Genomic DNA, 72,089 nt, shown 5'->3' with positions numbered 1-72,089 from the left:
AGAACAGCATCCACTCCGTCTGTCCTGCACAGGATGAAGCACTCTGGGCACCAGTCCCCCTCCAGAACCAGTGGAGAACAGCATCCACTTGAGAGACTGTGGCTTTGCACTCCCCAGGATTGAACAGTGGACAAGCCACCCACTGTAGAGACTTGAGAGACTGTGGCTTTTTACTCCCCAGGATGGAACAGTGGACAACCCACCCACTGTAGAGACTTGAGAGACTGTGGCTTTGTACTCCCCAGGATTGAACAGTGGGCAAGCAACCCACTGTAGAGACTTGAGAGACTGTGGCTTTGCACTCCCCAGGATACATCAATGGGCATGGAGCCCCCTTGTGGATCTGGCGTGGTGCACTCATCCGGCTGAGGTGCCCCCCCTTCCCTTCCCCCTGAGGTGCCTGTTGTATTTCGATCTGAAGCCCCTGCAGTGTTCTCTCCGTTTGGATCGGGTGCATTTTGGGCCCAGTGGTCCATGGACTGTGAATGGTGCAATCCCTGCACTACTAATCGTGGTGTATATTTTGTTTATTGTGTATATATATATGTATGTATTTGCTTACTGGATTTTGATATATTACAATGGTTCCACTCATTTCCTTTTGTCTTTGCATTCTTCCGGGGGAGTTGGGGGGTGTTACTGTAATGTTTAGATATGCATTGGTGTGTGTTTTGTAGTGGGTGAGGGTCGGGTGGGGGTTGGGGTGTTGAGTATGTGTGTCCCTGTGCTTTTGCTTCCCCCCTCCCGTATATCGTAGGTGCAGTACTCACCGTGGTCTTCGGCGCCGGCGTTGATGATCCTCGTAGAGGAGCAGGAAGACTAGCGCTGGCAGGATATGGAGTTCCGGTTCCATGGTGCCCTCCTTCCTCGTGGAGTGTGTAGAGGTGAGCGTTTTCCCTTTGAAATGGCTGTTTCCGCCGTGTTTTTATCCACGGTGAATCCGCCCCGGAAAAGGTGGCAGATTGGTAGGTTGTGATACTGTGGGCGGTACATTGTCTTCCTCCTGTCTGTTGGCGGTTACCGCCGCGCTGTTTGTTTATACCGCTGTGGCGGTCGGAGTGTTACAGTGGCTCTCTTTGTTGGCGGTTTCCGCCACGGTCATAATTCTATTTTTTTTACCGCCGGCCTATTGGCGGTCTTACTGCCGCTTTAACAGCGTCCGCCAGCGTTGTACTGACCACCTGAGACTGTCCTGCAACCTGCCCAGCTAACCCTTCCCAACGGGATCTGCACTGGATCCTTCCTTGGCCACTACTGTAGTGAGTGATAGCCCTCCAAGAGGTGCCACTGAGGTTAAGGACACTTGGTAATGTGCTGAAGTGTACTTCTGAGTCCATTTTGAAAATCGCCCAGGAGAATCTACAGAAGATCAGCACCTAGTTGGCCATCTGTTCACCGAGGGTGCACCTCCAGTGGGTTAGACTTTGCCTGTAGGTCCCACTGAAAGAATCCGACATCCAAAAATAGAGTCCAAAGATAGAAATCTTCACTGGGCTTAACGACGAGAAACAACGGGTGATCCATGTCTGGTGCACAAGAAGGTAGCAGCTCATCATTGGTAGCTTCTCCAAGAGTTTGAACAGGGGCTTCCCATCATCCACTAGACCTTATTGAGATCTAGCCATCAGCCTTGGCCTGCATAGTCTTACCTTCTCAAGGCATTTTTCTTCAGAGATTCTTCTAAGGAAAATTTTGACGGAGCCCAATCTGGTCCCAATATCCAAACCATGCTCTATTGTGGTCTCCCTTAACTTTTGACTTGCCCAAATCTAGATGGACCAGCTAACTGCATTTGGCACTTTGTACGTTTTGGCAGTTCAAGCTTGCATTCAGAATTTAAAAAATCATGAGCCAGTTGTATTTATTGGTTTTTTGTTGGTTTGGTGTCAATTTATGAATTAAATTATTTTCAATTTTTCTAAACCAGTATGGTATTTTCTTATGTTGTGTTTTGATTTAATTACTGCTTGAGGATTGCACAACTACTTTACACATTACCTTTAAGTTAAGACCCACTTCTTGTTGCCAGGATAACAGAGGGTTAAGCAAAGGTTCACTTTTATACATTTGTGGTTAGCCCTTCCAGGAATTGTGCTAATTATTTGAATAGGGTTCCTAACCACTCAAACCTAGTAACCCAATTTATTCCAGAAGGTCATTTTCTGAAATAAAATCTTATAAGAAATGCAAGCTCAATTGAATAAACCGATTAGTTCCCATGCATTTTTAAAAAAATACAAAAAAAATGTTTAATAGCCATTTCTATTTATCAACAGTTTCAAAGCATTGGTGAGATATGAATTTTTACAGTTTGTAAAATTTACAGTACTAAAAATACTAAAGTGCCAATGTGGTAAATATGGGCGTATTGTTGGTGGTTTACTCACTCCAGACCAGCACAACATTTTGAAATGTTATTGAAATGCAATAGTTTGATGGTCTGCTACAAGCTCATCATGTAATCTGATGTATAAGCTACCTATGGACTTAGTGCATATTCAGAGGAGGTAGTCTATGCTTTGGCCATAGGTGCTTCTGTTATGGAGTTACTGCTGTGTACCACTTTGTAGCTGGACTTTGAGCAAATTCTATCCATCTGTCAATGCATCTTTGGCAGATGTCATTTCTGGACTGATCCACTCTGTACATTGTGCTTTTATTTTTGTGTACATTTCTAAAAGAATACACATAAAAGTTGTAGGCATTTAAAGCATGAATAATCCAAATCAGAGTGACTGAATGAAACAATGTCCTTGTTTAGGGCAGAATTAACAAAATCACACAAGCTATCCACATATTTATGCAGGATACTTAGCAATTTTCTCTTTAAACATATTATTGGCCACAGCCTTTTAAAGTTACTCATTAACAATTTGGCCCCTTCCAACACTATCTTATATGTGGTAACACCGCATAGACAATTGCCAATGATGGCAACCAGAGATGATGACACATATACTATTCTTGTTTATAATTTTATTCATAATATTCAACATAGATTGTGTATGTATATATGACTATCCAGGATGTATGACTTTTGGGGCAACAAAGTTGAAGTACTCAAGAAGAATTAATTTAATACATTTGTTTTCTGGACATCGGTCCCAAATTGGTAGTAAAGGTGAATGCCCCTATTTTGATTCTCTCTCCTACAAATGAACTTTCTAAGCACTAGTAGCAGCGGAGCCACGTTGTCATACCAAACAGCGTTTGTTCTGAATTTGTGACATAGAGATTGGCCAGAGCAATTTGTCTGTATCAATAAGCATTATTTGCCTCCTTTGGACATTGATTTAAGCCTTCAACGCCTTAGTTATATACATTATTAGCACATATTTAAAAAATCTATAGTTGTATTGCTGAGTTACATTTAGCAAATGAGCTAGGCCTTTAAAGTCATCTGAACACACTACCAACCAGTTGCCATAGGTCTCCATTATGTAACACATATGCCTTTTCCCAAGTCTGAGATCACACTGTAACTGGCACATCTTAGTAAATTACTTACATGTCACCACAGCTGTGGAGTTGCTTAATTAGATGACTCCAGCTGACAGAGGACACACTGAGACATCTTGGGACATCCTGACAAAAAATATTTTTACAGCACACATTCAAATCTAATGAACCCATACCCACTTGTTGCTGATCTGTGGCCATGTGCCCCCCATTCAGCACCATGATACGGGCCATTAAGTGGGTCAGGGTGTGCCACACCCGCTTCCACTCCTGAGAGGACTTCACCTGCCAGACCTCTACTGTTATTTGGGTCCAATGTTGCAGTTCCTCCTATAACTTGCAGCTGTTAAAGTTACAGTACTTGATGACCCATAGGGTACACAACTTGCGATTGCTGCTGCTCAAGTAGATTTTCCACTTGAACAAAAGCAAAACCAACTCAAATGGCTGCCAAATCTTTCTTTTTGGTAGTGGCTAACCTGGACTTAGTACAAAAAAAAAAGAAAAACTACAAAATGTTAATGATCTTTATGTCAGCATCATAATGTTTGCTAACTCAATTCCTACCTTTTTGAAAGTATAATTCAAACATTAACTATTATCTGCTAAAGTATATTTGTGATTTACAATATGCAAAGAACATTTTTGAGAGGTTTGATCACAATTTAGGTTTTTCTAAAGTCCTACCTCTGGAACTATTATCAAAACAATCACCTTTTTTAAGGCTCATTATGCGGTTCTAGGGTACATACTAACGTCCCTTCAGAAATGTTTGAAGGCAACATCAATGTAGGGAATTATATTTTGCAACACCTTGTCCAGCAATATGCACACCCAGCATGTAAAGAGGCAGAATATAGGTGCCCTCCAATATGCTCTGTTGCAATATATGTTTATTAGATGAGCCTCAAAAACCTTGCTGAAATATATCCCTATGTGTATCTATTGTGGCTAGAAGAACATTTTAAAAATAGCAAATGTGGAGTCCCTTACCATAGAGCTTGATGTAGTGAGACATGGCCTTCTCTGTAAACATTTCCAGCTTTTCAGGTGTGTCCAGAAGGCTCCTCCATTTTTAGATGCAGAAGTTGGTGAGCAGCAACCTTGGGGGGTGTGCACAAGCAAAAAGTTAGGAGGCTAGTGATCTGATCTCCACAATGATGCATACAGTAATCAATGAGGGCCAGAATTATTAAGGTTTTGTGTCACCAGTGTGCCACACAAGGCTGCAACGGCGACTAAGTGACATTTATCAAGCCAAACAGGGCCACTTTGCATGCCCTGCATGGCTTGATGAATCTGGAGTAAGGCAAAGGAGCACAAATCTCTGCCTTGCATTATTGTGCCCAAGGGAGGTGTTATATGGGTGAAGCGTGAGTGTTCCTATGCATCCACCCATGCATTATGGTGCTTTCTCAGGTTTAGCATTCGTAGTAGACCTGGGAATGTGTCAAATCCGATGTCTTCTCAGGAGAGATGTGAGGGGATATATGTTTATTTCTCCGTGTTTTCTTCCTCTTTGTACATGCTGTGCATTTTACAGCACACATAGAAAGAGAAAAATGCCTCTAGGATTTTTCTTGTGCACGAAGATGTCTCTTCCTGCATAAAAACAATCTTGCCTGTAACACAGGCACACTTGCTCCACGGAGCAAGCGTGCCTGTGTTGGGTCTAGGCTGATAGTTGTGCATCATCGCAGGAAGAGTACAGTAATGTACCAGATCTTGATAGAAATACCACATCACTACTCTTCGTCTTTTATGCAGTGCAGCAAGATGTCTTGCTGCATTGCATGAAAGTTTGATAAATCTGGCCTTGAATGTTTTGAATTCAATCACATATTGTGAACTAATGGCAGTGTACTTTGTAGATAGAGGGCTGTCTCAGATGATGGAGTTTGTCTGTCATGAGTGACAAACATGTCCGGCATCTGCCATTTTAGGTATCCCACGTGTTGGAATCAAGAACATTCAGCGAGATTGCTAAAATGGCTGTAGTTTACATATTCAATACCCTTTATTAGAACTAACTGTCAGAAACATTATGTTAGGCTTAAGCATCAGGTACCAAAGCTATTTGTTGTGCATACATTGTGAACGGTGTATTTTAATCCTCTGTTAATTTTTATTTTTTTTTAAAGCAAAAAAAAGTGTTGGTTTTAAAAAATAACACTAAGACTGCGCAGACTGAATATATAAAACCAAAAAATTGGAATGAAAAGACATATTACTATGAAGATGTACAATTGAAAGGATGACTCAATTATGTTTTCAAATCCATCAATGTATACAGCAGTTTGGACATGCAGGGCAAGCAGAGGTTGATAACGGAAGCTACATGTTTCCCTCTGTTTCCTGGGCCTAGCTACCATTCCTAAATTAAATGCCATCTGAAGACACCAGTTTAAAAGACAAACAATTTTGGATGTGGCACATCAACTAGCACCTGAACTAGAGCCACAAAACAGCAACCCTTGCTCAATCACCCCATAGCAAAAACAATGGCAATCTTGCCTTTGGCAGCCACTGGTTCATTCAATTACACAGTTGGGGTTTGTGGTGGAATGTCCAAATCCACTTTCTCATGTGTGCTTCAAGAATTCATCAATGTGATGTTGAATCATAGAAATGACTGCATCCAATTTCCACCTGATGTGGCTACCCTTAACAAGATAAAGAAAGAGGTCAATTGCTTGGGAGGCACATCACATATTGTTGGAGGCATCAATGGAATACATATGATAGACAACATGTTTTCTGTAATCTGAAAAAACTTCCATACAATCGATATGAAGGTGGTTTGCATTGCAGCCCTTCACATCACCAGTGCATGTGCACAATTCTCAGGATTTATTCATGACTCATATATGCCACCCAATAGTAGCATACCACAGTAGATGACACAACTTTATAACATGAGGTTCTGTCTTGTTGGTAAGTGAAGAGCACAAACAAAACAAAGAAAACAACATTCATCCACTTAGCACAATCTTGATAGAATTAAATGTGTTCCACTATGGATTCCTTTATGCTTTGCAGGAGATTCAGCATATCCAACTACACCGTGGTTACTATCACTTTTGAGGAATCCAACAATGACAGATAAGGTTAACTTCAATGAGGCCCATGCAAGATCCAGAGGGGTTTTGAAGTAGGCTTTTGGGTTCCTAAAAAACAGATTGCCTAGATAAGACCTGTGGAGCCCTTCTTTACTTTCCAGACACAGTGTGCTTAAGTGCCACTTTATGTTGTATGTTGCACAGAATTGCCCAGCTGAGGAATATTCATTTAATTCCAGATGAGGACTACCCTGAGATAACAGGGTGACGTTGAAGAATTGCACCATGGAAATTACAGTGGATATGAACAAGACATTGACTAGGGGTTGGTGGAATGTTTTGTTCCACCCTCAGAATTGGCTGAATTTTGGTCCCTTCACATAACTCCTTCACCTCGATTTCTGACCAAATACCAGTAATCACCGAGTGATGGAAATGCTTTCCCATGAGGCTTCAGAAAATGTGAGCTGGCTAGCGTGAGTGAGATTTGGCATCCCCTGGTGCAATTTTGTAACACAGGCGGTCACAAGCGAACATGGTAAGATTGCTGCTGCTTGAGTAAATTTTTCACTTGAGCAAAAGCAAAATCAACTCAAATGGCTGCACGATCTTGGACAATGCATTGCGCCATTCAAGCTGATTTTCAGTGCTACACTTACTTAGTAAATATAAGTGCAAGCAGCACATGCTTCATTTTTTCCCCTGTTGGTTGAACTCCACAAAATCTTGCGAAGTTTATATATAAGTCCACAGAATTCCATGGAGTAAAACTCCACGGCTTCCGCCCACCCCTAGCATTAACCTCCATCAAGAAATCATACAGAAACTCTTAACTTGATGGTAAGGGTGGTTGTGAAAGATATTAAATGAGTGATTGTATTTAAAGGGACATGCTTCACCAAGACAGAAACAATTTATGTTCTTAGCCTAAAAGCTCAAGTAGGGTATTCAGTGTACTTTGTAATGTTAGGCTATGCAGCTTCACAATACATGTCACTCTTATATTTAGTTCCTCCTCAATGAAGTATGTGTATGTGCTGTAAATATCTACCTTTAGAGTGTGTTTGATGCACCTTCATCTCCATGTGGTCTAAGGTTGTATGTATAATTTTCTACTGAATTTAATGTTGTTTTTTTTTCCAAACATAATTCATTCCACTGTTATCTTCTTGAACACATGGGAATTGTTGGAAGTCCTTTAATTTAGGGAGGGCATTCACTAGTCATGTACAGTTCTTGAAAGTAATATCCATGCACGTTGATGTGTTTCTGTCAAACTTATTCAAATTGGGTGGAGAGTACAGCAATGAAGTGTTATCAAAGTGAGTGTGGTTTTTGAAACACTGACATATGTGGGTGTCTCTCAGGTGCCTACTTAACCAGAGCAGTTGTCAGTGATACCTCACTTTTTGATTTTGGATGCAGTCTTCACTTTGGAGCACCGTAAGAATTAAAAGGGCACTCTAATGGCCATATCTAAATTGGTAGAAGGACTTTATGAGTCGGTACCTTTTTGTGACCAATTGCCAATTCCCATTGGGCTTTGTCTATAAATATATTCTAAATGGGATCATAAGAAATAAATTATTGAAACAATATACTGTGTTTTTTTCAGTAATATATTATGAATATGCCAATCAGATGATGATGCTCAACTGTTTCAGCTTGATGACCCCAAATTAAACTCTCTTATGTTTTTTCTTTAAAAGCACACAGAATTGATATCAATGTTTGCCCTGAATAATAATCCTGCTGTTACCTAGTACAGTATGGCAACTTTTAAATAGTCAGACACTAACAACGTCTTGCAGAAAATTCAACATACACACAAATTAATAGAAACACAAAGCATGAGATAGTGAATAATTAACTTTGTTAAATGACAAACAAAACCAAAGGTAAAACATAATCATGAACATGATTTACCTCAATGTTAGCAATGAGATTCCTAGGATGAGTCAACCATTATTAAGAGTTTATTTCCAAATCCCACACAGTTGGTAACAAACAAATGTGATATAGTATTATTGCACAAGTCAATGTTGCTGGCTCACAGGAGGAAATTATTGCATGTGCTTTGTCATGAACTACTTGGGCACATCTTCCATTAGACTAGAGAAACAGTCCTTCCTGAGGACAAGTAATTGCTCTGATGTGGCATGGAAGGCTGCCTGAGCCTCTATTTCTATGGTGATAAAAGTTTAGCTGGTGGAGGTAGAAGAACCTCCACAGAAAGAGGAAGATGCTTCTTCAGTAGCTGTCCCTGAAGCTATTCTGTACCAACCCAGAAAAGGAGCACTTCCTAGAGATGTTTTGCTCATTACTGAGCTCCTCCATGTCATTATCATTCTGCAACTCATGTTTGACCCCCAAGACATCATTGTTCTTCTTGCTGATCTTTACGTCTGGGGCTGCACCTGTAATATTTTGCCAAAAGTTGCCCTAAACCTGTGAGCATCTGTTGCCTCACCCAACTCCATCGATCCAGCCCTACACCTGTCAACACTACTCTGTGATTTAATCTGTGTATGTACGGATGTAGAAGGTCCTGACTCTACAGCAGATGTTGGTGGTGGTACAGAAACATGTGTCAGGACAGGCATAGATACACCTGATGGAGAAATGGCAGTGGCAGCACAGAGAGCGGTATCAACATAAGGTTGGATAAGGGTGGCCTGAACGATGGTGTCTGTTTCCAAGGTAGTTGTGGACTGAGTGAGGCTTACCCATGCAGCTTGAACGGACAAAACCTAAGGCCTGGGCTGTTCCTCCTACTCATGTCAACCAGTCAAGATATCTATACATTGTTGTCTTCGCCACCTGATTAATTAGTTGGTGGAATAGTCTGCGCTGGCTGCGAGAGCTCACCTCAAGTGAAGGAACCCATAATTTTTTTTAAAACATACGATTTTTTAAATTTCAAGAGACAGTTATATACACACAAAAAATTTCCCAAAAACTGTGAAAATAGCCTTTCAGAAAGTAAAGTGAAATGGCGATTGGAGTGAGACACTACATTATATATGTGCAAACCTCATGCGAGCAAATGGGCTTTTGCTGGTTCCCCTCCAGTTTTTAACAACACTCATGAAAAAATAGGCACTGGTGTTTTGACTCTTTACACTGAGGAACTGACCTTCAGTGTCCAGTGTATGTGCCCCTACCCTTTAATGTATCTACTGGTGTGTCACATTGACTAAGCACACATTTGCACATTTAATATCCCTGTAAGTCCCCAGTAACTGCTACTTACAGTACTTAGGCCCTGTCAATTAAATGTCCTTTTCAGGGCTGTAGAACTGGGTGTACCACCCCTGAGCTGACAGGTCAAGATTTGGCACTAGGCCTGAAATACAGCCTAGCTTGCAAGTAATGAAACATTTTACAATTGGTATCATTGTAGTTAACACTTTAGTGCTGAGGTGACTAGTGAAAACCTACTTCTCTGTTACCTATAATTCACCCCTTGGGTCTACCCTAAGTGCCCAGAGTGAAGGATGCCTGGTTATAAAAAGCAGGCCAGAGATAAAATATATTTTACATTACATGGTAGGGGAAATCTCACAAATTGTTGTAGCCTATTGTAGACTGCTAGAAACAATGGCTAATATGGGACATACTTTATTAAGTTTAATGAGGTACTAGAAAAGCTGTGTAAATTGTCAAATTATTAGTCACCTCAAAACCTACAACTTGCAAAGTCTGATTTAATTTTACAATTGTGGAAAAGTAGCCTTACAAGCTTACTTTTCAAAGATCCCTACAACAGTCCTTTAGAGGTATTTCCTGATTGGCTTGCAGCTGACAGCAGCTGTGGCTTGACCTGTGATTCTGTGTAAAGTGTTCACATGAACTGGGAAAAATAAAGCCTTTTGGGGGATGGATAATTCCTTCCTTGGAGTAGCCTGGCTAAGGGAGGGGAATAGTAGGCTAGTTGCACTTCAAATGCAGGCAGCCATAGACCCCACCCTAAGCCACCTAAACATTTTAGTAACTATGTGGCCCATATGTCACATTTAACAAGAATAACCTCAAACAAACAATGTAAAGTTATGCTACAAGGTAAAATACCTAATCACAAAGTTAGTAAAGAAGAACCATTCATAGACACTGAGCCAGATAATTTAGAGAGTATAGGTCTTGTCCATCAGACATGTATGGTCTCTGAAAACTGAATCCCTGCCTGAGGTGATTATGCTTGAAAAGTTTAAAGTAAACTTTCAGCATGATTGTTGAGGGCAACCAACCTAAGACAATCAGCATGCTTAAAAAATACATTTAAACATTTACATTTATATGACCATACTCTTAAACAAGGGAATAGAGAAGAATGAAGCATAATCCTATGACAAAATGGAGTGTAAATGAAGGCAGACATAAGCAAATGTGAAACATATTAACCTCTTTATGGGCCTAATAAATGTATATTAAAAAAGAGACATAGTATGAATAAAAGTTAGGATGTTAAAACCAACAAATGTAAACTTCCAGTCTTCGTCCCACAAGGGATTCCTGTGTAGCCTTTATTGTGCACAATTGCTAAGAAGTTCTCCTTCCAGGGTAAGAGGCTGAGGGGCCTGGGAAACCTACCACCAGTCTGTTAGGCCTCTATACGAAGTTTGGAGGCAAGGGAGTGCGCTCTTGCATGCAGATAATTTCAGTGCTTACCGATTTCCTGCTGTGAGCTCCTAATGTAAGACACAGCATTGACTTTGTTAACAATTTAGTCCACATTTGCACTAATTGTGAGATGTGGTAATATGAACTTGGGATCCCAGCAATTGTGGCTCTACCCTAAGAATCACTTCTACTGTAAGTGATAATTCATTTTCTGAAAATCTAGAATTCCTTCTTCCAGCCTTGGTGATGGCATAAAATATAAACCGCACACAAACAAACTATGCTTTAAAAAAAAAAAAAAGGCCAGGACTAAGCACCAAAAAGATCTGCTCCTGTGAGCGGCTCCTGCTGCTTCATCAGTGACAATGCAAAGGGTTATTTTATCTGAAAAGGTATGCTTTATGTAAAAAGAAAATTCTCATTATTGAACATATAAAGCACAGGCTTGTTTGACACCTGCGTACATTATTCCAAAGGAAGAAAACGTCAACATCTTCCATGCCATTACTCCAAGAGAAGGGCCCTGCACCACAGCAGGCCCAAAATAGAAATATAAATCTGGGGGGCAGAGAACCACTTGTCCGACACTGATTCTGACAGCAGCGAAATGTACCCCATCAACAGAGGTGAGTCATAGGATAGACGGAAAAACATATGTCAAGTCTGACCCCACCACTACAATATAAATCAAGTGGCTAAACATTTCCATGTATGAGGGACAGAGTGAAACATCAACATATAGCATTAGTGCACAAAGAGACTCCTTCTTGTGCAAGAAATATTCTAAGTAAATTGCACACACCATTGTACTACACTGATTTTGTTGGTGCAATTGTCCCAACACATTGAGAGAACACCAATGTGCCTCATCTTTCTAGATATAGAAGAATATTATTCAAGGTGAAGAGCATAGGTAGAGACAGATTGGCCACCTCATGGGGCTTGGAAGTGTAAAAGGAGTAGCTTCTCCATGAACAGTTTTGTACCGTGTGATCACTATGGCCCTCATTACATCCCTGGTGGTAAGTCCCGCTTACCGCCGTGCTGAAGTGGGCCAACATACCGTGGCTGCGGCGGAAATCCACTACAGGTATTACGACCCACATCTCGTAATCCGCCACAATACAGACACCCACACAAGTCCACCACACCAAAGGTCAGTGATTAACTGGCGATACCAAAACCCACACCGTCACGCCAAATAGAATATGCCCACTCTATCATGACCCACAAATCAACGCGGCTGTCTTTCAACCGCGGTAATCCATTGGCGGTACACACCGCCACGCTCAAAATACACACACATTGGACAATTCAAAATACACACACCTTATACACATACACACACCACACCCAGTCACTCACAACACTATAAAACACACACATTACCCACAATCCCTTACAACGACAGTTTTGTGAAGAAGCAGAGAGAGAGAATAGCAAACACTGCACCTGCATCCACAAGCATACAACACCACCACTCATACAACATCCACACACCTCAAACAACACACCCCAACACAACACATCACACAGCACAACAAACCACCTCACACATTACCCACACCACATCATGGCACCTCAAAGACACCCCAGGTTTTCTGAGGAGGGGCTAAGGGTCATGGAGGAGGAAATCATCCGGTAGAGCCACAGTTTTTCAGATCACAGGTGCAACACACCTCCATTGCTAGGAAGATGGAGCTATGGCGGAGTTATTGTATCTGTGTGCGCCATCTTGTGCATTGGGTGAGTTACCCTCTACTCCTGTGCTTCAATTGTTGTGTTTGCCATTGTGTGATTAGTGTTTTGGGGTCTGTGTGGGTATCTGTACTGGACATGCTTTGGTAATGGGTATCCATGCAGAGGTGTTTCATGCAGGGCTTGGTATTGGGATGGGTGGGTTGTGATAGTGGGGCATATGTGAGGTGTTGGAGTGATGGGGGTGAGGGTGGGGGTATGTGCTGGCATGCAGGTGGGGTGGGGGATTTGGTTGCTAAGATATGACTTACCAGAGTCCTCCTGCTACTCCTGTGAGGCCCTCAGGATGCAGTATTGCCAAGACTTGCACCTCCCTTGTTGTTAGTTGTGGGGGAGGAGGTTGGGGTCCACCGCCAGTCCTCTGTACTGCTACCTGGTGTCTGGATACCACGGAACACTAGGGACACAGTGGCACACAAACGGGCCCCTGACACTAGCCTGAATGATGAACAGCCCTCCACCTCCCCCAAAGCTAGTGGACAGGAGGTCCCGCCACAGGAGCAACAGGCCACCAGCACCCCACCCCCTGCAGAAGGAGAACCACCCCAAAAACGGTCCCTGAGATCCAGGCACAAGACAGAGAACATTGCCAAGACCCCCGCCAGGAAATAAGACCCTCCTGATTGTCACCCTTCTGTCCCACTTTGTCACCCTGACAACTTTGAACTGCCATTACTCCACCTCCTATGCCCCCTTAGACAATGCACCTGTGAGACCAAGAGACTGGACTCTACCATGGACATTCCTCCACCATCACCCCAGCCCATTGCACACACCCCTCCACTTATTAGCACTGAAATAAACACCCTTGAATCACAAATCAATCTGTAGTCAGTCTGTACATTCACAAATGTGTAATTTCAACCTCTCAGAAATATAGCAATGTCAATGTTCATGTTTACATACCAATGTTACACAGTTATTGGGTGTTGGACTTTTTTTGCTTATGCAGGGTCATCCCCAATCTTCTTGCCTCCTGCCTCCTATTTTTTCTGACCTGTTGCTGTTGGCTTTTGAACTCTGAGCACTTTACCACTGCTAACCAGGGCTAAAGTGCATATGCTCTCTGTGTAAAGTATATGTGATTGGTTTATCCATGATTGGCATATTTGATTTACTATTAAGTCCCTGGTAAAGTGCACTATAGGTGCCGGGGCCTGTAAATCAAATGCTACTAGTGGGCCTGTAGCACTGGTTGTGCCACCCACATAAGTAGCTCTGTAATCATGCCTCAGACCTGCCACTGCAGTGTCTGTATGTGCAGTTTTAACTGTACATTTGACTTGGCAAGTGTACCCACCTGCCAGGCCCAAACCTTCCCTTTTCTTACATGTAAGGCACCCCTAAGGTAGGCCCAGGTAGCCCCAAGGGCAGGGTGCAGTGTATGGTTAAGATAAGACATATAGGGCCTGATTACAACTTTGGAGGACAGGGTTAATCCGTCCCAAATGTAACGGATATACCACCTACTGTATTATGAGTCCATTATATCCTATGGAACTCGTAATACGGTAGGTGGTATATCCGTCACATTTGGGACGGATTAACACCGTCCTCCAAAGTTGTAATCAGGCCCATAGTAATGTGTTTTATATGTCCTGACAGTGAAATATTGCTAAATTCGTTTTTCACTGTTGCAAGGCCTGTCCATCTCATAGGTTAACATGGGGGCTACCTTTAAATCTGATTAAAGTGTCGATTCCCTTTGGGAGCGGATGGACATGTGGAGTTTGGGGTCTCTGAGCTCACAATTTAAAAATACATCTTTTAGTAAAGTTGATTTTAAGATTGTGCGTTTGAAAATGCCACTTTTAGAAAGTGAGCATTTCTGTGACTCTGCCTGTTTGTGGATTCCCTGTCTGGGTCAGTTTGACAGTTGGGCTGGTTGCACCTCACACTAGACAGTGACACAAAAGGAGCTGGGGTGTAGTCTGCATTTCCTGATGAGCCATCTGTGCTAGGAGGGAGGACTGGTCACTTACACCTGAAAGGGCTGTGCCTGTCCTCACACAATGCCGCCTCCAACTCCCTGGTGAGTGTCTGGGGCCTGGCCTGGGCAAGGCAGGATTTCACATTCAAAAGAGACTTTACTTTGAAGTAGGCCTACTTCAAAGGAGAAATTGGGTATAAGAAGGGCACCCAAAACCACAGACTTTAGAATACTTCTGGAAACAAGAGGAACCTCTGCCTGGAGAAGAGCTGAAGAGCTGAGGAGAAGTGCTGCCCTGCCTGTGCTTTGTGGAGCTATCCTGCAGTTGCTGCTTCTGCCAGAGTAAGAAGGCAAAGACTGGACTTTGTGTGCCTTCCATCTTGTGAAGAAATCTCCAAGGGCTTGATTTAGAGCTTGCCTCCTGTTGTTTGAAGTCTCCGGGACAGCAACGACTTCTCTCTGCTAGCACCTGGAGTCTCTGGAGAGACTCCTGCTCTGACAAGTGGTGCCCTATCCAGTCCCTGGGCCCGTGAAAGGAAAGCTGGTGGAAATTCAAGGAAATTGACTTCGGACCGACGCCGCTGCTGAATCCGGTGTCCCCGCCTGCAACCGACTCCGTGATCTCCACTGGAACGCGACTACCTTTCCAGGCCCGACGCCGCTGCAGCCCCGCTGAAGTCTGCGACTTTGTGGAAGTCGCCGCACCACGTTGTGACTGACGCCGCTCGAAGTGCGCAGATTCAACGATTCGCACAGACATGTGATCCCTGACTTCGTGCATCGACTTGTTTTCACTCTTCACCAAAGGTACTGTACTTGGGGGTCTACGCGACTCCGTGTCCGGCGCCACTGGTGTTGGCTTGTTGGGGATGACTCCGTCACAACGCTGTGTTAACATCTCATCGAAGCATTTTGTGTTTCTAAGCGCTACGTTTGAGTTTAATCTTTAAAAATTCACAACTTGACTTGTGTATGTCAGATGTTTGTCATTTTGGTCTTGCTTTGTTTAGATAAATATTCCCTATTTCTCTATATTTGTGTTGTGTCATTTTGCAGTGTTTTCATTAAGTTACTGTGTGTGTTGGTACAAATACTTTACACCTAGCACTCTGAAGTTAAGCCTACTGCTCTGCCAAGCTACCAAGGGGGTAAGCAGGGGTTAGCTGAGGGTGATTCTCTTTTACCCTGACTAGAGTGAGGGTCCTTGCGTGAACAGGGGGTAACCTGACTGTCAACCAAAGACCCCATTTCTAACATTGGTCAGCAGTAAACATAGCAGAGGGAACAAAGTGGGACCCAATCTGTGAAATGGAAAGGCAAAGTGACATGTCAGGGTCCATACACAGAGGTAAAAAGGCAGATTTCTGAAATGTCCTAGAGTAGTATGATATGTGAGAATCAGTGCCATCCTCTTACCTGTGTCTCACTGGAAGTATTGCATGATGATGTTGTTTCGGTTGTCTATATCTTCTTCTTCTGCCTCCTCTTCTTCACTGTCCACAGGCTCCACAGCTGCCACAAGACCAGCATGAGGCCCATCCTCCTGCAGAAAAGGCACCTGGTGTCACAAAGTCAGGTTGTGCAACATACAGCATGCCACGATTAACTGGCACACCTTCTTCGGAGAGTAGTACAGGGAGCCACCTGTCAGATGGAGGCACCGGAATCTGGCCTTCAGGAGGGCGAAGGTGAACTCTGTTATCCTCCTAGTTTGCCCATGTGCCTCATTGTAGCGTTCCTCTGCCCTTGCCCTGGGATTCCGCACGGGGTCAGTAGCCATGACAGGTTGGGGTAACCAGAGTCACCTCAAATATCGAGGGACAACTGTTAGACATCCTCCAACCCTTAGGGACTCTCCCATACCCAGACACCTATGTCAACTGTATTGGGACCTTGGGCTCGCCTATTAGCCAAACCAGTGCCTCTGGAGTTGCCCCATCACATAAAGGATGCTGCTATTCCTCAAAATCTAAGCGCCATGCACCGAGTCAGGATACTTGGCATTCACATGGGAGACGTACTGGTCTGTCAAACACACCATCTGCACATTCATAGAATGGTAGCTTTTGGGGTTTCTGTATACCTGTTCATTCCTGCGGGGGGGGACAAATGCCACATGTGTACCATCAATGGCACCAATGATGTTGGGGATATGTCCCAGGGCATAGAAGTCACCTTTCACTGTGGGCAAATCCGCCACCTGAGGGAACACGATGTAGCTGCGCAGGTGTTTCAGCAGGGCAGATAACACTGTGGACAACACATTAGAGAACATTGGCTGTGACATCCCTGATGCCATGGCCACTGTTGTTTGAAAGGAACCACTGGCCAGGAAATGGAGTACTGACAGGACCTGCACTAGAGGGGGGATTCCTGTGGGATGGCGGATAGCTGACATCAGGTCTGGCTCCAACTGGGCACAAAGCTCCTGGATTGTGGCACAATCAAGTCTGTATGTGATAATGATGTGCCTGTCTTCCATTGTCGACAGGTCCACCAGGGGTCTGTATACCGGAGGATGCTGCCATCTCATCACCTGCCCCGGTGGACGTGGCCTATGAAGGAGAAGGGTGAGCAAAGGGTCATACACCACATAGGTTTCACAAGGCTGTTTATCACAATTGTGATATAATCGGTGTGCGGCTTTGTCTGTCCGTATTCCTGGCCAAAAGTGCTGTGACACAGTTAGTTGGCCTGCCATGTGGCTCCCTGAAATGGAAGCTGCCTGACCTGTAAGGGGGGACAAGGGGAAATGAGGTAACTGCGCTGGCGCTGTGCAGCGTCGTGGTGGGCGATCGAAGACCGCTGCTCAATTCAGCATTGGTTATCATTGGGCCCTATGGGTTTCAGGAGGAATGACGATGACGATATATGCCGGCAGTGATGGTACGCACCGTCGTGGACGTGACGGCCATTTTCTATCTGTTCACTCACTTGATTCTTGACCTTCAACAGGAGAGGACCTACACTGTAAGTGCCGCTGTGACCTGAGTCTGGAAGCGACAATTGCTACAGTGTCTCGGGAAAGGGCCCCTACCTTCACTGCAGATGAGTTGAAGAAACTGGTGGATGGGGTCCTCCCCCAGTACACGCTACTCTGCGGTCCTCCAGACAAGCAGGTGAGTAAACTGTGTGCATGGTGGATGGCACATGAATGTATGGAGCGTTGTGGATGGAAGAGACGGGGGGCACAGGCCACCATGTGAGGAAGGTGAGTGTATGTTTTTCTGGGCCACAGTGGGAGGTTTGTGGGCAATGAGTAAGAAGAACCGGATGGGGGAGTAACATCCATTCTTACTTCACTATTCCTCTAGGTCAGCACCCACCAGAAGAAGGGTATTTGGCGTGCCATCGCCAAGGAAGTGTGGACCCTGGGGGTCTACCATAGACGGAGCACCTACTGCCGCAAAAGATGGGAGGACCTGCGCCGCTCGACCAAGAAGACTGTAGAGGCCCAGCTGGGGATGGCCTCCCAACCTGGAAGAGGTGCCCATCGCACCATGACCCCCCTACCGGATCCTGGCGGTGGCATATCCTGAGTTGGATGGGCGCTTGAGGGCATCACAGCAGCCAGAAGGGGGTGAGTACACTCTCATTCAGCTAACTCTGCGCACTTTACAAGGTGTCTGGGTGGGGGAAGTGGGCTGTGAGTTCCCATAGGCCAGGGTAGACACGCCAAGGTAGATCTATTGTTTTGCAGGCTCAGTGCCACTCCAACCCCAAAGGTGGTAGTGGCCCTCTACACCTAGTCAGGCTCCTTTGGGTTCCAGCTGTGCATCAAATGGGTCTAGGCAGAAGTCCCCCATGGGCATGTGCTTTTCCCCTGTACTGTTAGTGCATGGGCTAGTGCATAGGGCTGCTCCCTGTGTGTTGTGTACGCCAACGGTAGTGGTGTTGCGGGCATTGACCATGTGTCTCTTCTGTCTTTCCCCTCCTTTTTGTTTTGTCACCCTGTCCTTGTGTGCATTAGCATCATCTGGCGGAGGAGCATTGGCACCGGAGCAGGAGGGAGCTGCAACCACATGGCCCAGGAGGGTGAATTTATGGAGTCTGAAGGCACCAGTGGGACGGAGGGCGAGGGGAGCCCCACAACGGGGACAGGAGCAGACACCAGCAACAGCGACTCCTCCTCTGATGGGAGCTCCCTTGCGGTGGCGGGCACCACTGTGCCCACCGCATCAACAGGTACAGCTGCCGTGCCCCCTACCAGCACCGCCTTCCCAGCAGCCCCTCAGCGTGTTTCCCATGCTCACTCTCCCCAGAGGGTGGGCATCTCCTTTGCCTCAGGCACCTCAGGCCCTGCCCCAGTCAGTCCTGCTGCCCTCAGTGAGAAGGCTATTGACCTCCTGAGATCCCTCACTGCTGGGCAAGCAACCATTTTGAATGCCATCCATGGTGTCGAGAGGCATTGCAGCAAACAAATGCATACTTGGATGGCATTCATTCTGGCGTGGCAGCCCAACAGAGAGCATTTCAGGCTCTGGCCTCAGCACTGATGGCAGCCATTGTCCCTGTGTCCAGCCTCCCCCCTCCAACTTCCACTACCCAGACCCCATCCACTGTACCTGAGCCTATCCCAAGCACACCGTCAGACCCGCTTGCACACTCATCAACACACAAAATTGGACATGGCAAACATAAGCACCACACATCCCACAGGCACTCACAAGCACCAGAACCATGCAGACACACCAACATCCACTGCCTCCACTGTGTCCCCCTCCTCCATATCCTCCTCCTCCCTCCCTGTTTTATCTCCACTCACACCTGCATGCACTACATCCTCAGCCACTACCTCCATCACCAGCACGCCCATCACCACACACCGCTCATGTGCACTCACCACCCCCACTACCATGCACACGTCCCCTGTGTCCTCTCCCAGTGTGTTTGTGAGCCCTCCTCCCAATCTACACAAATGCAGGCACACACCCATCCAACAGCCATCCACCTCACAACAACCTCCTACAACCACTGCCTCTTCCTCCACTCCCAAACCCCCTCCATCTCCCCATTCCAGTGTGTCTAAAAAACATTTCCGGGCTAACATTGACCTCTTCCCTACACCCCCGTCCTTCCCCTAGGGCCAGGATGGCCAGGTCCTAGCCCAGCACCTCAGCCACCAAATCCTCCAGCACTGTGGTCTCAGCAAGTCCTGTTACATCGCGGGCTGCACCCATCAGGTCTGCCAGTGTGCTACCTAGCGAGGCCAAGGATCAGCCCATTCCTCCACCTGCCAAGGTGAAGAAGGGGCCCACATGCTGTAGGGAAAAGCCGCACCAACCACCCAGCAAGGCCTCCTCCAAGCCAAAAGGGGACTTTGCCAAGGGCCCAGCAGTGACATCCAAGGTGGGGAAGGAACACAAGGCTAAGGGGAAGTCAGCACAGGGCATGGAGCCTCCGGCTGAGGGACTAGTGACACCCTTCTGGCAAACAGAACAGCAACCTGTACGGCAGTGGACACTGCCACCTGCACCGCCACGTGCACGTCTGCTGCCTCAGCAACAGTCCCCAGCATCATCTATAGTGGGCAGTCATCCGAGGCTGCAGGAGACGTCCTGCTGTCTCCCTCCACAGGTGCACCACTGGCAGCATCTCCACCTCAGACATGCAGCAAACAATGACACCAGCCACGCGACGTGCAAAGACAGTGCCATCACAGCCGACATGGCAAACATTCCCAGTGGACAGCCGTCCAAGGTTGCAGGAGACGTCCTGGACCCTGCACAGCCTACATGAGGCACCACACCCAGCACTGTTAGTACCAGCAGGTGGCAGGCAAAGTAGCAGCAGGGTGGAGTGTGTCTCTGACTCCATGGAGTATCATGCTACCTGTTCCCAGGCAATCTCATGGCACGCACACCCAGGTGAGGGGATGGGACCTGACACACTGCATGTGCAGCACTCTTCTACAAAGCCCCCTCCAGAACCAGTGGAGAAAACCATCCACTACCCCAGTCCTTGACAGGATGAAGCACTCTGGGCACAAAGACCCCTCCAGAACCAGTGGAGAAAAGCATCCACTACCCCAGTCCTTGCCAGGATGACGCACTCTGGGCACAAAGCCCCCTCCAGAACCAGTGGAGAAAAGCATCCACTACCCCAGTCCTTGGCAGGATGAAGCACCAGTGGAACATGTCACCAACTTGAGAGACTGTGGCTTTGCACTCCCCAAGACCAATCAGTAGGCAAACCACCCACTTGAGAGACTGTGGCTTTGCACTCCTCAGGACCATGCAGTGGACCACCCACCCATTTGAGGGACTTGAGAGACTGTGGCTTTGCACTCCCCAGGACCAATCAGTGGGCAACCCACCCACTTGAGAGACTTGAGAGACTGTGGCGTTGCACTCCCCAGGACCAAGCAGTGGGCAAATCACCCACTTGAGAGACTTGAGAGACTGTGGCTTTGTACTCCCCAGGACCAATCAGTGGGCAAACCACCCACTTGAGAGACTTGAGAGACTGTGGTTTTGCACTCCCCAGGACTAATCAGTGGGCTTGGAGCCCCCTCGTGGAGCAGTGGCGTTGTCCCTTCATCCGGCTGACGTGCCCCCAACCCCTTCTCCCTGAGGTGCCTGTTTATTTTCAAGCTGATGCCCCAGCGGTGTTCTCTCTGTTACGAGTCAGATATCATGTGTGGGATTAGCCCATGCATTTTTGGACCACTGGTCCAAGGACAATGATTGAAACACTATCCGGACTTGTGTAGTTGCTGTAGATATTTGTATATACTGATGATTTAAAGTTATCTTGGCCTATCTGAATTTTCGATGTTTACACTTTTTGTGTGTATGTTGTTGTGGGTGAGGGTGGGGGTGAGGGTGTTGCATGTGTATGTGTCACTCTCTCTTTCCTTCCCCGTCCCCTGTGTGCTTGGTGCAGTACTCACTGTGGTCATCGCTGTCATCTTTGCTGCTCCTGGTAGAAGAGGAGGTTAACCAACATTGGTAGCACCTGTAACTCGGGCTCCATGGCGTCCTGGTTCCTCGTTGGGTGTTGAGTGTTGAGTGGTTTCCCTTCCAAAGACTTTTTCTGCTGTACTTTTGATGGCATTGGTACCACCCCGGAAAAGGTGGCAGATAGGCCTGTTGTAATACAGTGGGCGGTACATTGTGTTCCGCCTGTCAGTTGGCAGTTACCGCTGCTGTGTTTTTTTCTACCACCATGGCGGTCGGAGAGTTAAAGTGGCTGTCTGGGTTGGCGGTTTCCGCCATGGTTGTGATTCAATTTTTTTAACCGCTGGCCTGTTGACGGTATTACCGCTGCTTCAACACCGACCGCCAGGGTTGTAATTAGGGCCTATATCAAGTAATACCTTGGCTACCTAAAAGTATCGGTGTCTAGAGGGACTGACTTCTCTCTCAAAAGCATAAGTTAAGGTAAAGGCTGTGTACACTAGTACCTTGGCGAACAATTGGGCTTCAGTGCCTGGACGGGGGGGGCATTCCCTGAGTTGATGTACATGAGGGAACACTGTGAGTAGAAGGAGCTTGGTACTAAATAGGTGTCTCAACACACATATCTTTAGATGAAGCAGTGTTCACAGAGTGAAGGCCATGTAGAGTAGCTCTTTGGCCACCTAATTGGACTTGGCGGTCTGGAGAGCATTGTATCTATTGAAGTGATGGAGTACATTTCACAGCACAAGATTTTCCTAAATAACATTAATCATCAATGTATTTGTTTCTACCTGTAGATGTGTACAAAACACTACAGTTCTTTTCAGAGCTACCCCATAACATAATTATAGAAATTATTTTGAGAAACTTATTTTAAAAAATTGATTGGTCTCACCGGACTCCCATAGGACCAAACCAGAAAATAACCAATTTTTATGGGTAATTACCTGGTGCCACAGAGCACTGTGAAATACAAAAATACATGATGCTTTCTAACCTCCCTTTCAAAAGATCAAAGCCTGTGCATAATAGATGTTTGTCCATGTAAACAGCTCAATACAGGTTAAAGACTGAATAGTACTGGCTTACCTACCTAATGCGGCAAAGGTATGTGAAGAGCACTTACTCTTGGTGAGTACAGGATAAACAGTGTGCATAGTAGGGCTTGGCCTCCTAATAGGGCTTTTTTTGTCTAGAGGGAATGGCCTCTCCTTGAAGAATTCTGTGCAAAGCAAAGGCTGTGTGTAGTACTGACTTGGCCGCCTAATTGGGCTTCTGTGTCTGAAGACAATAGACTCTACATAAACGTTTGCGGGCAAGTCATAGAATGTGCATAGCAGTGGCTAGCACACCTAATGGAGCATGATTCTCTGATGGGAGTGGACTAAACGTGAGGTCTTCTGAGGAAGGAATAGGGTATGGGTAGTAAAAGCTTGCCCTCCTAAAGGAGCATATGTGTCTGTAGGGAGTGGGCTCTCCATAAACACTACTGCACAAAGAGTTTGTAGGAAAGTGGAGTACTATGTGGTGTGGGGGTTAGTGCTCACCATGCAATGCTCTCAGAATACCCTTGAGACAGTCCTTGGATTCACACTAGTAAATCCTTAGCTCAGTCTGGGTAGTGTTGCAAAGAGCAGTCAGGCTTATTTAGAGGAACATGTGTTAAGCATTTCACAGCACACACATAGGCGATAACTAATTGAGACAGCTTGAAAGAAATCTGACACAAATTTATAAAAATAAAGCTTATTTTTATCTTAATTTAGACATCAAAATGAGCCGAAACAAAACATGTGACCGGAATTATAGATTTTAGAAGCAATATTAAATGACAGCAGAACTGACATTTAAACGCTGCATGGAAGCCGATGGGAGAAATTTCACTGGTTGAAAAAATGCACTTAGAAAGCGAATTGCATGGAACCCCTATAGGGTTATGGTTGGGCTGTCCCCAGGACCAGATCATGACAATCAATTCAGTTTTACAGACCCATGGCATCCGGCTGCAGAGTTGTCCTGGCTGCACATGGTGCTGACCAGGACTCGTGTTGAAGTCAATGACAGTGAGCCATTGGTGACAAATGACCACCTGGAGGATGCGATGCGTAGAACCTTCACAGCCTTAAGGTTGTGTGGGTCCTGGGACTAGGCCGAAGCAGTCAGTTCACTTCTACCTGGACCGTGGGGCTCGGGTGCAGCGTTTTTCTGGCAGTCCGGAGTGCTGAACAGGACTTACGATGGTGCAGATTTTACCATGCACACAGTGCTGCAACCAAGGTAATTACAAAAACTCATCTGTATGGTAATTGCTGAGGTCAGTCACAAGTTTTGGGCAGTGCTGTCATGTTGCAGCACTGAGTTAAGGTGTCAGTCATCGGGCTGGTGACTAACAAGCCTTGGCAGTAGTAAACACAGCAAAATGCTTTAGAGACGTTGGAAAGTCCAGGGGAGTATGATAGCAGCCTGTAACTTTGTGGAATGCCAGACTACAAATCCCACAATGCACTTCACCAGCTGGATCCAGTCGATCAGCCAGTGGGCCCGATAGTCAGCAAGTATTTAGTTCCAGACCATATTTTACTTGCAGTTTGCAGGGGATTAGTGCCACTAGTCCAAGGGAGGCTGAGGGTGTTTCAGGCTTCCACAAGGGTCCCTCTGTTTGGGAGTGATGAGTTTCAGCGAACGATGAGGGTAGTTAACGCAGTTCCTAGTCTGTTGCCTCAGGGGCAGAATATTCCTCTTTTGCCTTGGTGCAGTGGGCAGAGTCCGGTTGTCTGTGATACAGAACTAAGCTTTGTCCATCTTTGAAGTTAGTCCATCAATTCTGAGGTTTTGGTGTCAGGGTTGTCTGGATCTGGATTTAGGGGAATTGGAGGGGTGAAGGCTTGTGACCAAGGTGCAGCTAGCTCCGCCAGCTAATCCACCCCTAAGGTGACCACATCCAGTGGGACAGATCACCTTTAGCTACCCAGAACCCTTTGTCTTGCCACTCCTAAGATGTCAGGAATACAAATTTAGTGCGCAGACCGAGCTGCTCACCCTAGAGATATGGTCAGCATGCTGGCGTTGTGCATAGTCCTGCATACCTAATGCTTCACCTGTCCATGAGAAAAAGTGCCTGGGGGCAGGGAGAGGACTGTTTTGTCACTGGGGGACAGCACAGATGGCTATCAGGTGCAGTAAAGCCTTTCAAACACACCACCCTGATGGCTCTATTCACTAGCCCAGCTGTGGGTGGGAGGTGTGCCCTCCTTCCTGTCTCAGTCTTTGTTCCTGACCTCTGGGAGCATCCACGCTTCCTGGCAGCAGGTCAGAAACCTTTCTTTGTGGCAGCAAGTGTGGGATAAAGCACAGGTTGACCAGCCAGAGCACAAAGAAGGGTGGCAAACAGGTGGGCAACCTCTAGTGTGCCAGCAGAGTGTAGTGGGTACATATCAGCCATCCCTCAACAACAGATTCATGTAGGGGGGAAGAAAGCAAATTGTTTGATACCTAACTCAACATATTAAGGGGGGACCATAATGGAGCAAGCAACCCGGGTCTGCCCGGGCTTAAGTCCAATGTTGTCCTATGGTCTTGCCTGTGTTTGTAGTGTACCTTAATGGAAAGGATGCTATAGTGACATATAAGCTTGTGCTTATATGCCTGCACCTTAAATATAATGCACCCTGCCTCCTGGACCTTAGAGACCTTTCTTAGGGTGTCTGATATATATGTAAGGCAGTGAATGGGACTTGCCACTCATTGTGGGTGCACAGCCGTGCTTGAGAAGTATGCACCACCCTGGTAGTCTGCGATAGCAGGCCTGCAATCTGTGGTTTGCATGGGTCCTCTAGGGTGGCACAAACTCATGCTTCAGCACTGGGAATCTCTTTACCACCTATGCCCTCGGTGCCATGGGTACCCTTTACTAAGGGTTTACAAGAAGATAAAGGCCCTCATTAGGACCCTGCCGGCCGGTGATAAAATAGCAGTAATACCGCCAATAGGCTGGTGGTAACTACCGCCAAATTATGACCATGGCAGAAAGATCTCTGAAAGACAGCCAATGTACCACACCGACCGCCAGTATTGAAACAACAGGTACCACGGCGGTAGCCGCCTACAGCTAGGTGGAAGTCAATGTACCACCCACCATTTTACAAGAACACAAACCGCCACTTTTTACGGGCGGTAACAATGACATCAAAAGCTTGGAGGAAACTGAGCACAGAAGTCAAAGGACTCATTATTGGAGACACAGGGAAGAACCACGCCACCATGAAATCTGAACTTCATGGTTTTCCTATGATATTCTACGTTCTGCTCCCCCCCAAACACCAACGCAGGCGAAGACGATAACGGTGAGTACAGCCATCTAGCACACAAGAGAGGGGGGGAGAAAAAGAGAGTGACACACACACACGGACAACACCCCCCCACACACACCATACACACAACCAGATGCATTACAAAAACAAGTTGACCCTGTAACTCGGCTGAATAATGCAAGTACCAAACATTTTCGCAAAAGTGTTTGTAATAAGATCAACACAGGCAAGATAATAGATATATACATATTTACAGAAAAAGGGACACCGCCCAGTCCTCAATTTTTGTGGGCCACATGGCCACAGGTCAAAGTCCAAGGCCACACATGTCACCTGCTTAAACACGGAGAGAACACAGCAGGGCATCAGTTGGTAAATAGAAAGGCATCTTAGGGGGATGGGGGGGCGCCTCAGCTGGGAGATGTAACAAGACCACTGGCTCTGGAGGGGGCAATATGGCCTGTGCTTGATCCTGGGGAGTGATGGGCCACGGACTCACAGGTGGGTGTCATATCCACTGGTTCTGGAGGGGGCAACGTGCCCTGTGCTTGATCCTGGTGAGTAATGGGCCACAGTCTCACAAGTGGGTGTCGTACCCACTGGATCTAGAGTGGGCAACATGCCTGTGCTTGATTCTGGAGAGTGATGGTCCACGGTCTCACAGGTGGGTGTCATACCCACTGGTTCTGGAGGGGACAACGTGCCCTGTGCTTGATCCTGGTGAGCGATGAGCCACAGTCTCACAAGTGGGTGTCATACCCATTGGTTCTGGAGTTGGCAATGTGCTCTGTGCTTGATCCTGGGGAGTGATGGGCCACAGTCTCACAGGTGGGTGTCATACCCACTGGTTCTGGAGGGGGCAACATGCCCTGTGCTTGATTCTGGGAAGTGATGGGCCACAGCCTCAAAGGTGGGTGCCATACCAACTGGTTCTGGAGGGGGCAACATGCCCTGTGCTTGATCCTGGGAAGTGATGGGCCACAGTCTCACAGGTGGTTGTCATACTCACTGGTTCGGGAGTGGACAGGCCGCACAGCAGCCCATGGAGGCAGGATTACATACCATCCGCTGGCGGTGACGGCTGCAAAGTGGTGGTGCCGCTGGTGGGGGGAGGCTCCTTCCCACCCCTGGCAACATCGGACGGCTGCACAGTGGTGATGCTGTTGGTGGGGGGAGGCTCCTGCCCATCCCCTACAACTTCGGACTGTTGCAAATCTATGGTTGGTGGTGAGGGCTCTGTCACAGTTCCTGGTACAGGCTCCTTGACCTTCCTGCCTGCTGGTGCAGGCTCCTTGCTCTTCCTGCCTACAGGTGCAGGCTCCTTGCTCTTCCTGCCTGCTGGTGCAGGCTCCTTGCTCTTCCTGCATGCTGGGGCAGACTCCTTTGCCTTTCGTGTGGCAGGTGCACACTCCTTGCCCTTCTTGCCAGCTGGGGCAGTCTCCCTCCCATTTAGGCTGGCTGGTGCAGGCTCCTTCCCCTTCAGTACATGTGGCTTGGATCCCTTTCCACCAAGGGGGTGCAGTTAAGACTGGGCCCGTTGACTGTGTGGCAGAGGTGCTTGGCTAGGTTCGTGATACACTGCCCATACATGCAAGATGGGGGTGAGGGGTAGGAAAGAGGTCAATGGTAGATAGGAACATTTGTTTAGGGACATTGGGGCGGGAAGAGGGAGAAGGAATGGGAGTGGAGGATGAGGGAGTGGTTGTTGGAGGTGTCTGTCTGCTGTTTTTAAGTGCAGGTGCATGGTCTGTATGCTGTTGTGAGGTGGATGGCTGTTGGGTATCTGAGTGCTTGTGTTTGTGTACTTTAGGAGGGGAGGGTACAGACACAGTAGGAGAGGACACAGGGGGCATGTGAATGGCTGTTGTGGAGGTGTCTGCCAGCAAGGTGTGTGTTCTGCTTGGTGTGGTGATGATGCTGGTAGTGGATGATGATGTAGTGCATGCAGGTGTGAGTGTAGATGTGGATAGTAGGGAGGTGGAGGAGTGGGGCATACAGTGGAAATAGTGGATGTTCTTGTGTCTGCAACTGGATGGTGTTTGTGTGAGTGCCACTGGGATGACGTGTGGTGCTTGTGTTTGCCTGTAACACTCTTGGGTGTTGTCTTGTGTGCATGCTCATCTGTATGAGTGCTTGGGAGAGCTTGGGGTTGAGGGGAATGGAACTGGGCAGTGGAAGTTGGAGGGGGGAAGGTAGAAACAGAGACAATGCCTGCCATCAGAGAGGAGGCCAGAGCCTGAATCGATCTCTGTTGGGTTGCCAATCCAGTGTGAATGCCCTCCAGGAATGCATTAGATTGTTGCATCTGGGCTGCCAGCCCCTGGATGGCATTCACAATGGTTGACTGCCCTACAAAGATGGATCTCAGGAGGTCAATAGCCTCCTCACTCAGGATAGCAGGGCTAACTGGGGCAAGGCCTGAGGTGTCTAGGGCCAGGGAAATGCCCACCCTCTTGGGTGAGCGGGCACGGGCTACTCGATGAAGGGCTGCTGGGAGAGTGGTGCTGCTACAGGGGGTGGCGGCTGCACCTGTAGCTGGGGTGGTCACAGAAGTGTCCTCCACCACCAAGGAGCTTCCATCGGAGGAGGTATCTGTGTCAGAACTGTCCCCTCTAGTCTCTGTCATGGTGCTGCCCTCGCCCTCCGTCCCACTGGTGCCGTCAGCGTCGGTGGACTCTGCCTCCTGGGTCCTGTGGGATGCCCCTCCCTCCATCGCCAGTGCTTCTGCTCCTCTGCCAGATGATGCTAATGCACATAAGAATAGGATGACAAAACAAGAAATGGGGGTAAGAGGAAAAGGATACACAGGGTTAATGGCTGCACCAACACCACCGTTGAAGTACTCACAGACAGGGAACAGGCCTACGCAAATGCATTGCACTACCAGAGAAATAGCCACCAAGGCATAGGGAGGGGCAACACCGCCAAATGCAGCACGCTTGGGACCCACACAGCCCTGACCAGTAGTGGATGCCTACGAGCTAGGTAGCACTGTTTTCCATTCTGAACCCTTGCCACCAGTGGACCTACACTGCAATGTCAGGCCTGGCCTAAGGGCACCCACTGAGACACATCCCCCACGGAATACCACTTTACCATGCATAAGATGTAATGATGGAAACTGTACTCACCCCCTAGTGGCTGCTGTGATGCCCTCAAGCACCCATCCAGCTCTGGATAGGCCACCGCCAGTAGGCAGGCCATCGGGGGGTCAGGGTTCGATGGGCACCCCTTTCTCGTTGGCAGGCCTTCCCTAGCTGGGCCTCCACCGTCTTCCGTGATGAGCGTCTCAGGTCCTCCCACCATTTCTGACAGTGGGAGCTCCACCTGCCAGAGGCCTCTAGGGTCCGCACATCCTTTGCGATGGCATGCCATATACCATTTCTTTTGATGGGTGCTGAACTGTAGAGGCAACACACACAGGAAAATACCATTAGGCAAACAGTCCTGCCTGTTACACATATGGCCCACCATACCCGTTCCCATCACCATTTACACATGGCCCAGCACACAACCTGTATGCCACCAAAAGGACATCCACACCCCCCTTACACAAGGCCTTCACACACACAACTCCATGCATTCATTCCACATGCATTGTGATCACAGTGTACTCACCTGTTGGTCTTGAGGCCCATACAGCAGTCCGTACTGGGGTAGGACCCCATTCACCAGTCTCTCAACTCCTCCGAAGTGAAGGCTGGGGCCCTTTCGCCGGTGTCATGGGCCATGGTAGGTTCCAGACACAGGTCACAACAGCACATGCAGTATAGGTCCTCTCCTATGGAAGGTCAGGTAACAAGTGAAGAATATGATAGAAAATGGCAGTCATGTCCACAGCGGTGCATACCATCACTGCCGGCCTAGATCACCATTGGCCACTGTAACCCATAGGGCCCAATGTTAGCCACTGAGGAGTTGCATGGCGGTTCCTGACTGCCTCTCGCAACGGCGCACAACGTCAGCGGAATTACCTCACTTCCACCTGTCCCTCCACACAGGACAGGTGGATGTTATTTCATGGTGGGGGGGAAGGCCCTGGAAACATGCTGCATCACAGGAAATATTAGCACATACTGGACAAATCACAATGACCCATTTCATGTTTAAAGAATGCAAAGTTCTGTTCTAGTTCAATGGTTCAGTTTGTGACCGGCTCCTCACTCTTTTGTGCATTAGATTCCAACCACTGCGAATGAATAGTAGATGGAGACATACCTCCCTGTACAGACCACTGGTGGACTTGGCTACACTGGAGGACAGGCACATTGTCCTTACCTATAGACTTGACAGGGCCACAATCACAGAGCTGTGTACCAATTGGAGCCTGACCTGATATCTGCTATCCGTCACCCCACTGGGATCCACCCTCTTCTGCAAGTGCTATCAGTGCTCCATTTCCTGCAACTGGCTCTTTCCAAGTGACAGTGGGCTTGGCAGCAGCAATGAAACAGCCAATGTTCTCAATAGTGCTGACAAGAGTGTTGTCTGCCCTGATAAAACACATGTGCAGCTACATTGTTTTCCCCCAGGTTGAGGATTTGGCCACAGTGAAGACCGAGGTTTATGCAATGGGACATATCCCCAACGTAATTGGGGCGATTGATGGAACACATATTGCATTTGTCCCCCCGCCAGAATGAACAGGTGTTCAGAAATCGTAAGGATTTCCACTCTATGAATTTTCAGATAGTGTGGACCAGTACATCTCCCACGTCAATGCTAAGTATCCTGGTTCGGTGCATGATGCCTTTGTCCTGAGCAATAGCAGCATCCCAAATGTGATGGCCCGACTGTAGAGGCACAGGGTGTGGCTAATAGGTGAGCCCTGGTTCTCACCCAGTATATGTTGGTGTATGGGTATGGTGTGGGCCATATGGGATAGTGTGTGGCTAAATATTGTCCCTCAGTATTTGCAGGTGACTCTGGTTACCCAAATCTATCATGGCTGCTGACAACTGCGAGGAATGCCAGGGCAAGGGCCGAAGAACGTTATAATAAGACACATGGCCGAACCAGAAGGATCATGGAAAGGACCTTTGGCCTCCTGAAGGCCAGGTTCCGGTGTCTCCATCTAACAGGTGGATCCCTGTGCTACTCACCAAAGAAAGTCTGCCAAATAGTGGTGGCATGCTGCATGTTGCATTACCTGGCCCTCAGACGCCATGTCCCAGTCCTGCAGGAGGAGGAGGCTGGAGATGCCCATGTGGCAGCAGTATACCCTGTGGACAGTGAGGATGAGGAGGCAGAGGATGAAGATGAGGACAACAGAACAAATGTGATCCGACAATACTTCCAATGACACACAGGTAGGACAGTGTTAATTCACATTTCAATTACATTTGTTTTAAATTGTGTGGCAATGGCAATCTGATATTTTGAACTTCTAGACCCACTTACTGTTCCCTCTGGCAATTCATTTTGCAGATGTTGGTGAGCTGACATATACTCCTGGTGTGATCACTACAGCCAGCTACAGGTCATAAATCTATGCTCATTCTCTGTACAGTTGATTTGCAATGTTTGTACCTATTACAACAAATACATAAGTGATATACATGACATACTCCAAAATGTTTTTTTAATGGATGTTTATTGAAGTGCTAATATGTGGAGGGGCAAATGCAATGGGATGGGGTGATGATGGAGGAAGGTCCAGGGTATTGTTCCAGTCTTTTGGTAGCACAGGTACATTGTCCAAGGGGACATAGGAAAGGGAGCAATAACAGTTTAACGTGATCAGGGTGACAGAGTGGGACACAAGGGTGACAAACAGGAGAGTCTCATTTCCTGGAGGGGGTCTTGGCAAGTGTCTCTGGCTTCTGTCTGGATCGCAGGGAATGTTTGCTGGGTGGTTCACCATCTGCAGGGGGAGGGGTGCTGGTGGCCTGTGAGTCCTGTGGCGGGGCCTCCTGGTCACTAGCAGCAGCAGAAGTGGAAGGCTGTTCAGATGCTGGCGTGAGACTGCCTCCATCATAATGTTGGCCATGTCAGCCAGCACCCCTGCAATGGAGATCCGGATGGTGTTAATGGCCTGCAAGTCCTCCCTGATCCCGTGGTACTGTCCTTCCTGCAGCTGCCTGTTCTCCTGCATATTGTCCAGGATCTGGTCCTTGGTGTCCTAGGAATGTTAATAAGCTCCCATAATCTCTGCGAGAGCCTCCTGGACAGTCGGTTCCCTGCTCCTGTCCTCCCCCTGGTGCACAGCAGTCTTCCCAGTGTCCCTGTTGGCCTGTGCTCTGTCCCTTGAACCGTGTACCCACTGCCACTGACTCCAGGTCCCTGATTGTCTTGTGGGCGATGTGTGGCCTGGGGTTCCAGTAGAGGTAGACACACTGCTGATTGACGTGTCCTGGGGACAGAGGTATGGGTACGCTGGGTGGGTGCAACTGTGGTGTTTCTTGATGGGGGAGGCTCTGTGGTGGTGTCTGACTGGGTCTGGGTAACCGGCTGTCCAGTGGTCCCTGATGGGCCAGGTAGGTAATCGAGATCCTGAAGACCAGAGTTGCTGTCATCACTGTGGGCCTCTTCTGTTGGGACTGGATATTGGTGGCACCTCCTCTCCGCTGACATTGGCTGGGGTACCGGTGGGGATGTAAATGATGTGTTGTGGTTTCTGTGCTCCAAATAGCTGTGGCACTACCCTGACAATTTCCTCCACCATGACCCTTAACTCCTCCTCTGTGAAACGGGGGTGTCTTTGTGGTGCCATGGGTGTTCTGTGAGATGTATTGGTGAGGGTGTGTTGGGTAAGGTGTTGGGGTGTGTGATGTGTAGTGCGTGAGTGATGTATAGGTGTGAATAGTGTGTGGCTCGAGTTGTGTCAGTGGTCTCTGTGTCAATTTCCTAGCAGTAATTGTTGTTTGTAAAGGGTTGTGGATAATGTGTGTTTTATAGTGGTGCGGGTGTGAGGGTGTGGTGTGTGTATGAGTGTCATGTGTGTGTTGTTTGAATTGTCCTATGTGGACAACACAATGCATCACCTACCATACCGGAGAAGAAACGACACACGTCCTCACTTGCGAGTAAGAAATCAACCCATCACTGACTTTTCTGATGCATGCTCGCCCGTGCAGCTTTATTTGTGACGCAAACCAGGTACTTTGAGCAACAAAGACTAATTTTACTTTAAAAATTCATAACTTGTCTTGTGTATGTTGGATTTTTGCCATTTTTGTCTTGTTTGATTTAGATAAATATTGCCCATTTTCCTAAACTGGTGTGGTGTCCATTTTGTAGTGTTTTCACTGTATTACTGTGTGTGTTTGTACAAATACTTTACACATTGCCTTTGAAATAAGCCTGACTGCTTGTGCCAAGCTATCAAGGGGGTGAGCAGTGGTTATCTAAGGGAGTATCTTATTTGCCCCGATTAGCGTGAGGGTCCCTGCTTGGATAGAGTGCAAACTGACTGCTAACCAGAGACTCAATTTCTAACATATACATTTTAAACTTTTGGAAATATTTTAATTTAATTTACTTTTGTCTCCAAAGTTGTCTTATTTTAAGTCTCTGTCTCCTTTATTTTCTATGGGTGGTGTTACTACTGTTTTTTATGCTAATAGTAACTTACACTTGTACATTTGGCTCCACCACCTTTTTAGGAATTGTGCACTCAGGTTTTGTGAACAGCCAAAACAGCAGAATTATTTTAACGTGTAAGAGTAATTTACATACCTAAATTAGTAAATGTAAGTTATTTTTGTGAATAGCCCTGATTGTCTTTATATGGTATAAATATACATTTATACTCCAAACGTATTGTAGTATAAACCATACAATGTGGGGTATAACTCTATGGTTTTGCATTGCACTTGTGCCATGCAAGGAGGGGCTAGGGTAACAAAATTCTAAGTGAGATTTTAAATTTACTTCTCCTTGTTGTTTCCTCTTTTGAAGTGTGCTAAAATCAGCAAAACACTCTCAGAAAGTGGAAAATACCTCAGAGGATTGTATTTTTTGAAAGAAGGAGCCCCTTCCTGCACAAAAACGATCCTGCCTGCAACACAGGCACCCTTGCACCGTGGTGCAAATATGCCTTTGTTGGTGCAAGGCAGCACATTGTGAACAGCAAAAGGATTGGAATGCACTGTTTCATGTTAAATAAGATGCATTTCTACCTTTTCACACAGTGCCGCGCAGCAAGGTGTCTGTGCTCGGCTGTATGAAATACTGATAAACCTGCCCCTGCATGTTTAGTGAGTCTTTGGTAATCAATGCTCACTCTTTTCTTCCCATGAAAACTAAGGGGAATATTTAAACTTTTTGGTGCAAAACTGCATTAACTCTTTTTTGCTCCAAAATCTTTAACACCGGCTTGTGCCATTCCTGAGCGCCAGCCGGGCACCATATTTATGGAATGGTGCAAGGTGGTGCAAAGGGTGGGGGTGGCAATATGGGAGAACGGTGTTTTGCACTAAAAAATGGTGTTAGGGTGGTTAGAGGCAAACAAATGCCTCTAACCAGCCTAGCATCATTTTCTGATGCAAAACCATCTATACCACATTAGAAAAGACAGGATTCATGCCCACCACCCCAATGGCCAGCACGGGGGACCAGTGTCTCCGGGGCACGGCCATTGCACCCTGTTGCATTTTAATTAAAAAAAAAAAATACTTACCTATACTTACCTGGGATGGGGTCTCCCATCCTCCGGGTTCCCTCTGGTGTGGGTGGGGGTGTTCCTGGGGCTTGAGGAGGGCTCCTGTCGACCCATTTGATGGTGTTTTACCATGGAAACGGGTCCACAGGTCCCCTAACGACTGGTCTGTCCCAGGAGTTAAATAATTATTGAAAGCAAGCTTTGCACCATTATTTAGCCCCTCCTCCCACCTGTGCATCATTTTATCACAGGGGATAAATATGGGGCTACGGGGTTAGCACATTTCTTTAGATGGGAATGCCTACCTTGCATCTCATTGACACAAGGTAGGTTCAAGCATCTGAAAAATGGTGCAAGATCCAATATTTTGACGTTAGACATGTCTTACGTCAAAATATAAATATGAAGTTAGTTTTGCGCTGAATTTGCATCATTTTTGTTCCTGCAAATTTGGTGCAAAACTACCCCCATATTTAGATTTCAAAGTTACACATATCTAATGTAAAAATATTGGAGTATAAATATGCCCCTAAAGGTCGACAGAACTGGCAGACGTTTACTCTGCTAACTTTTGTGCACTTACCTAAAACTCTATGAGACTCCGCGGAGTTCCGCCAATGGGTGCAAAAATGCACACTTTACTGCTCGTGGTAGCATTATTAACTAGGCAAAAAAGTAATTCAAGTTGATTTAGCTGCTTCTTGAATCGTAAATCTATTTGGAAAGCAGCCCTCTGCCCCTGACTGCCCATGCTAAATTTGTGCTGGAAGTCTTCCAAGCAACCGGAAATTGCACTAAGGAAGTCTCATTTACAATCACCAGCTGACCTGCTAGGGCCTTGCTGTGTTCCTGTTCTCATTGTATTGCTCAAATTTGAAAAAGAATTCATCCGGGCAGCAATTGGCGGAATTTGTCAGGAACTTTGTGTTTCAAGAGTAACATGGAGCCACCAAATACCTCCAATTCTGCTAGTAGAATTAAAAATTCCTCCGGTGCATAATGAAAACCTTTATCTGAGAAAATGCCCTCTCAAGAAATGCCAAAACAGCCAGTGCACAAAGTTGCTTACTCTGGCCACTGCTGTACCTTTTCATACCAATACTGGTGTCCCTGAAGTGCATGAAGATGGAGATTTTCAGGTACCAGTTCTGTCACATACATGTCGAACTATGAAGTTATACTTTTAGAATCAGAAATTCAGAGAAAATTATCCTTTACAGAAGGAGTATAGAACTTGTGTAGCATTTCACAGTGGTGCTTCATTGACTTAAATTATCATGGTTGCTGGTAGGAGATTTCTATGCGTCATTGCAAGCCATTTCTGATGCAGTGTAAAGTAAACTTTCCAGTACTGCTTTGCTTACCATGTGGCAAACATTGTATCCTGGAAAATGTTGCATGTCTAAAGTCACTTAAAGGGTCCGCATCACCTCCACCGCTTGCATGAACATAATGTATATGTACCATGCTGTAGAGTGCCTTCTTTGCAGGGAGCTACTGAATTCACTGCCCTGGGAGTCAGGGCAGGTCAAACATCCAAGGTAATAATCAGGATTATATTCCTTGGGGATGGAGGCACCCCTTAAAAAAAAAGGCGTGCCCCGAGGACTCTTTATTGGAGGTGTGCTTCTACATGTCTTGCAAGGTAATCATGGCTAATTCCATGTTACAATACACAGGAGTGTATAGTAAAAAGATATGCTTCCTGCTCCAAACACTCAGACCCAGAAGCTGCACCTGCTAAACATTTACTCCCAGGCAGGCCCTGAAAGGCCATTAATAACATACTTGTTGCAAGTCTAAGCAAATATCCTCTATAGATGGACTGGCAACATGGTCTGTAATGACTGGAGAAGCCAGGAAAGGTACCAGTCCTGCCCACCAAACTTTTCAGCAAGTGTATATCTTCTAATTGAAAGGGGTGCAGTGCTGATAAATTACTAAAATCAAAATCTTCTGTTTGCCTGCACTTGCACTGCTTTTGCTCCCTCAAGTGTCAAAGCAGTGCAACTGGATACTTGGAATGGGTGTAACTGGCATAGTTCTCTATATTATAATAACTCAGAATTATCACAAAATTGCTTGTAATTATGTGACAAGCATAGTCCAACATGTAGTGTTATTTACTTCGTGCAAAGTGCATCCTTGGATCTAAAATGACACTAAATGCTACAGGACACAAACATTAACACAAAAGTACAATGGATGGAGTGCTGAAACTTTTCAATCACTCACCCCAGTCACAGATATGGGTTTAATCCATTGTTTTTTTGCTCACCACGCCACCTCAGTTTGGACCCAGCCCTATGCAAATCAGTCTTGATCCTACTCCCCATGGGAACAGTCTAGCCCGACCTGCCAGGCCAGGTCCTCCCTGGACTGGAAACAAGCATCCTGGGAACAGTTTCGGGGTATGACCCCTCATCAGCCAGGCTAGCTTGAATCCAGTGGCACAGTGAGCAAGGGAACCACATCTAGATATGCCCTTGACACGTGGGACGAACATAGCAACACAACAACATAATGGACGGAGTGCTAAAACATTTTAAACACACACCGTCTCAAACATGTGAGTTAAATCCATCGATCTTTTGCTCACCATGCCACCCGAGTTTGGACCCAGCCATATGCAAATCAGTCCTGACCCTGTTCCCCATGGGAACAGTCCAGACCGAACTGCCAGGCTTATGTTAAAGAAAAAGAGATAATAAATATATGGTGTCCCCCAGGTCCCATGTGACCTTCATAGCAGGTATACATAGGCCAAAGTGATTAAATGAGGTAAAACTAAAAGCAACTGCTCAAAGAGCCCAATGAACATGGCACAAATTAGAGAGGGTTACTTGTCATGTGCAAACAGACACACACAGATACATATGCACTCATGCATACACACACAGATCAAATGAGGCACTTAATTGTCTCAGCTCTGGATCCATACCCTGTTCTCTTCAGATCTTGGGATGATCACACACCCAACTAACATATTTTCACTTTGGTTTCTGTAGTCACACACTTCAGTTGGTTAACACTGGTTACTCTTTAGGTACTCTTCTTTTATGGTCCATTGTTCATACACATGATGCAGGTCACAGAACAGGTCCTACAACACAGTCAATCTCCTTGAAACTTAGATGGATATTGATAGCGGCGAAAGATGGTCAGGTGGCAGACTCCATAGGCTAACACAGTGTGTGTGTTTGAGTGTTATGAGCCCCTGCCATTCATTTGGGTCACTGTCAATTGAAGGCCTTGTATGCAGACCCTCAAAATGAGATACTGGGCTTGGCTTCACCTCTGTAAGCTACTTCGAAGGTGCTTGAAAGCTAGCAGTAGCTTCTGAGATATTCGTTGTAGACCTCTGTTTCAGAAGCTTGCTGCTATATTGTTAGTACAATTGCAATCACCTGAAAGTTTAAGAAAAACTTTCAGCATAGTGGTTTTCCTGCTGTTATTCACAAAACCAAAATCTGCATCAAATGATTGACAAAAGCTATGTGAATAGCTTCACAAGAATCTGTGATAGCCCCCATTTTTATAAATGTTTCAAATGTGTGCGTCTCTTGACGACTCTAACACAATCGACATAACTTAAAAGAATACAATCACAATCCAGAGATCTTTTGTATCTGCATCCAGCATTGAGACTTACGCAAAATATGCTCAATGCCCATGAGAGAAACTGACAACCAGGAAAGAATGAGCCTGCATTTGAACAGCAAAGCTCACAAAACTTAGACACCCCTGTTTTAAATTGCTTTGATTGATCCGTTAAACAGTTTACAAGTCTTAAAGACAAAAGGCACTCGCACATGGGAATTTAAAAAGGTTAAAAGGGTTTGAGATATTTGCTTGTTGGTCTAAAATGATACTGAGTTGTGATACACTGAGGTTTATGGTGCCTACTTTGAACGCATGCATTCTTTTTCATTCATCTAGCAAACCCCACGATAAATATCATGGTTGTGTAATCAATATGTGTCTAGAAGCAGTGAGTGTAGATGTATATGCACATAGGCAGAGCCACGAGCAAATTATAGTCACGAGCCCCTTTATAAAAGAATCAGATTATATAGTAAGGGCCTTCCTGCCTTTGAGGGGGAAGAGGGCTACCATATTTTGAGAGAATTGGAGGAAGCCACCAGTGCTTTCCACAAAAGCTCCCTTTACATAATAACTTGATCAAATGTCCACCACTCCATGGGTGGGGGATATTCAGGACCTAGGATCTTGCTTGCTGTTACGCATGGTTCTGTAATGGAAGCGTTTGAAAGCGCAATTAAGGTATTAAAATGTTATATGAGCTGCATATAAATATGTTGTACCCCCGCGCCTATTTCTCTTGTGCACGTCTTAAATTTTCTTTAGTGTCTCTACAAGTATTTGTGATTTTTATCTATGCCTTACTGTTACCGATTCCCATCATTTTGTCTGTTTCCACTGCACATTAGTCTCTTGTTTAACGAAACATTGATCTAATATTCGAAATTATTAATCCTCAATAATAAAGTGCATCATAGTTGATGAGGCAATTATTGATTATACATCCTCTTCAACACAATTAGTGAATTATGATCGAGGCACTTAGTACAAGCTGAACATGCAATATAAACAATCCAATTATTATTTTTGCAACTCTGGAAGTAATTCTAGCGTTACAGCTTGTGTATATCACTCACTATAGCCTGTCAGCTTTCACATCTCTAATCTGCAAAACAGTATTTTATATCCCCAGTCATTAAACAAACACCTTTCACATTTCCTGTAAAAAAAATGATCAATACGAGTATAACACCTGCCACATTCTCCTCATTAGCCATAAACATGCGGAGGAGGAAAGCTGAAAGCAAAGCCCATGACCAGATGTGCATAAATCAAGTGTCTATTAATTACACTCCAGGCAGTGTGTATCACTGTTATGCATCCCTCAAGGCCTATTTTTAGAATGAAGAACCATTTACATAAAACTGCTAACAAAGCATTATGACGAAAGCATCTGCAATAATTCCTGAGGTGCTTTCACTCGAGACAATTTTTAACTCTTGGACAAGTAATTACTCCTTGCTCATTGCTCTTTGAACTTTGGATACACGTGTTGACAGGAAATCGGCTCCTCTTGATAGCGAAGCAATACTGTTTTGCATCATGACCGTTAGGTCATATTTCAATTAATTAACCATTTGCTAAATACAGACGTTTATTCTTTACCTTTACTTACGGTTAGTCCCACAACCCCCGAAAATAAAAGCTGAACCCCATGCAATCTCAATTTCATTGAAGAATTAACACCTGTTTTAAACTCAAACGGCTGTGATTTATAGCAAGGGGTATTTCCATAATTGCAGCCATTACATCCAAAGCCCAAAGAAGGAACACTCAATTAGCTATAGAAATCGTCATTCTAATTCATCTCTATATCTCAGGAAACTTTCTACATCATCTCGATTATTCTCTAGAACCGCAATTGAAGATAAGGACTGGCAAGCACATAAAGCCCGCTAGTAAAGTCCTTCCAAAGTTGCACACGCAAGTTAAGAACTCACAAAACATTTAGAAAAAATGAACGCCCTCACACTTTATCTGATTTCCCTTTTAACATCACTTTAAAACGACGTAATAAAAAAAAGCCATCATGCCAATAACCCTGTGTTACATTGGCAATTTAATGACCTAAAACATCAATAAAGCTGAGCTCATGCCACGGATTTACAGTCACTGTATGACTGAGGAATTTATGCTAGTTTCTTCTCTACACTAATCCTACAAAAACAATTACTGCATTGTGTATGTATGATTACCTGAAGTATAAAATAGGCGTGTGTTTTGAAAACAATCCTCATGATGTTTACACACACAAATATACATGAAAATATGTTATTACTAATTGTTTGATAACGGTTAAACTGGAAGTGTTTCCTCTAAGATTTGCACTAACCAGGCAATCTGGATCCAAAAGGAGTGATCCTAATATTCTAATTTCAGTGAACCTGCTGGCAGGCATATAAAAAATAATAGTAATAGGTAGATCTGGGAAAAGGGTGTGGGATGAGAGGAAAAGACACACTATTGGTCAGATTCATTAATATTTCTAGCAACGCAACATGACAATTTGCTGCACTGTGCTGTGTGAAAGGAAGAGGGCAAGAATGTCCCTTATTTAACAGTATATGGCATATTCATGCTCTCTGTCTGAGCTGGCGCACAATCTGCTGCCTAGCACCTAGTATGCATGTGCAGTAGGCAGGATTGTTTTTGTGCAGGAAGGGACACCTTGCACAAAAAGAATCCTAAGAGACTTATTACTTTTTCAACACACTTTGGAACAGAAAACAGCGAGGAGAAATATAGATACTTCTCCTCATTGCACCTACCCTGGGAAGGCATGGCATTTTGACGTATTCCCAGGTTTGCTAATTTTGGTAAATCTGGGAATGTGTCAAAATCCAAGGAGTGGAGTGTGGGAACATCAACGATCCATCTATGGAATGCCTTTTCAACACAGGGAAATGCAAGGCGTTGCTTGATAAATGAGACTTAAGGATTGTGTTGCCCTTGCAAGAGTAAGCATGGTGCAAGAGCTACGCAATACAGTGATAAATCTGGTACTCAGTAAATTCTTTCTGCTTGTTCTCACTGCTAGGCTAGCCTTCATAGAAGATGCAAATAAATACTTGAACTTCTATTCTTGTTTCTATATTGATAAGTGCCCTCAGTGATTCGTAAATTAATATAGCACGTTCATCAGCTGTAACATAATGAATACACATTAGTACAGTGCCGTTTCTCTTGGCAGCAAGCAATCAATTCCCCACCACTGTTAATACCGTAATAGCATACCCAAGTCTATAGTAAAATATAAAGTAGGACATTTAAGTTGAGTATATCCTCTTGTAGAGAAAAAAACATCAATTAGAGTTCCTAATCCTTGGACATGTAACTCCACCAAGTAGGGTGCATTAAAAAAAATCTAAATCCCTGATTTCAAATATTATCCAGAATACTGTTTAGCACCAGCAAATCTGTTATAATTCTAGGCCCAGCATTTTGGGTTCCAAACTCTGGGAATAACGGTCTGGCTACAGTAATTACATTTCTTGATTGCCTAGCAACACTGGACTCAGAAAAATGAGATGGTCCTCACCATCGAAGTCTTGTGAGAATCTCATGGGGCCCTTAACTTTTAGAATACCTTGACTTCACTTATGCGTCTGTGTGGAGTGGGGAATGCACAGACGAACCTTCATTTGAAGCAGGGCCTACACTCTGCACATACCGCTGACCTATTTTGCTGCAAAACACCACACATCTACTGCACTACCTCATTGTGTAGTATATACAGATGACTCACCAGGGGCTTGCATTAGGTCTACCTGCTTGCCTTCAACTGCTCGTGCCCTCACTGGGGTGGGACTCTGTCCCCCTGCGTTCAAGTGGGCCATAAGGAGGGGTCAGGAAAGGCCGGTTGCGCTTATCAGCGCTGGACATTTCCCACTGCGTGGGACTCATCAGGGGTTCACATTCATTCTATCTGCTTGTCTTCATCTGCTCATGTCCTCGCTGGGGTGGGACACGGTCCTGCAGTGTTCCAATGGGCCAGAAGGAAGGGTCAGGAGAGGCCCATCACACTTATCAGCTCTGGACTGTTCTTGCTGCATGGGACATGTGCAGGTCACACACGGGTGCGTGCCTGGGCGAAGACCCGGCCAAGACCGGGCACTTCTTCTCCCATAATCACCTGGAAGAGGCTGCAAGTGAAAGGTGGGGGAATCCATAAAATTAGCTGGTAGTGCCAAGAAATCTTGGAAGCTCCTACGGGGCTCACCTGGCCAGCAGCCTCCCAAGAAAAGCGCTAGCATGGTTACAGACATAGACTGTAAGCTGTAGACACTCTCATTGGGGAGGTAGAGACTTTGCTCAAAGCTAAAGCGACAAAAGGTAACCAAGTGAAGGTTCCTGACATCTTTATAAAATCTAAAAACTCACTCCACTCCTCAAACATGTGTGCTCAGTTTACGGCATCTAGTAATGTTCTACCGCTATGCGAAGGGGTGCACTAGTCTTAAACCAGCAAAATAAGCCTTCCAGTTAACCACTGATTGCACCTAGACAACCAGTTTCACCCACAATCATTATTCATGACAATGCACTGTGCTCGAATAGGTTCGCTTCTTTAGTAGCTGCAACAAACACTGTTTTACCTTCTATAGCCACTATTGAATCACTCAAGTAGTTGTCAAATTAATGATAGCCCTTCAGTGGCAGTAAGTGGCATTGGTTTTGAAATCTTCTATAGCAAATTGGAAGGTTAATCATCACTCTTAGCAGCAACATTGAAAATCTTGAGAGTCAGTTTGGTTGCTGCATGTGCTCATGCATCCAAGGCTGTGCAGGAACCCTTCAAGAGCCAGTCTTAGGATCAGGATCGGTTTTGATTGACATGCCTCATCCAGAGGATCAATGCTGAATGCTGGGGAAAAAAATATATGATTCGTGGCCAAGGTGTAGCAAAGGACATTCCAATTTGAGTGGGTGGTGAAGCCCTGGAGAGGGTAAATAGTTTTGATTATTTAGGTGTCTTTAGACCTGGCATCCTTGACATAGTCTCCCCTGTCTTTTTTGCCTCTGCTTCCTAATATTTGATTGTGTGCTAGTTTTGTTTTTGCTGGTTTTGATACTGTGGGCGCTTTACCACTGCTGACCAGTGCTAAAGTGCAAGTGGTCCCTGTGTGCTAAAGTGCACGTGGTCTCTGTGTAAATTGCATGTGTAATTGGCTTTTCCAGGATTGGCATATTTGATTTACTAGTAAGTCCCTAGTAAAGTGCATTAGAGGTGCCCAGGATCTGTAAATCAAATGCTACTACAGGACCTGCAGCACTGTGCATCACCCACATGAGTAGCCCTGTAAACATGGCTCAGACATGCCACTGCAGTATTTGTGTGTACAGTTTTAACCTGCCAATTAGACCTGGCAAAGGTACCCACTTGCCAGGCCCAAACCTTTTCTTTTTATACATGTGAGGTAGGCCCTAGGTAGCCCCCTGGGCAGGGTGCAGTCTATGCTAAAGGTGGGACATGTACTGATGTGTTTTACATGTCCTAACAGTGAAATACTGCCATATTGGGTTTTCACTGTCGCCAGGCCTATCTCTCTCATAGGTTAACATAGGGGCTGCCTTTAAGTGCCTTTTAAGTGCAGGTTCCCTTTGGGAGCAGACAGAGACTTGGAGTTTGGGGTCTCTGAACTCACAATTTAAAAATACATCTTTTGGTAAAGTTGTTTTTTATATAATCAGTTTGAAAATGACACTTTTAGATTTTTTTTGCTTAAACCATTCTGTGACTCTGCCTGCTTGTGTATTCTCCTTCTGGGTCAGACGGACAATTTTTTGTGAATCACCACTAGACAGTGACACAAAGGGAGCTGGGGTGTAACCTACATAGCCTTATGGGTCATCTGGCCAGAGTGGAGGGAGGAGCTGACACACCTGAACGGGAGGTGCCTGCCCTCACACAATGAAGTCTCCAACCCCCTTGTGTGAGTCTGGAGCCAGGCCTGGGCAAGGCAGGATCATGTGAACAACAGAGACTTTCCTTTGAAGTTTGCCTACTCCAAAGGCAGAAAGGGGTATAAGTAGTGGACCCAAAACCCCAGATTTTTGGATTACTGCTGGAACCAAGAGGAACCTATGCCAAGGAGAAGAGCTGAAGAGCTGGAGGAGGATTCTGCCCTTTTGCCTGTGACTTTGCTGGGCTGGCCTGCAGTTGCTGCTCCTGCCTGAAAGAGGACAAAGACTGGACTTTGTTATATATATTTCTGCTTGTGAAGTGTCTCCAAGGGCTTGGATTAGCTTGTCTCCTGTTTTGAAGTCTCAAGGCCATCAAAGACTTCCTCTGCCAGCACCCCCACTCTCTGCTGAGACTCCTACCCTGCCAAGTGGTGCCTTATCCAGTCCCTGGGCCCTTGAAAAGTGGAAATCTATGCACAGGCACTGTGCGGGGAAAATTTCGACTCACCACCTGCAACGCAGCTGTAAAAATGATGCACCACCTGCAACGCAGTTGAAATTGATGCACAACCTGTCTCGCGGCTGGGAAATTGACGCATCACCTGCATCAAGACTGGATAAATTACACAACACCCACTTGCAGTTGCTAAAATCGATGCAAACCCCACACAGTGCAGATTCTCAATCTCATGCAACCAGATTACGCACGCATCAACGCTGGGCATCAAATCGACGTGGACCTGCCTGGAGGTGTCCATCCGGGAATTAACGTACTGCTAACTTGCAGGAGAGAAAAATGATGCATCACCTCCCTAACCAGTGAAGAATTGATGCACGGCTTCATTTGCGAATAAGGCATCGGCACATCGCTGTTTTTTTCCGACGCACGCTCGACTGTGTGACTTTATTTTTGGAGAAAACCAAGTACTTGCTTTAATATCAATGCATCCATTGCTTTCTACGGAGTAGGGCTCTTTTATTTTAAAAGTTCTTAAGTTTACTTGTGTATGTTGGATTTTTGTCATTTTGGTCTTGCTTGATTTCAATAAATATTGGCTATTTTTCTAAACTGGTGCGGTGTCCATTTTGTAGTGTTCTCACTGTATTACTGTGTGTTTTGGTACAAATAATTTACACATTGCCTTTGAGGAAGGCCTGACTGCTTGTGTCAAGATACCAAGAGGGTGAGCAGGGGTTGTCTTAGGAGTGTAACTTCCTTTCCCTGACTAGAGTGAGCGTCCCTGCTTGGACAGAGTGCAAACTGCCAACCAGAGACCCCATTTCCAACAGTGTCAAATTAACTAATTAACTCAAATGGTCGCCCCAGCTTACCAAGTCCTTTTTAATTATTGGGCACAGACCTAATGCTACTATTAGGCTGTACAAGAAAACCAATTCCCACTCAGTATTGCCAGCCATAGAGGTATATCGAGCTAAGGCTCAAAATGTTGCACTTTTCGGCACTGGGGATTGGGCTATGGTAATAAATTGCTCAGCTATTGCAGAAACCAAATTTGTAAGAAAGTTGATACTGTGCCATCAAACACTGCCCTTGTTCATCTTTTCTGTGACATAGATATAAGAAGAAGAATCGATTGGGCCGCACTAAAGCCATTGGTGTATTGGGTTCACCTTTGGTCTACTAATGAATTGAGTCATTATAGAGATTCTGTCAGAGATTTGATAAATATTATCAATGCCAGGAGCATACATTGGGCTGCACTAAAGCCATTGGTGTATTGGGTTCACCTCTGGTCTACTAATGAATTGAGTCATTATAGAGATTCTGTCAGAGATTTGATAAATATTATCAATGCCAGGTGCATACATTGGGTGAAATGTGTGTCAGATTACCTATATTGCTTGGATTTAGGGAGATTTTGGGCTGAACCAGATTCACTTTATAAAGTTGTTCTTAGAGGTATAAAGACTCGCTACTGGGAACACATTCATGATCAGTGAGCTTTGAATGGGGACAGTGGACATCTAATGTGTAAATGTTTTGAAGTTAAACTTCACCCATGTTTTGAACCTTTCCTTGATTTGATTACCCCTCCATTAGCCAAAAGCTTGTATATTTGTTTCAGGCTCAGTTCACTGCAGTTTAGATCTTTTATTAGCAAATGGGGGAAGGATACAGGTTCAAGTGTGTGCCCTGCATGAGGATCATACATTGAGTCTGAAGTAAATGTATTTCTTTTTTGCCCAGAGTATTAGGAGCCACACAGAAGATGGATACACCCAATCTGTATGAATCTACAGGTATCTTGACTATTAGCTTTGAAAATTCTGAAAAGTGATACTACAACAACAATTGTTTTTGCAGTCAGCAGATGTTTAGTGAATATCTGGTACAAATAACAAAAGCTTTTATCAGTGTCTGTTTCTTAATTACTGTTTATCATGTTTTAATAATGGTATTTAGTCTATATTTTGTTTTAGTTGTTCCTGTTGATTTTAACGAAGATGCATATTTCAGAAATGGGGTCTTTGGTTGGCAGTCAGGTTACCCCCTGTCCAAGCAAGGACCCTGACTCTAGTCAGGGTAAGTCACATACAATCCAAATTATCCTGTGCCCAACCTCTGGTAGCTTGGCACTGAGCAGTCAGGCTTAACTTAGAAGGCAATGTATAAAGTATTTGTGCAATAAATCATACAATAACACAATATAGAGCACCACAAAAATACACCACACAGTGTTTAGAAAAATATATAATATATATCTGGTTAAATGCAGGTCAAAATGATCAAAGATGCTATAAGTAAATGTAGAGATATCAAGTGATATAAAGTGCCTTGTCTTTTTAATTTAAAGCAAACAAAGTCTCTTTCAAGCACAAAGTACCTGGTTTGCATGAAAAATCTCCGCAAATGGCCGCAGAGGAGGGGAAGCGTGGAAACAAAGGGGTGTGCGTCGATTTCTCTGGCTGCACATCGGAATGCGTCGTTTAGTTTAAAAGTAGGGATGGCTGTACGTCGATTTCCAGTGCTCTGTCGTGGATCCTCTTCGGGTTGCGGGGTTTTCAGACGTCCCAGGGACAGTGCGTGAATTTCCTGTGCTGGCAGGATGAAGTGACAGGAGCTGCGTCGATCTGGTGGGGGTTGCATCAAATTTTCTACCGCACGACAGGCGCTGCATCGATTCCTCTCTGGAAGTGGGGCTGTGTAATTCCGGCTTGGCTATGCGTCGATCCAGTGGGCCGTGGGTCGAATTTCCAGTCGCTACGCTGGCACTGCGTCGATCTTCTCATTGCGAAGTTGGGCTGCGTCGTTCTGGTTTGGCATGAGGTGAAATTTTCTCTGCGGTGCAAGCTGTGCATCGTTTCTGACAGGCTGTGCATCGAATTTCGCTGCACAGGGAGTCCTTCTTGAAGAGATGAAGTCTTTTTGGTCCTCAAACTTCAGGGAACAGGAGGCAAGCTCTATCCAAGCCCTTGGAGAGCACTTCTTCACCACAGCCAGAGAGCAGCAAGGCAGCAGGGGAACAGGAAGGCAGCAGTCCTTCACAGAAAGCAGTCAGGTGAGTCCTTTGGGCTGCCAGGCAGTTCTTCTTGGCAGGATGCAGGTTCTGGTTACAAGTTTCTTCTCCAGGAAGTGTCTGAGGTGGAAGGGGGAGAGGCCCTGTTTATATACCCAAATGTGCCTTTGAAGAGGGGGAGACTTCAAAGAGTGGCTTAGAAGTGCACAAGTCCCCCTTTCAGTTAAATCCTTTCTGCCAGGGTCCCAGTAGGGGGTGTGGCAGTCCTTTGTGTGAGAGCAGGCCCTCCACCCTCCCAGCCCTGGAAGACCCATTCAAAATGCAGATATATGCAAGGGAGGCTGAGTATCCTTTTTTAGGTGTATGTCTGAGTGAATGCACAAGGAGCTGTCAACTAAACCCAGCCAGACGTGGATTGTAAGGCACAGAAAGATTTAAGTGCAGAGAAATCCTCACGTTCTAAAAGTGGCATTTCTAAAATAGTAATATTAAATCCAACTTCACCAGTCAGCAGGATTTTATATCACCATTCAGGCCATACTAAATATTACCTTCCTATTCTTTTCAGATCAGCAGTTACCACTCAAACAATGTATGAGGGCAGCCCCAATGTTAGCCTATCAAGGGAGCAGGCCTGACAGCAGTGTAAAAACAAATGTAGGAGTTTTACACTACCAGGACATGTAAACCACATAGGTACAATTCCTGCCTTTTGCCTACGCAGCACTCTGCCCTATGGGTTACCTAGAGCATACCTTAGGGGTGTCTTATATGTAGAAAAAGGGTAGTTTTAGGCTTGGCAAGTACTTTTAAATGCCAAGTCGAATTGCCAGTGAAACTGCACATACAGGCCTTGCAATATAAGGCCTGAGACAAGGTTAAGGGGTTACTTAAGTGGGTGGCACAATCAGTGCTGCAGGCCCACTAGTAGCATTTAATCTACAGGCCCTGGGCACATATAGTGTACTCTACTAGGGACGTATAAGTAAATTAAATAGTCCTATTGGGTATGATCTAATGCTACCATGTATAATAGGAGAGAGCATATGCACTTTCGCACTAGTTAGCAGTGGTAAAGTGCCCAGAGTATAAAAACCAGCAAAAACAGTGTCCAAAAAGTGGGGGGAGGCAGGCAAAAAGTTAGGGGTGACCACCCTAAGGCTGTCATGTCTAACGCATATTTATTAGGATTTTTAGGAATGCACAGGATTGTATAATTATATAAATAACCCATTAGTGTACTTTGCATAAGTGAATAGAGCATTTTTGATTCTGTACAGGTGAGCGAATCCAGTGATCATAACATCACCAAAGTGAGTCAACAGTATTGCAAAAGGAATGTAAATCTTTCTATGTCCAAGATTGTAAATTCACATGGACAAATACCTTGATGAGTCAATCAATAATGCATTCAATTCATAATATTAAGTTGACTGTCATTAAATCTTCCCTGAAATAAAATGAACACTGTGTCAAAAATATAGTTAATATAGAAAACAATATAGAAAACAAAAATGTAACATCTTCTAAATCAAGCAAGAAATGTTATTATTCTCTTCATAAACCACTAATTCTTCATCGGTGTGCCAATTAGCCTTGGTTGTGCCCCAAAAGAAACAGTCCAGACCGAACTGGCAGGACAGGTGCCTGCTGAAAGGGAACATTGCATTTTTTTTCCTCAGTGCCATGCCATAAGTGAGACAGGTTTGGTGCACACACCAGTCAAATGCTCACTGTGCCATGGGACTCAAGCTACACCTTACTGATGAGGCCTAACTTGGCAGAAACCTTTCTGGGGTTGCTTGTGTTCCCTTTCAGAGAGGGCTTGTCCTGGCAGATATCGATGGACTGTTCTGATTGGAGCAAGCCCAAGGCTGATTCTTGTTTGAAGTGGCGTGGTGGTCCAACATGTATGTACTGGAAAGTATTACCAGTGCCTGCACTTATTTCAAGCATTTCACTCACCATTTTTTTGTTTTCATCAGTTCAAAACCATAAGTGTAGCAGATCTTCTCATGCATGCAGCCTGTGCTCGCTCTGCATAAAACCCAAACTATCCATTACTGACAAAGCCTAACGAGGCTGAGCTTCACAGCAATAAGTGTACTACAGCAAATGTACTTTTAAACTTACACATACCTGTTTAGGTGCAATATTTTCCAGATTTCCCCACTTGTTGAGGTAGCGTTGTGAATGCGATATTCATTTTGCCTACACTTGCAATATTCTCAGGCATAGGGATAGAGAAAATAAGGGTAAATCCATATTTCTATACTAAATGAAGATTAATTTCAGTTACTCTTGGAATTTATAGGATAACAAAAAGGTAATTAATATGTTTAGTGCCAAGGCTTAAAACTATGCATTGTTAATTTATGGCTTTTTCTGTGATTCCAGAAATGATGTATGAAGTATGCATTTACTTTACGGCTTAACAACTTGTAACAACGATAACATTCATTCTTTGAGTTGGAACGCTATGAAACTGGCCTCTACATTGACTTAGTGCTGGGTCACCTTGGCCAGGATAGACTTCGAATCAAAAGCAGCCCGGCAAAAATATTGAAACCAGCCCCACTACTTTCCTCACCTCTCTCTATATTCATCTATTCAATGTCTGCTTATTTACTATCTCTCATCTTTCTGATCTTTTTTCTATTTCGCTCTCTCTCTCACTCGCTCCCCATCTGTCTCTCCTAAAGCCACCACTGTTTCTACTGTAATTAGCTTGGAAGGATGGAAAAAGTGACAGTGAAACAAGCAGAAGGTCTTGCCCTTCCTAAAGTGATCTCCAAAGGCTCCAGCCCCTGGGAGATACCTGATAGGATAAGTGGTCAGTCCAGCACCGGTCATCCATAATATCTGCGCTTTCTTTATTACAGTTTCTATTTTCACCACCCGCTTCCCTTTCAACCACAACATTTTGTCTATACCTCGCACTCCTATTTAAATAACTATCCTGAACCATCACATTGCTTGCCAATACCCAACTGTGTGATTTCTCAATCTTGCTCTCAACCACATATCTCGTCATAACCAAAAAAAGGAGCTTTCAATTTCATACTGTTAACTGCAGAGTGATACTCCCACACTGAGTCTGAAACACATCTTGTGACACCAAAGTCGCCAGACTACACAAGCTGGATTACCTCTTTGCTCATTCTATTTTCTCTCTCCAAAATACTGTTTTGCCTGTAAATTGCGCAAGGCTGTCAACGATGTTTGACACCACACTTCTCTAAGAAAAAGTCAACTGAGTACTGTAGCAATGAGGGTAGTATGTTTCCCTCTTCTCTAAACAGTTTGTCTATCACTTCTCTGGTAGTGCACTAGTTATCCACCTATGGGTAAGAGGACATATATCAGTTGGGGGTTCACATTAGAGGACACAGATAACATGCATTCAGACAATAAGGGCTTAACCGGTGCAAGCAGAAGATAAGCTGTGAATAGTCTCTGCTCAAGATGAAAACAGGGATGGATATCACTGCTGCACTTGGACGCAGGGCTCCTGATCGAGGACAATTAATTGATACACAAAGAACACAATGCAGGCAGGGTACAAGTAAGTTACTGGTCAAGAAAAGTAGGGCCCAAAAAGTGAGGGAACATTAAAGGTGTTGGAATGAGATAACAGGTGTGGACCGTAACATGATGTTGATAGAGCTACGAGACAACTTGCCCTATAGTTTAAGCTCTTTATTTACTATTTGCCGCTAACAACCAGGAAGTGTACCTGTGGAGTATGTTCCACACGTGATTAGGGCTGCATGCTTGATGCTGCCACCTATTGTTCTGGTACAAATCTCTCTAATAACCTTACATCATGTCTTCCCACTTCATGTATCAATCTAATTTTGGCTTTTAAGATATTGTCATTATTCATTGCTTCTTTGCACTCTCTTTGGCTCTAACAGCATCCCCATCAAACTCTCCCAAACTGACAGGAAACTTGGAAAGGCAATCCGTTATGCTCATGTCAGTTACAAATAAATGATGAATTTCAGTATTTTAAGTTTTGGAGTCTTAGTTCTTTTCAGGTGAATTTAAAAAAGAAATATATTTATATTCACGGGGAAAAAACGAAGGTCAAACTGACTTTATACTTTCGTTACTTGGTGAAAATGTCAGTTTAAAAGTAAAAGTTTGAATTAAAAAAAGCACTGAAATTCGACATTTATAGTTATTTCAATTAATAATAACTGGACTGTAATCATGCACAGTGTTGTCATCAATGATGTCACAGAATATGTCATGAATTATGTAATATGTGAGGTAATTAGCAGAGCTGTGCGCAGTGTGAGGTTGGCCGTTGAGCCTGCCCTGAATCTTCTGCAGACAGCCAAACATTCACTGCACATGGCCTTTGTCTGTGTCTGTGGTTAGTAGGGTAGGTCTGCCCTGCAGCCTGGCCCTGCACCCACCCTCTCTCAGGCCGCAACCCTGCAAGGCACACAGCCTTTGTCTGTGACCAGCATTGGGTTAGCCACAGATACTGGTCGGCAGCTGCAAGGCCAACCAGATGTACATGGCTAACCAACTACAGATACTAACAAGCCCCTTTTAAAAAAAATATAATATTACAATTCTGCATGACTCTCGCCGGGGAAAGAGTGACCCCTTGATTCCTGAGATATCAGGGAAGTCCCGTTGTATTGAGGCAACCCAAAAAATAATTGTCCAGGCACCTGGATACTCCAAAATCAGGTACAACTCCACATTTATGACTGTAGGGAGTGCAGTCATAAAATTCAGCATTTAATTTATGACTACCTAATATACAAAAGTGTAAGTTTACCTTTGCCAATTGAGGCCCACAATGTCCTGGAGGATGAACCATAGGATTGCTCAGGAGTGGGGCCGCACACCCTCTCCCGACTAAAAATAGGTTTGGTCCAAGGGGATGGGGTCCCAGGTCATAGAATGGCTCAGATAAGAGGGTTGCCTAACCCCTTCATCTAAAAAAGAAATTGGCGGCTTGGGGAGGGAAGCTGCAAGTTACAATCCCCACTGAAAGGAATGTGCCCCCTGAGGATGGGATCCTTGGACTTTAAAATAGCTCTGTGAGGGTGGCACACACCTTCCTCCTCAAATAAAATGTTTGCACCAACCCCGGGACCCTGTCCCATTTTGGGGTCTTACATTTCAAAGGAGTGAAAACCTGCCAGGCCCATTTGTATTTAAAAAATATTTTTGCATGATAGGGGACTGAGGACCTGATTTAAAATTTGGTAGTTGAGCCGTCCTCCACCAGAGATACAGAGTTATTTACTATGTTGCCTTGGCAGAGGTCCCAGCCACCAAAATATGACATGTTTATCAGCTTGATAGACTTTTCAAGCATTCACAGAAACTACCATCAAAGCAGTCCTTGTGAATGCATTGGAACATTGTTATTATGGTTGTCATACAGCTCCATCAAACATGACAAAGCTGTACAGCAACTTTTTCAAAGTATTTATTTTCAAATACAAATTTCCAAAGTGGGTTTTTGTGTTTGAAAATAATAAAAAAAACAATGCCCCACTCGCCATGGGAGCCATATACCATGGCCAGGGGGATCATTTTTTTGTTTTTACTGCCCCTTACTTCCAAGGTATTCCTGGTAGTGCCAAAAAAAATGGTTACATGTCCGCCCATTCAAATGAGCTGGGGTACATATAGCCAATTTTCTGATGTTCCTTATTTCGTTGAGCTGGTAGAGGAGGTTGGCTACAGCCGGGACAGATTAATCTCTGCCATGCCCAAACTATTATTTGCCCATTTCCAAATTCAGCAGGCAGACCATTATGTTGGGGGTGAGCAGACTTCATTGCAATGGCCCTGTGTTCCCAAGTCCTGAAATGGCAGCTGACAAATCGTTGGATTTACACCAAATCACCAAAAGCATACCTTCTGGCTCAAGATTGGGCTTTTACCAAAATTTGAAGTAATTCTTTTCAGATGTTTGGCTGTAGCTGTGACTACATTTTATATGGGAAATGGCATGAGGAAACATTTTTTGGGAGACCCTTTTTTCTCAGATCCTGCTTGACAGATCAATCTGAAATCATTTATTGGTTTGCTTATAACTTTGGTAGAAGGAATCTTCCAAAAAAGTCTGATTCACCCAAGCTTCTTCCTTGAAGGGTTCATGGTGATCCATTAAGCTATAAGCTATGGGTTTACCCATTAATGTTTCCACAGGAAAATTAAACAGCCATACTGTATAAATTACTGAAAGCAATTACACCAAATTTGGCAAAATGTAGATCTTGGTCCAGAAAGTTTGCTTTTTGTGATTTGGTGTAAAGTGTAGTTTTTGAAATATTGAGGCTCTAAAGCTTTGTACATTTTACACAGTGGAGCATTACAAGGTAAGATCTGATTGGCGGGCACCATATCAACTATCCTAGTATTCAAAATCCAGTCTCTTATCCAGTAAAACATGTTTAAAAACGATATAAGCGGAGAGAGTAGGGATAACTTTCTACCCTTGGTATGGTTCCAGAAGGACCCTCTAGTACAAAAAAATATTTTTTTAAAGAAGAATTGCTTCAAATTCATGGAGGATCCACAGCAATTTATTTTAAACAAACAGGGAGTGCGGGGCCAAGAGGGTGGCGCAATGGCCATGAAAGGGGATGGGGTAATGAGATCTCATTACCAAGCCTTGTTGAGACCTTAGGAACCCATCTCCAGGGCAGATACACATTTAAAGGGGAGAGGGTGTGTGTGTATGAGTGTGTGTGTGTGTGTGCTTTTGTGTGATACATATATATGTTAGATGCTCATGTATGGATATGAATTTTATGACAAACAAAAGTCCAAGATGTGAGCTCTAGGTGTAATGCTGCATTTATAGTGCATAATTTATCAAAGTAGGACAGGAAAGCTAATTCACTTTGGTTATCTGGAATCCTTTCTTACACCCATGAGCACTAAATCCTGAATGCACATCTTGGAATTTTGTGTTGTCACAAAAAATATACACACATGCTGTTGTAAATTTGCCCCTTCTACAGGCAGACCTCGGATTAGTTTGCCTTTTTGCTGGAGCCTATTTTTGCTGCCCGTAGAACTCTGGCACTTCATCCCTGCTAACCAGTGGTAAAATGATTATGCTTCTCCTGTTAACATGGTAAAATTGGTATACACCTGATTAGTTTATTTAATTTACCTACAAGTCCCTTTTATATTGTACTAAGTGTACCAATGACCTGTACATGAAATGCTACCAGTGTGCTGCATCACTCATCGTGTAAAGCATGTCTCCATGCCTACCATTGTCATATGGTTGTGCAGTTTTAAAACTGCAAATTCAACCAGTCAAAATATTCTGAATTGAAAGGTCTAAACCTTCCTTTTAAATACTAATAAGTCATTCATACTTAAGTAGGCCTTATTGCCCATGAGGCAGTGTGCAAGGTATTTAAAAGTAGGACATGTAAAAGTTTAATGTTGAACATGGCCGTATAGTGAAAAGGGCCTAAAAGGTATTTTCACTGTAGCAGGGTTTTCTATTGCAAGGCTTTAAGATACAATTTTAAGTGCAATAAATGTTATCTCTGCAGAGGAAACAACTATAAAATAACTTGTTGGACCTTTTGAACTATTTATCACAAGTCCAATTCACTAGTAAAGTCAGATTTATAATACATGTTTTAAAAAGATCAGTTTCAAAATGTTACCTTTACCCTACCTGTAATCCCTGGAACCTAAATCTGTATCTTGCTGTCTCTCTACTGCCAATAGGAATTATGTAGGCGTGAACCGGCTCTCAGGAGAGGGACTAAAAGCCTTGTGTTTAGGGAGGACAGGATGGCCTGTGGGGCTGGGCCTAAGGATTTGATTAACTTCAAAAAGGCCTACCATGTTACAAGCAGATGTGCCAACACCCAGGCCTGCACCCTTCTTCTATACTCCCCCACAGGTTGGCTGCTTTCACTCTGGGCCTCTTGATGACTTCACAGCATGCCTATTTGTCCTATTTGTGACATTGCAGTGTCAAAACCTGTTTGACAGGTCTGCTAGTTTTGCATATTGCATTTTGGGTGGATTTCAAAGTAAGGGAACAAAATGCTGTAACAATTCTTGTATATTTCATGACTGGTGACTGATAATTCAGCTTTGTTCTACCACACTTCTTTCTCTGAAGTCGTTGTGGGTGGAACGACTGCCTGGATTTTAGTGTTAGATGTGAGAGGACTCTAGAATTGCTATAGTACACTTGGAGTGCAAGGTTAGTGTGGCTTAAAACTTTGGCGATCTTGAAAATGTCCAAAGTGGAGAGGGTTAGCTCTGGGAACTTTTGCCCCATTGGTTAGGGCATCCACTGGGGTATCCCCACCGACTAGTTCATGCCAGGCAAAAATGTGACACACGCTGGCACCCAATTCAGAATACTTCTATACCTGTGGAAGATCAGAAGAGGACTGAATCTGCTGTCCGAGACCTGAGGAGAGCCTAGAAGACTGTACCCTTTTGCATTCGTGTACCCAGGAGTACAAATTGTCATGAAGTTGACCTTCTGTTAAAGGAACAGGGAATCAACAGTCTATAAGAGGTCTTTTCCTGCAACCTGTCTGCTGACCAATGGCAGCTGGACCTGGACTGGACCTTCCTGATGGCATCTGCCTCCCAACCTGTGAGTGCCTAACTAGCTCCCCTGGGGTGCTAGGTCTTTAGAAGTGTACACCTGTGCTGAGTTGGACCAATGTCAGAAGGTAAACCCTTAGACCAGGATGAACCTTGTCAGTGTTAAATTATGCCTAGGTTAATTTCTAAAGTGGACAATGACTGTCACTGGTACGGTGTGCTTCTTAGCACTATTGCTACTTAAAACTTTAAAAATCCTTATCTCTAGTTCCCCGGATTGGCTTTTTTAAATATGTGGTGGTATTTTATTTATTCAATTTTATTCAATTTTATCCTATTTTTCTAATTTATTTTTAGATTTTTATTCTTTTGGCTTTTGATGCTATTACTGTTTTAGTGCTGCATAAATACTTTAAATAATTGCTCTATGAGAAGTATGTCTGCTCTCCACCTGACAGGGGGGTTGAGCTCAATTTAATTTAGTGGTTTTGATGGTTTATTCTGACAAATATTGTGGTTATTAGCTGAGGTGGGTTGGGCGCACACAGGGGATTGTGTGCAGGGCCTGGCGATGGGCTTGGCTCTCCTCCCAACCACCTGCTGCACACAGCCTTTGTCTATTTGAAGAAGCCATTGAGCAGCTGACGGTGTTTGACATGTTACTTTACATAAAAACCCCATAGAAATTTGCTGAAAAACTGAAGGTTAAATTGAGATTATAGTTAGGAATCTTAATACCATCTAACTTTATATTAAGAAAACATTTTAAATGAATTAGGATCATTGTAATTAAATGAAAATGTCAATTAAAACATACAATTTTAAACAAACAAAACTACTGAAATTATCCATTTATGGGTATCTCAAGTAACTATAACTCATGCCCAAAGGTAATCAAAACTCTTGCCCTTGTCATGCACTACTAATTATCTCATATATTACATCACTCAAGAAGTGTTATATGACACCATTGATAACATCAATGCAGCACCTGAAAGTACATCATTGAAGACAACACCATGCATGAAAGAGGTACAAGTTATAATTCCAGACTGAAACTAATGTGCATGTAAGGGAGACTGTCAGGAGGACTGGGAGTAAACTGAATGTCAAGTTATAGTACTGCATAATGTGTCACCCAGGATGTCAGTGATCAGCATTGGAGACAGATATGTTTACGCTTAAATTGATCAGAAAGTGGGACGACAAAGGACAGATCTTGATGGTGGTGGGCTCCTTCATGACACTACTGTCACAGCACAGTCTGCTTCTCCCAGTAGGGGCAGTACAATATTGCTTTATTCTGACAATAGCATAAACTCATGAAGATAGCAGAAAAGCAATAATGTGTAATTATAAAAAAATTGTAGAACAGGTAACAATTTTAGGATGGATGTTAAAAGGGGGATTTGGGTTGGCGAACTTAAACAATTTATTAAACTATTACATGCACTTTAAAATAATTGAAGATAGCACTTCCAATAATTATAGTCTTTTTTTTCTTTCTTTCTTGCAAGAATGCCAAAAAAAGAGAAGGCCCACATTAACTTCATTATTTTTTACGTAAATGTGGCCCACTCAGGCCGAAATCCCATGCCCTATTTACAGAGTGGCACAATGCATGCATTGCGCCACTCTGTAACCCTTTGCGCTACATTATGCCTGCACCAGGCATAATGTATGCAAAGGGGGAGTTCCCCCGTTAGGGGAGCCAGAAAATGGCTTAAGGAAATCTCTGAGATTTCCTTATGCCATTTTTTACTGCACTTTTAACTCCTGAGCAGGAGTTAAAAGGGGGCTTCCATTCTTTAGAATGGGGCCATGTGTACTCTGCAGGAGTAGCGCCAATATTTTGACGCTACTCCTGCAGAGTATATCAATAGCGTCCTGAAAAATTATGCTAATGCCCCCGACCCTGCACCATGGAGCGCCATATTTTAAATACAGTGCACACATGGTGGCGGTAGCGTGGTGCTAAGGGGCGCAGGCAAAGTGGCTCTGCACCGTGCCTTGTTTGCTAGAGTTTACTGAGGCAGAAACTGAGGAAAATGGCATGCAGGAGGAATATCGGGGGGAGGAGGAGGAAGAGCATGTAAGTGCTAGGATGAGTGATAAGTCAAACTGCATCTCAAAGACTGCTGGTGTTTTTTTTTTTTGTTTTGCTTTGTTATGGAATTACTTTCCTTCATTGATCCTTCCTTAGCCCGGTCTATATCCTTTTTTGCTCTCCACAATTCTATCTTCCTGTCTTTTCCCCATGGCCATTTATATGGATAGAAGAATAAAAGTTGTTTCCATTTTGTCGTAGCTCAGTGCTCAAAGCCCACTGTACCGCCATATAGGTCACTTCCCATCCGATTCTCAATACATGCCAAGCAGTTTCCCTCAGCTTCTTCCTAAGTTTCTTCCTTGTGTGCCGCCTTTTACACTGGTCTGTCTTCTACCTTCTATTAGCCACCCAGCCTGTCCATAACCCATGTTAAACTTAGCCCAGGCCCTTGCCAAAACCATCAACCATACCTTACAGTCACTATCCCAGGAATAAAATGTGTTTATAGGAAATTAATTGGAGGGTGCAGATGTGGTGCGGACAGTGGAACTCGGGCAGGACTTAGGAATAGGGAAAGAGTATGTACATATGAATTATTGTTATGTATCAATAGTTATGCAAACATTATATTGCCCCTCCCGGTTAGCTCGATTAATATTACATGAGGTAGTAGAATAAAATATGCAGTATAAAGTTAAAGCACTGATGTTTTCAATGGGATAGTGTATAACTTTACAGTCTAGAAATTTCTTTAAACATGTTAATTTTCTGGTGAAGCAAAAAGTTGCTCATTAAATCATTTACTTAAACTTTTCTATTTTTATTTTAATTCCTTTTTAATATATATATATTTTTTTACAAATGAAGGTGCTTGTTGTGGATTAATAACCACGCCCACTTAACATTTGCCATTCAAACCATTGTATTGTTAATAATGACTAACTACTTTTCACTCCACAGAAATAGGCCTCTTTGAGTCCTTTTGTTTCTCATAGAAGTAGAGAGAAATTGGTCCTTTTTCTACATGTCGTTGTTGATACTTGCAGATATTCTTTTTTCCAAAAAGAGTCAGATCTATTTAACAAGAAAAAATAAAGATTTTTTTTGTTTTAGTCTAACCTAGGTAAACTTAAACAATTCAGGAGAACCAAGAGATGCGGGGATGCAATTACCACAACTCGTATTAAGTAATAGCTCCTGTGGTCAAGTTTAAGCAATCAATCAATCACTGAAGCATGAAATAACTTATTTACCTATGCTAACACCATCGCATTCATCACATGAATGACAATTTGGGCATTTACTGAAATGAGATGCCTGCTCCAGTTGCGATGCGGTTCCCAGCTCGCCTTTTTAGCTGTCCCCAAGATCCAGAAAAGCACAGCAGAAGGAAGATCCTTCTCCTTCCTAGCAGCCTGGACATGGAACATGCTACCTCTCATGCTCAGGCAGACAGCATCCCTGAAGCAGTTCAGGAAGGACCTCAAGATCTGGCTCTTCGACTGAGCAGCACACCAACAAACAGCACCTTGAGACCCTATTGGTGATTAGCCGTGCTCTACAAATCTCTGATTGATTGACTGCCAATCTATCTACTTATTCATCTCCTGAGATTTTTCCAATGGAAGCACCATTTATAAACTATGCAGTAGTTATTTGCATTTTCACTTACAGCTGAACTTAGGAATGCAAGTGAAGCATGAGAGTCAGGCATCTTGATTTTTCAGAAAATGATTTGGAGGCACATTGCTTACTTAGGGTCTGATTACGAGTTTTGCCGTCCGCGGACTGCCATGACTGTGGCGGCTGTTGTACCACTGTCGGGTTGGCTGTCAGACCATCATATTACATCCCATATTACCTCCCATCGGCACCGCCAGGCAGTGCAGACCACCGCAGTGGTGAGATAGGCCAATAAGGTTATCGGAGCCAGTGTTTCTGCAGGACAGATTATGATGTGGACTTCCACCAACGTGATGGTCCAACCAACTTGACCCAGCTGGGTCAAGCTGGCATGTGATGGCAGGCAGCGTCACATGTCCTGTGCTGCCATAGAACCGATCACAAACGTCTTGCCGCTGCTGCTCATAGACGTAGCCCAAAATGCACACCATTGTGGATGCAACCTACGATAACTCCCCAGTGCCGTGGCAGCCTTCCTGCGAGTCGGAGGCTTTCTCAGCGGCAGATACAATGTAGCGGCTTTGTTTTTTTTTCTGTTTTTCGACTTGATACTTTAAAGCCGGCAGAACTGCTACCTTTAGAATAACTGAGGATACTGTTGCCTAATACAAAAGAATCGTATGTTACTCTCATGAGAAGTGCTTTAGCTTGCTCGGCTCCTGTTTTTTTTGGGGGAAAGTAAAATTACGTGGGTATTGCTGACGGGGACAAAGGATAGCATATTGCCTCCCCTGGAATGTGGCCTGGTTCGCTTCTGCTTTTGCCTGAAGGCAACGCCTGGTCTGTGCTCCCGGACGTCAATTGGGGACAACTTCTGACGTGGACTAAAAAAAAAAAACGGTCAGAGTTTCTTTCCTTTATTATAAATGTTTGGCATTTGGCATATACTATAATAAAGTATCTTTGCTTCAGAAAGTAAAAAAAAAAGTAAAAATGCCACCAAAGGGAACGAAAAATGTGACTTTGTCTGGACGAGGCAAGCTGGCAAGGACTAGTTTGTCAACTCGGCAGGGGGGAGCTATGGATATAAAACACGGCTCAGGTGAGAAGGCTGTCTCTAAAATTAAGAATGCCTCATTGGACAGGTTTCTTGAGAGAGGGAAGGATATACTGGTGGGGGGTATAGATACCCCCCCACCGTCGTGGAGGAGGTTGATCCCTTAGTAAGCGGTGAGATGGCGGCTGCAGACGGGCCCCCCCCCAGGAAGATGGGGGGAGGCAGAGTGATGTCGTAGACGTGGCAGCTCTAGAAAAACAAGTTACTGGGAGCCAGGTGGAACAGAGGAAGAGCTTGCAAAGAATTATGATATTGACACAGGTAGACGAGGGAAATCAACAACAATCACAACAAGAATTTCTCAGCGGTACTGGAGATTCACTACACCCTGCCGGTTTGTTAAAGCAGGGGCCCGCGATGGTATGTGATAATGAGACAACACAAGGGGACAAGTTTTTTTCATTATCGGATCATTCAAGTTGGTCAAGCAATGAGCTGCTGGACTTAGAGGCAGATAAAACTTCTTCTGAACTTGATTCCGAGGTATCCTCCTTGGCACTGGCACTGGGGAGGGAATCACATGAGAGTAACAAGAGTGCTACGGTGAGGAAAAAACAGAGGAAGAGAAGTGAGCAAGTAGGACCTAACAAGCACTCTATTAACTCACTGGATACTAAGGGTCCTCAGGGTCTTCAGTGGGAGTACTCTAAAGATGATTTAACTCTATATTACAATGGCGAAAAACAGCCCAATCCTGTGTCACTGGAAACCATATATCAAAGCATTATGGAACATCGAGAGGAATCCAAATCAGAGAGCCGTAGGACTCAAGCGGCTTGCCGTAAGATGCAAATCCAGATTCGTCGGGTGGCGAAGACATGTTCGGAGTTCACTACACGGATGGAAGAAGCGGAGACCCGTATTTCGCATCTGGAGGATGAGGCTGGATCTCACCAGTCGTCTCGAGAAGCTATGGAGAAACAACTTGAGGACACTCAGTGGAAATTGACAGACTTAGAGGATAGATTAAGGAGGAATAATTTGCGTGTATTGGGTGTACCAGAAGGACTTGAGGGATCAGACACACATAGCTTTATGGTCGCACTTTTTAAGGAGGCTTTTCCGGACTTACAACATTGGGATTGGGATAAAGAGATTCAAAGAGCCCACCGATTTCCCTTTAGTAAAGTAGGGTCAAACTCAGAAGGAGGAAGTGGTAGACCTAGAGTAATATTAATCTCTTTGCTTAATTTTCAGGCAAGACAGGCCATATATGATCGAGCGCGACCCAATTCTAGAAGTAAGGCTAAGGGGTGTGAGTTTTTTGTGAGACCAGACTTTTGCCATAGTACCGTTGAAAAAAGGTGGAGGCTCCGTCAGCTAATTCAACCACTTCAAAATAAGGGGGCACAGGTTTTCTTATTAATCCCAGCTAAACTGAAAGTAGTAATGGACAACAGGACCCACTACTTTACGTCAGAGGTGAAAGCAAGTGCTTTTTTGGGTGGACTTAGTGGTCCGCTTTCTTAAGGTAGTGTTCTTTGATTAAAGTACAGGGTGGGGGAAAGCAGAAAGGGTTAGGAGTTGAGAATTGAGAAGATGAGGTGGTGGTAAATAATCCCTTAGGGCTCCCCTCTTAAGATTCATTCCCCCTTTATAAAACTTAGATTAAAAAAACTCAGATAAAATAACATCAAGATAGAGAGAGATAGAGATAAAGTAAGTGAGAAAAAGAGAGAAAGGGCAAAAAAAAAAAAAGAAAAGAAAAAAAAGAAAGAGAAAAAAACAGCCACTGGGTGGGGACGGTCGGAGCGGAAGCTTTACCATCATCAGGGATAGTGAGATCCCAATACTTTCCAGAAACTGGGTGTAAGGGTAGGGGAATGGGGGGTGTAGGTGGGTGGGGAGGTGTGGTTGGTAGTAGGGTTGGGTTGCAAGGGGCGGGAGGGTGGGAGAGGAGTGGTGGGGAGTGGGGGGGGTACTAATATAGGCAGGAATGCTCAGAATAAGTTAGTGAGGACATGTCAGAGGAAGAGGATTTATATGGTTCAATGTCAACAAGTAGGTTTATTTAAAGGAGAAAGTAGGGATGTGAAATTGGCATATCAAATTGAACGATATGGCAAATAGATTAAGGATTTGTACGTTGAACATTTGTGGCCTTAATAGCCCTCAAAAAAGGAAAAAAGTGGCAGCTGGGCTTAAATTATTTAAATCAGATTTATACTGCTTACAAGAAACACACATAGCATGGAGCAAGCGAGAGCTCATACGTGAGCTTGGGTTAATACCTCTGGTTTGTACCCGGCAGGAGGTATCGACACGTGGAGTGACGATACTCGCTAGAAATAATAATGTGCACGTTTTTCGATCTCAAGCAAGTAATGATGAGCGATCGGCTCTCATAGAACTATCTGTGAACACATTTAAAATTACTCTATGCACTATATATGGTTCAGTTTTTGACGAGGCTGAGCCCCTGGATACGTTGAATATGGAACTAGTCGGATGGCCCTTACCAATAATTATTTGTGGTGATTTAAATATTCACTTAGAGGTAGGTAGTAGTAGTATGGGCGCTCAGAGCTTATATCAGGGACGAAAGCCCAAAGTATGGAAAGCTTTAAGGAGGTTAGTAATGGAACATGGGTTAATGGATGTTTGGGAAAATATCAAAACTTTAGACCCTGGGCATACCTATTATTCATTTCCACATGCTAAATTAGTAAGGTTGGATTACTTTTTTATGTCACAAAACTTAATCCGAGGGGCTGAAATAGAATGCAAACCTAGATTTTTATCAGATCATAATCCGTTAATATGTCTATAATAGTAAAGGGGCCGTCCAATCCACGGCGCGTGTGGACATTTGACAGGAAACTGTTGGTTGACCCAGGATACATATCCTATATGAAAGTGTGGATTCATCATTTTTTTGTTACTAATAGGAATACGGCAGATCCGGGGATGGTATGGGATTCATTCAAAGCTGCGGTGAGGGGCGAAACTCTTAGCTATAGTTTGGGAATACAGACAGCTAGGGGGAAGGAAATTGCAGAGCTTCAAGATAGATTAATAATAAAAGAGAGTGAACTAGCCTGTAAAATTGCTAGAAAAGAAGATGTCACTCTCACCCAGACCCAGACGACGATCCTTAAGGCTAAAATAAATGTTTACCTGAACAAAACAGTTGCAGCCGCCTATCAAAGCCATCGATCTGAATGTTATGAATACGGTGAAACCACAGGAAAAGTCCTAGCTAGGCGGGTTAGACAAAAGGCGGTTAAGCAGAATATTCTGAATATAATTGATGGTAACAGGCAGAAACCGGTAGAGCTAGAAGGAATTTTAGAGGTTTTTAAGGGTTACTATCAGGATTTGTATAGAGAAGATATAATGTACTCTGAACAGCTGCAAAAAGAGGTTAGCGGATCTCTGGGGGAATTAAAAAGTACAAGGCTCTCTTCTGAGGAACAAATTATATTAAATGCACCAATTCGGATTGATGAGATAATTGGGGCAGTGAGCTCCCTGGCAACAGGGAAAGCCGCTGGGCCGGATGCTATACCACTTGAATTTTACAAGACTTTTTTAGTAGACATTAAAAGGGACATGCATAGTATTTTTTGTATAGCGCAGACAGGTCAGGCGCCTCCATCGTGGGAATGTGCAAGCATTATAGTGTTAAAAAAAAGGACAAACCAGCAGAGTTCCCCAGTTCGTATAGACCTATCTCCTTGTTAAATGTAGATGGAAAGATTTATGCAAAGGTTCTGGCCAGTAGATTGGCAAATTTAATAGATAGATTGGTAAGAAAACAACAACATGGGTTTATTCCTGGCAGAGACACAATTGACCATATAAGAAGAATAATATCCATGTTTGATCTTGCAGAATTGCATTGAACAACTTTGGGGTTATTACTTTTGGATGCCGAGAAGGCATTTGATCGTGTATCGTGGAAGTTTTTATGGGAAGTAATGCGCTGGAAAGGCATAGGGAGTGGGTATATTACAGCTATAAAAGCCTTATATGCAGCCCCAAAAGCTAGATTATGCATCGCAGGTCTGGAATCAGATATTATTTCAATCTCAAGGGGACTAGACAGGGATGTCCCTGCTCCCCCTTGCTCTTTGCTCTATACATTGATTCTTTCTTGCTGAGATTAGAAGAATGCAAAAATATTAAACCTCTATTATATCATGGAGAAACATATAAGGTGTTTGCATATGCTGATGACATAGCTATAGTGACAAGCAATACGGAGGAAGCTATTAAGGCAGTAGAAATAGAGGCAAGAGAGTTTGGAAGATACTCTGGATATAAGTTGAACTCTGATAAAACACAGATAGTATGCTCTGAGCATGTTTCACTAGCAGACAAACGGCTGGTATCTGAAGCGGTGTATCTGGGGGTTAAAATTACACCAGTGGTTAATCGGTTGGTGGAAATTAACTTCGTTCCACTGTTAAATAGAATAAAGAAGGATTTAGACAGAATGCATAATTTGCATCTATCATTAGAGGGTCGTTGCAATGTACTGAAAATGATGGTTCTTCCGAAAATCCTATATTTATTTCGGGCCATTCCCCTTGAGGTTAACAAAAAATGGCTTAAAAAATTGGAAAAGATGGGGAATCACTTTTTATGGGGATATGCCAAAACAAGAAGGGCGTTGAAGTACATGACACTTCCCAAGGACCGAGGTGGGTGGTCAGTCCCTAATTTCACACTGTATTATTATGCTTGCTGTCTCCAACATATGGATGAACTCATAAGGGGAAGTTCTAGTGGAAATGTAGAAGTAAAACAAACCCCTATCTATGCTATGATGGCGGGTGGGGAGGCAAGCGGATGGCTATCGAAATTTGAGGAACCAAGCTATTTAAAAAAAGTAAGATTCAAGCCTTTCTTAGCCGCCTTTAAAGTTTGGGCTCAGATAAAACGGAGCATGGGACTGGGAAAGATTACGGTTTACACACCAATGAAATTCTCAGCTATTCCTAATCATATCTTTAGGGATCCCATATTAGCTTTTTGGCGTTCTAGGGGAATAAACAAAGTTGGAGACTTGTATTGCAAATCCGGAAGTAAATCTTTTATGGAATTGCAGTCCCAATTCGGTTTACCTAACACCCATTTTTTAAAAGTTTTTGCAAATACGAAATTTTTTACATTCTCAGAAGTACGACAGGTCAGGGATGTTGGAGATCCCTGTAGTTGAGGCTGTCAAAAATGGCGCAAAGATTGGCAAGCTATATACTTTACTAACAGAGTTACAATCAGATGACATGGTACATCAGAATGAGCGATGGATTGTACGGTTTGGGGTGGCTGGGGAATGGGTGGACCAATCTTTAGCCATGGCTGATACAACATTTCTCTCAGCTAATCTGAAAATCCAGCATTATAAGACATTGATGGACTTATATTATACTCCTGCAAAACTGAAAAAGTGGGGGAAATCCTCTGGAACGTGCACTCGATGTGGGGAAGCTGCAGCTGAGATAACGCATATGTTTTTTGCATGCCCAAGGCTACGGGGAATATTAAATGAGATAGAGGTATTTCTTAAGAAAATTACACATTGCAATGTTCAGGTAACTGTTACGCTGGTAGTTCTAGGGGTTGTGGACTCACCAGAAAGTATGGAACCTGCACTGTATAAAATAAGGCGATTTTTATTTTTGTCAATGGCAATATATCGTCTTTGTATTGCTACAGACTGGCTCAAAAAAGAACCCCCCACGTTTGAGGGTTGGTGCTCTAGATTACTTGCCATTTATAATATTGAATTAAGGGCCAGATGTAGCAAAGTATTTGCACGTCGCAAACGGCGAAAATCGCCGTTTGCGGGGTGCAAATGCCTCTTTGCTGTGCAGAAATGCATATTGCGAGTCGGTACCGACTCGCAATATGCATTTCCGACTCGCAAATAGGAAGGGGTGTTCCCTTCCTATTTGCGAGTCTGAGTGGTATGCAATACCATTTGCGACCGCGTACGCGGTCGCAAATGGCATCGCAGTTACCATCCACTTCAAGTGGATGGTAACCCACTCGCAAATTGGAAGGGGTCCCCATGGGACCCCTTCCAGTTTGTGACTGGACCCACAAATATTTTGGTAAACGAAAGGTTTCGGTTTTTTTTTAAGTGCAGCTCGTTTTCCTGTAAGGAAAACGGGCTACACTTTAAAAAAAAAAACTGCTTTATTTAAAAGCAGTCACGAACATGGAGGTCTGCTGACGACAGCAGGCCTCCATGTTTGCGAGTGCCTATACTCGCTATGGGGCCGCAATTTGCGACCCACCTCATGAATATTCATGAGGTGGGTCATTGCGACCCCATAGCGAGTTGCAGTCGGTGTCTGAGACACCGTACTGCATACCAATTTGCGAGGTGCAAAGTGCGAGTCGCATGGACTCGCACTTTGCACCTCGCAAATTTTAAATTTGCTACATCTGGCCCTTAGTCTTTATAAGCTAAAGGGTCATAAGAAGAGATGCAGGGGGGAACGAATTTGGGCACCATTGACTAGATGGTTGGAACATCAAGATACATTGTAAAAAAAAATGTTAACCGTTCTGATATGTGATGTATACAACTGTTTTTTTTCCATGACCTCCTTCTCCTTCTTTGTTTCTTTTTTCTTCACGGATATATTATGTCTTATTTTCTTGTTTATTCTTTGTATAGCCCTCCCCCTCAAAAAAAAAAAATAATAATAATATAAAAAAATAAAAAAAAATAAAAAAAAGATCACAAGCCTACCTATGTTCAGAAACTCCACAACTGATCATTCTACAGCCATCCACCTGATATTTCGGTTATGCTACATGGACCAAATACACTTTTTATGTGTCCTGTGTCAGAGTCATTCACAACGAATGACCCATACACAGCTACATGATACCCCCTTTGTGAAGGTCACTGACACTGCACCACAGCACTCCACAAAAACACACATCTTCTCATCACAGTTTCAGGGACAGTGAAGTATACAGAACACAACAGCAACACCACATCAACATCACACATAATTAAACTAACACCCTCACATTGCTTACATGTTATGTACAGTTGTGATATTGAAGTCCCAAACACACCTTCCATTAAACAATCCAAGTGATGAACCCACACATATCACCCACATTGCAACATAACAGAAGGACAATTGGATGCACAATGTTTTGTGAGACAAATATTCAAACTCACAATGTAAACAATACCTGCACAATAGTTATGGGGGGCATCAGGGGCACTCCAGGAAGGACACTACTCTGGGACTCATTTCACTTTGCATATGTCCCTAAAGCACTATTTGCACAGGAACTGGCTCTTCATGTACCTCAGTGACAACCAATAGTATAACCAAGTGACATGCCTATTTGCCAAATGTGTAAGTGCAAGTCAAGAAAGCAAATACAACAGCAACATCAAGGGTCTCACATGTAGACACAGTATCTGCAAGGTACATACATGAAAATGGACACATGGTCAGTCAAATGTAAAGAAAGGTAGCATAATTGAACACATTCCATGTGTAGACAAGCACACCTCTAGATTGCACACATAAGTTAAATGTCCAATCTACATTAGGAGACAGATCTAACACAATACATGCCGACAATAGCCTAGCCAAGATGAAATAAATGCCATATAAAAAAAAACACACTGCAATGACACCCATTTGGAGTACCACCCACATATCGATCCAGTAAACATCTACCCTTGTCCTGGGTGACACAGGCACTGCCCACAAAGTCAGATCTTACCGAACAACAGGAAATGGATAAGCAATCAGGGTGAAATACACACAACTGTAGGCATACCACACAAATTACTCAGGAACAAGAAGAAGGTAGAAAAGTAATAGCAGGACAAATATGTACTCAAAAAGCAACAGCTTGGATTTCTAAACAGAAACGATGAAGATCAAAGTCCATTTGCAGTCCATATGTAAGTCCAAGCACAATACTGTGCATCAGTTTAACTACAATCACTGCCAGAGTACATTCACAGGAAGGGGCATGCAGGCACCTCAGGGATCATTCTTGGGTGGAGTGGGGTGGGGTCGAATTTGGGTTAGATGGGCTTGGTAGGGGTGGTCTTCTTCTTAGGAGTGGTGGGCTTCTTGTTTGGGGTAGGAGGTGTATGGTTGAATGCAGGGGGGCTGGTGTGACGGGGAGGACTTGGATGCGGAAGGGATTGGTTGGGATGTGGGTGGGGTTCTCTTAGATTTGGAAGGGGTGGGGATCACAGTGGTAAGAGTGACGTAAAAAAGGAAACTTTTTTTGGGAAAACAGATAGGGCCTGCAGAAGGGGCTAGGGGTTGGGAGGTTGAGGGAGTGATTACCTGTGAATGTTGATGCTGCTGGTGTGTGTGCATGCCTGAGGAATGGTGTTGGTGTGTCTTGTGGTGCTTGTGTTTATGTGTACTGCTTGTGTATGTTATGGTGGGTGCATGCAGATGTGTCTATGTGCTTGGGATAGATAGGGGAATAGGGAAATTGGATGGGGAAGAGCTAGGTGGTGGGGGAGGATTTTGGGGGGGTTGGATTTCTGCCATCAGTGAGGAGGCCAGAGCCTGAAAAGATCTCTGTAGGACAGACATTGCTCTATGAATGCCTTTCAGGTAAGCAACCAACTGCTGGAGCTGGCTGCCCGGCACCTGGATGGCATTCAGAATGGCAGTCTGACCCACAGAGATTCTCCTCAGAAGGTCAAGCGTCTCCTCACTCATTGCAGTATTGGTAACGGGGAAAGGGATGAGGTGCCTGGGGGAAAGTAGATGCCCACTCTCTTGGCTGAGCAGGCACAGCCAACTGGGTGGGCAGCAACAGGGAGGGTAAAGATGGAACTGGGGGTGGCAGACCAGGAAAGAACAAGAGCAGGTCCTGATGGGTCCACCACTACTAGGGAGTGGCCACTGGAGGAAGAATCTGAAGATGATGATGTGGATCCAATGTCCTCCGTGGCACTCTGTGTTGGTTGTGTCATGACTGGAGGTACCACGGCTAGATGCTAGCCCACTTTGTTCTGCCCTGTCTCCTCCACTTGCCTGGGATGATGGTGAAATTGCAAAGACAAATAGGGTCACTATATGTGCCTGATCACACTTGAACAGCTGTGATTCACAAACATTATCATGACGTACAGTAGCCATCAGTCACTAGCTCTAGCAAAGTGGCTCCAATATTTGTCACACCATATGAATGCATGCCACATGAACTGTCAACAGTTACCCACCGAAAAGTCTGTATTGCAGACAACTCTAATTGCAGGGGTGAAGTTGTGCAATCATAGGACACATTGAACAAGAAGAAGACCTAATCACCTTTACTGGTTTGTCTAAAGTAGCATCCCTCAGTTACCTGTTGTAACACAATAATAGGGTAATGCCAAGTTTAATTCCACAGATAATACACAAGGCCATACATATACCTATTCTTCATATACCCAATACAACATCATGAAGAAATGATGGCCAAATGATCCAGACATGTTGCTGAAGGAAGTACAGTAGCCGGAAAAAGATGCCATGGAAACACCCATGTTACCCTGGAAAAAATCAAAAATGGTCACCTCACTCTATGCACATTTTCTAATTGGACTTCTGGGGGTTGTACTAATGTTGCTCAGATAGATAATACATCTTGCACAGAACTGTACACTGGAGACAAGTTGAACAAAATGTCAGGGAGATATGTCTACAAAATCCACACCACAATGAATCAGGTAGCCCCAGGGAAATAACCTTTCTTGATCAGTAGAAGCCAATAGTTCATTGAATGTTGTAGAGGCCCAGGGATTCTCAAGTAACTGTAGACAACACTTAACATGTTGCTCAATGGGAAGGAATATCACAGTTTTTTTGTATCGCAAACACAGATTTCCTTGGCTGAATGGTTGTACACAACCACATATGATTCCCACATTACTGCAAGTCACTCCCTGATGCATGTCAACACTTAGATAATGAACCTTCATCAGTTAACATGTTCTAAGCATGTTGCTAAATTAATCTTAATCAATGGCATGGAAAAGCACATTGTGGGTAAAGACTGCCGTCCAACCTGTGATGCCCTTCATTGCTACTGTAGTTGTACATGCCAAATTACATTGACTGACGGGTGAGGGTGTGTGTGAGCCACCAATCAATGGTGACACTCTCTTGTATGTGGTACCACATACACCATAGCCCCATTACAAATGTTCAATTCCTAACACATGTTGGCATGAACACTTATGTGAGGGAAGCAGACATAGTGCCTCTTCCGACCCTGGCGGTCATGGACCGCCAGGGCCGGGGACGGAGGAAGCACCGTCAACAGGCTGGCGGTGCTTCTGGGGCAATTCTGACCGCGGCGGTAAAGCCGCGGTCAGAAAAGGGGAACCGCCCCTGCCCCAGGGAATCCTCCACGGCGGCGCTGCAAGCAGCACCGCCATGGGGATTCCGACCCCCTTCCCGCCAGCCTATTCCCGGTGGTTTACACCGCCAGGAAGAGGCTGGCGGGAACGGGTGTCGTGGGGCCCCTGGGGGCCCCTGCAGTGCCCATGCCACTGGCATGGGCACTGCAGGGGCCCCCTAACAGGGCCCCATTCAGATTTTCAGTGTCTGCAAAGCAGACACTGAAAATCGCGACGGGTGCCACTGCACCCGTCGCACACCAGCAACTCCGCCGGCTCCATTCGGAGCCGGCTTCATCGTTGCTGGGGCTTTCCCGCTGGGCGGGCGGGCGGCCTTTTGGCGGTCGCCCGCCCAGCGGGAAAGTCAGAATGACCGCCGCGGTCATTTGACCGCTGTGCGGTCTTCTGGCGGTCTCCGCCCGGCGGGCGGTGCCCGCCGCCCGCCGGGGTCGGAATGACCCCGATAATCCTTTGAAGACAGACAGGTCATGCTTGAAACCACAGTAAAAATGATATGCAATAGTGAAAGGAACACATGCTAACATGTAGCCACAAGGAATGATGGCAAACGTGATGTAACCAAAATCATATCTCTGAACAATCACTACTTACCAAGGGAAAGTATTGATCTGAGACTGCACCCAAAGGGCAATGTATGCTCTGCCACATGTATGATGGCAACCTCCAAATGACAGACAGTAGTGAGGCACGATACCTCATCACACACAGAAGACAAGTGACCCATGGG

The sequence above is a fragment of the Pleurodeles waltl genome, chromosome 4_2 (genome assembly GCF_031143425.1).
Source record: "Pleurodeles waltl isolate 20211129_DDA chromosome 4_2, aPleWal1.hap1.20221129, whole genome shotgun sequence".
NCBI classification, from domain to species: Eukaryota; Metazoa; Chordata; class Amphibia; order Caudata; family Salamandridae; genus Pleurodeles; species Pleurodeles waltl.
The sequence above is the reverse complement of the archived record's forward strand: the minus strand, read 5'-3'. Positions refer to the sequence as shown.